Source organism: Cyphomyrmex costatus, unplaced genomic scaffold (genome assembly GCF_001594065.2).
Source record: "Cyphomyrmex costatus isolate MS0001 unplaced genomic scaffold, Ccosl1.0 scaffold506, whole genome shotgun sequence".
NCBI lineage: Eukaryota > Metazoa > Arthropoda > Insecta > Hymenoptera > Formicidae > Cyphomyrmex > Cyphomyrmex costatus.
This window is the reverse complement of record NW_017279319.1, coordinates 400,439-463,407: the sequence shown is the minus strand read 5'-3', so window position 1 is coordinate 463,407 and position 62,969 is coordinate 400,439. Positions and strand designations below refer to the sequence as shown.

Sequence of the window (62,969 nt, the reverse complement as noted above, 5' to 3'; positions counted from 1 at the left end):
GATACTTTTTGCAGAAAAAAATATATTTACAAATACTAAAAAATTCAATGTTTATGATAGGAAAGCTTGTGTATGATGACCTGCGATGAAACTTGCCAGTGCCAGGATATTTGTACCGCCGTAAAGTGTCCGGATCCAGAATACCAGACGTGCGCGTCACAACCCCCGAACTCAACTTGTAATATTTTGCCCTGTACAGTAACAGGTTTTTGTACTATAGGCTAATTCTTTCAGACCATCAATTCACCGCAGCTATTTTTTTTGCAAAATGTCAGGTAAATTAACTTAATCTAGCTTCGATTGTATAGCTGCCTGCACAGAGTATATCGATTTATTTGTGTAAAGCTTTAAATAAAATAAAGAAAATAAAAAGAACATTTACTGTTTTACAAAATCATTATTTATACTTTCTTACAAAAACATCTTCAATATGCCAGTTTCCGAAATCGTTAGGAACCGATCGTACATATACTTATTTTGAATGATTTTCATTTGCTAAAACTGTAATACCAGTTTTTTTGTTCTGAGTTCAGATAGACATCATGAATTTACGAATTGTTAACGGAGAATAACAATAATACATATATTCGTTATAAATACTTTGAAGTCTAATTTTAGTCAATCAGAAAAAATAATTTTATTACCTGATCAATCAAAGAATGCTTCAAAGTATTTGAAGCATATATTGTCTGTACCTCGAGAATATTAATCATGCGCAATATTATATCTATTATAGAGAATGGTCGTGTCTGTTCTACTACTTAATGTAAAAAATAAATGATATTTGTGCAGTTTCGGGAAAGCAGCCCCGATGATTTTGACCTTACATACAGTTATCAAGATCATGACCTGAGAGACATCCAACAGGTTTTTAGCCGTTGCTCGTTATTCATATAGGTAATTGGTCTATATTTCGGGGACTGCATATTTATTATGATTTGTTCTTTATTTTTATGACAAATATATAGGTCAATTCTAAATAGAATTGTAAAACTTATAATTTATTCTCCTAAAACTTGTAAAAACTTATGACTATTATTTTTATTTTATACGTATATATATATCATAAGATTTACGATTATTCGTAACAATTTCTCATAAATCTTATGACTACCAAGAAGCTGTCCGTAAAGACGTTGTATAAAGGTACTTAAAAGTACTTATGAGTCTTACAAGAATATGTTGCAATTCTTACGATTCTTTATAGAATTTAGGCAATAGTTAACAGTTTTAGAATTCCGTGAAGTTGGCACCCAACTTTTACGAAAACAAATTTTGTTAGACGTTTTTTATATGATTTTTTTGTAATTGTAATTATTTCGTTTATAATTGGAAAATATCAAATTTAGAAAAACTGGTAGAAATTTTTTTTAGATACATCTGAGGAACAGCACCACATTTATAATAAAATAATTTGTAGTTGTTTGTAGTACCAACATTTTTGTTTGTATAATTTCGAAAATTATAATCGATTTTTAAAAAACTGGTAACAATTATTTTAAAATAAAAAAGCAAATGACATCATATTTTCTTTACAAATGGATGGAAAAATTAACAAAGAAAAATCGACAAACTTTAAGGTCGTCATATCTTTACATCCTTTTCTCCTATAAATAGGCGATCTAAAGATCATATACGTATATGTTCGATTTTTTTGAAGATAGTGTAAAATAAGTATAGATTTTACTCTTTTTTTATGTACAATTTATTTCATTATTCATCACATTAGAACTTGTGAATATACGTGTTTTGTTCTTTTAACATTCTTGGCTTTTAATACAAGATCATTGTACTTGGTCTAGTTTTCAGACCGCCTACTGATCACAGTATAGTGTCTAATGCCAAAATTTGATCCTCATGTTGACGATTTCCAATTATCTGAAATTCTTTTTCTTTATTAAATAGATATTACATCTTTTTAGAATATCTTGTAATTACATTGTTTTTGGATTTTTATTATTCACATTTGTGCAAAAAGGAATCATTTAAGAAAAAATCCTCTAATTTCTTATCGTAGCTACTAGCTAACAAATATTGCAATATCTGCAAAATCTCGTTATAGCGATTAATTAATTAGGAAATTTTATGCTTAAAGTCTATAATAAAGTCAAAGATTTTATGAATCGCTTCTAGTTTGGTGAAGAGCGTTTCCAATGCATTACTTATGTCTTTATATATTTCAGTTTATGTATACCTTATTTACTTTTATTATTTTTCGATTACTACTAGTACTATTATATAAATTCAATAGTACATAAACAGATTAAACATGTAATTATTATATATAATTGTTTATTTAATAAACTTATTAATATAATAGTTATATTTTATCTTAAGTCTTAAGTTAAATTTTAACATTTTATATCTGTCCATTATTGAGAAAGATTGCAATTTAAATTAAAATATAAGATATTGAAGAAAATTTTGTTTTTATTATCAGGATCAAAAAATTTGTAATTTTTTTCTATAAAAATATCAAATACCATCAGAGCGTCATCTTTTGTACAATAAACAAAGCATAGCGGGGATTAAAAATTATTGCATTGTAAATAATCGCGTGTGCACGATATCGAGTCTACGCTCGCAGAAAAATAACAAGAGACTGTTTAGTGTCCCATCAGAACCGGCGCGGTATAAGAGGTTGTCTTTTGCGAGAATGCCTCAAATCATGGCGGAGGCGTTCGCGAGAGGATTGTTAGACAAGATAATGGTAGAAGTTCTGGACGTTATAGATCGCGATGCAGAGGATGGTAAGGTGCAAGCTCGTTTGTACGTCGCGTGAATGTAACGGCGGATTGAATAGAGACGTTGTTGTATGACGTTGTTCATTGATAAACGCCGTTTCTCATGTAACAGCATGGTTTTCAATTGCGATCTCGACATACATTTCGTGAAGATAACTGCGCGCAGATGCGTATAATTATCTCTGTTAGACGTAAATAATATGTATATATACGTTAAATACTGTTATTAGGAAAATCCTGGGAACAGCATGTCACTGAGGAAACAGACGATGCTCAACTGGAATATGTACACGGTAGACCGCAAGCAAACGAGTTTACACACATACATTATAGTAAAGCCGACGAAATAGAATTGATTGCAAAGATAGTCCGTGATTTGCGTGACATACGGATCGGAGATTCGTGTTATGTTCTTCCGCCTTCATTGTTAACATTGGAGAAACAGGTAATTGAATACAACTTTCCAAGGCGTAATTATTCTATTATAATCAATTGTAGAGATAATAATTATTGTATAAGGAAAGCACAGGAAATAATAAAAATATAAAAGACTTCAAATTATGATAAAATTTTTAATAATAATACAATACCAAATTGTTTTATATATGTATACTGTTTTTTTGAGTCTTCAAGTTCCAATTTATTTTTTTAAGAAAAACTTGATACTGTGTTAGCTTCAACAATTTTATCAATTTAATCATATAAAATTACAATTGCATCTTTTTCGATATAAATATATTAAAAATAAATGTACTTTTAATTAAATTTTATTATAAAAAATAAATTAAAAATAACGGTCATAAAAATCAGTTATAACATAAAAAGTAAATTAAAATTAACGTTTATAATTAATTATATTTAACGTTGGACTTTTGTATGTTTATTTCATCACAAGCGGCTCTAGTTGAACCGTATGGCCGCAATTGCAGGGTATTCACATACGAGCGGCCTTGTGTTTGCGGTTCTCTCTAGTACCTGTGTCACATTAATTTCATGTATGATTATTATTTCTTGCGCGTGTGTTAGAATGAGAAAATTTACTCACGAGACATGCGTTTGTTTTTGTTTGAACAGGTGAAATACGCCACGTGCAATGACGATGAGCCGCTTATAAATCCAGTAACCGACGTCACCGAAACTCAGCGCACGACCCGAGGTCAAGGCGACATGCACCAGATTCACGCAACAATTCTCGAATTGCCAACTAAATCGACGGAGCCGGTAAAGTTAATTCGAAAGAAGAAGGAAGGAGAAGCGACTAACGAGGCGACCAACGTGTCAGTTGATTTGTTACAACAGCTGATTGAAGATTTAGAGAACAAAGCAATCTCAACTTGCTCCGAAGACAATGCTTCTTTAGACTCGGTCAGTAAGGAACATATTGCCATTTGGGAGGAGAAAGAAGAGCAATTTATTAAGACTATCGACAGCAATGTTGACATCAGACACGACACTACAACGGGGACTCTTCAAGATAGCGAGTCAAACGGTCGCTTTCACGTTATCAAACTGAAACATGATGAAGAACTAAGGTCTCATTCAAGTCAACACGTGGCATCTACCTCGAAAGAAGTCGACCTTGAAGAAGTTCAGATCGAGAAACGCGGATCGAATTCGTTATCGTCGTTAAAACCATCATACGATGATGACAATAAGACTATAGATCAGATACTACCCTTCGACAATGCAGAGAAAAGAAAAACGTTCAATGAAGCGACAACGAAAAAGAAGAAGAAGAAGAAAGGCTTTGGCAGCCGATTGAGGAAACTCTTCCGTGCCGCCTTTGGCCGCCAGAAGAATTGATGCTGGGTTCCGGAAGGAAAATGCTACCTCACGATCTACATCAAACGGCGACGATTTCCTTTATTTGCTCGTACAGATTTTTAGTCATGTATTTTTTAGAGGGAAACACATCCGTGAATACACAGCGAGTAAAAATAACCAACCAGCAGCGTAGCCATCGGCCGGGAGTCTTCAGCATCTAACACGACTTTGGTGCAACGCGTGAATTAGACTCTTTATACATTTCTAGATAATCGCAAGCATTGTACACAAACTCGCAAAATTCTGTAAAATATATAATGTCTGATGATATCATAATGCGTGTCACATTCTTTAGTTTGAGCACATTCTTTAGTTTTAAATAGTTTAGTTTAAAGATCACTACATGTAGTGATTACTAGCGATACATCGAAGTCCACAGAGTACATTTTGGCCTGATACGTCCATCGGGCGTTACAAATCTGGCAATCTGACATAGGAATGTCATTACTGTCGATGTCGAAGTCTCATTTATCGCAGTAGGAAAAGACGTTCGCCAACTCTCGGCCTCTCGTCGCTTCTCGAACTGTTTTTGGACCGCGACGTTGCCATGCCTCGTCATCGTTGGTTCGGACCGAAACTCCTCGAGCAGATCTGGACCTCAACATCGTTCGAGGGTGTCCTCGTAGCGCCATCTTCAAAAATAAAATGAGTAAATTTGGTAACACCGGGTACCACTTCTGGTTCAAGCTTCGTTCGGTCAACATCCACTAGTACCAGACGATCGACAATGGTAAGTTTCAATTTCTCTTTCTTTCTTGCGAGAATTTTTCTGACAGCTTCCTCGTGAATGACAAATTTAATACATTACAGTTAAATTCTTTTTATATAAATGTATAATATGATATCGAGATGTTAATATAAATAACTTCAATATAATAAAAGAACTTTCTTATATTTTTCAGGCAGACCTTAGCAGCAAGGACGTCGAAAGTGAGTAAAGCTATTGTTAAATAGTTTTCTTACATTTTCGCGTTCCGTAAATCATATTGAAATAACGAAGATAGATTAATCAATTTACATCGTAATTAGTGAAACTGTAAGTGATTCTATACGTAATTTCGTAGTTTTGAGTCACGCGATTAGAAGGAAGTGAATGAAGTTTTAATAGAAGAAAGTAAATCTTCTATCATGTCATCATAACGAATAATAAAATTTGCGCCAAAAGTTACTTCATTAACTAATGACGTCATTAATATTAAAATGGTATAAAAGATTGCTAAAATTACAATTTTTAATATTTCTAAAATAGTTTAGGTAATAAAATAATCTCTTTATTAAATATTGTTTTATTCTGTAATCATCATTAAATTATTTAACAAAATATCTAGAGACTATAAAAAATTGTTTTTGAAATAGTTTTTAAAACATTTCATTTACTCTCATTAATACTCTCTCTAGAGAAACAAATAATTTCTTTTATAAATTATTTTCATTAACTTAAAAAAAGAGCTAAAGAAAATTTTATTTTTCTTCTAATTATACTGGATTTTATATTCATTCGTTTTAGACAACTATTTTTTTTAATTAAATCTAATGAATCATAACGCGCGAATTTTCTTCGCGATATTTCCAATTTGTATGTTACGTTCCATTTTTGACGTTACATAACGACTAGGGATCGGGTAGGTGGATGTGACCGTTCCGTAGCGCGTCAAAAATAGGTTGGTAGGCTGTTCTTATATGGTTCGGCGGGGGTAATCTGACCCACTACTTCCACCACCGACTTCTTCAATCAGCGGTGGGGCTTACTGCCTCTCCTAAAATAGAAGAATATTTTTGAAGATAGAAACGTACGCGGTGTACTTCATGCTTACGGTATTAACCCAGATTTTGCACATCGCCATATTTAAAGACAAAATCAAATACCTATATATATATATATAGTATACATAACATATATACATATATAAAATTATATAACAAGATTCTTCTTAATTATAAAGATCTTTTTATCGAGAACGTTAGCTCATCAGTAATATCTTTTACAATGTAGCTGAAAAAATGCATAAGAAATTATTATTTTGTTAAAAAAGGGGCAGAGTTCGCTTTCTCCATTTACGACTCGGACGGCACCAACGTCATCGATGCAGTTGATCTTGGTAACGTCCTTCGCGCTTTGAACTTGAACCCCACGAATGCGACCATCGAAAAAATGGGCGGCACAAAGAAGAAGGGTGAAAAGAAAATGAAACTGGACGAATTCCTACCTATCTTCAGCCAGTGCAAAAAGGATAAGGAGCAAGGATGCTATGAGGACTTCCTCGAGTGTTTGAAGTTGTACGACAAACAGGAAAACGGAACGATGCTCGGCGCAGAATTGTCTCACACACTTCTGTCACTTGGTATGATTTATCCTTTTTCATTAACAATTATTTACAACTTACAAAAAAATTAAAATTTGCTCTTCTACTTTTATTATGTGTAATTAATTGTATTACACAAATATGTAGTACAATCTTGTTTCTAAAATAGATATCTGTGTGCAGCTTTATTATGTTACAAATAATAAATATTATTTTGTGAATATTTATTTTCAAAATATTATATATTTAATTTAGTTTATTTGTAAAAAAATAAGATAACGTGATATGAATGACCATATTTATCATAGGTGAACGTCTTAATGATGAGGAATGCGATACAGTGCTGAAGGATTGCATGGACCCAGAAGACGAAGACGGTTTCATCCCCTATGCCCGTAAGTATCAATTCGTTTTGGGCCAGGTACCGTGAATGCGCCCCCCGAAATAAACGAGGAGTGTCGAATCACCTGCATCACATTCACATAAGATACGTTAGTTTGAAGAAAATCCCTATCTATTCTTTAAAGCCCCTAAAACCATTTTGTTAGAACTAGAAAGTTCCCCTTGTATATAATGTATTATACGTACAATTGACATATTCTTCGATTTATAATACGGACCTCCGGTAACTTCCGGCAACATCAAGAGATCCCCCCGGATTTGATTTGTTTCCACCCCATCGTTTGACACTTCCACATTTTTGTGTTTCACAGCCTTCTTGAAGAAGATGATGGTACTGTTGTAAGCGGTTGAGGCGTTATCGAGACAATAATCATCCATTGTGAGTACACCCTGTAGCGTAATTCCATGATTATCCGCCATTTCTTCATCTACGTCTTATTTATCTGTCTCTGTCTCTTTACTTATATTCATTAACATTGTCTCGTCCGCGTTTTCCCGCTAAGCATATATTCTAGAATTTATAGGACGCAACGTTGCAGCTCAACAGGGATGCTGAAAATCGATAACCCGCTTCTAGCGCAGAAACACGTACGAAGGTTTTGCTCGCGCGCGGGGTCAATGACCTGATGAGATCATCAAGGAAAATCACGATAATATGAAATAAGATTAAATAATCAAGACACTGATAAAAAAAAATTAAAACAAAATGGAAAAAACATATATTAAAAAAAACTTTATCCACAACTTGAATTACAGTACATTTTTTAATGAATTTTAATTTAATGTTCCCTTTATTTAAATATTGTATTTTAATTTCTTTGAAAAAAAATTATTAGACAGAACAGAGTTTTATTATACATTTTGTATTAATTATACATAATTATATAAATATTCTTCTGCATACATATATGCTACATTTGTTATAGGAACAATTTTTAATGTCGTCTTGTATTTCTCTGCTACGCGAATTATTAATGCTTCTTTGTATATTATTTATGTAGGTATCTATCGCTTTTATATATTTGTTGCTTTGCTATAAGAAAAATCTACATGGCAGCGCAAAATTGAGCACTGACTGCTATTTAAATTAGACTAAATCGTTCAGTACTTTTAGCTTCGCGCATAAACTAATTTTCTTTATCTCCGCCTTGAAATATACGTTTATCTCGTCTCTCTATAAAAATATGCTTATTCACTTGTCAATGTTTCGCGATTTGCCTGCGCGGAATAATATATTGATCACTCTATTTCGTTCACAGCGTTCCTTCGTAGACTGTGTGAGAGGGCGGCAGCAAGCGATGATTAGGATGAACATCTATCTGCCAAGCCATGTCGACGATGGATACATTCGCCATATTCGCTCGTCACTATTTTTTTCATTTTCCTCCTCCCTCACTGGATAATGCGAGGATCCACTTGACAATCTACATGTAATACGCAATACAATCCTGGAATCAGCAACATCAAAGCGTTAACATTTTATCGAAGAAAAGCAAGAAAAGAAGAAAGGTTTACGAATACGAGAAAAAGAAAAACAATACTTCATCTTGAATGCACGTAACATTGTTATTTATAATTCAGTTTCATACAATACAGCGTCTATATTAAATTTACAGAATGCAAAATATTTTAATATAACTACATTGTACAAAGTCGGATAAAATTATCGATATTAATTTACTTCTTATTGTTACTGTAATAAATTTTTCCTCTCGAATCAACGGAGAGGATTTAAAAATCCCCTAGTGTTGATATTTTAAAAATATTTTGTTTGATACATTTGCGTTTTATTTTAATATATTAATTAATTCCCTTGTGTTTAATACAATAGATATTTTTAAACAATCATAATTTATATATTGTTTGTCGTGAGTTCCAAGCTTTAATAACATAAAATACTTTAATATTATGATAAAATTTGATGTCGCGAAGACCATCAGATTAGCATAGATTTTTTATCGCTTATAGGTCTGGCTATTTTTGCCTAACTGACATTTTCTTGCTCTACTTAAGCAATCGCGTGAGAAACACGGACAATAGGCATGTCACTGCCAAAATCTATTTAAAAGTTGCGTTAGCATGCTAGATTTTTTTATTGTACAAAATATAATAATAGTGCAATCATTATCTTTCATAAATTTTAATTACGCGTGTGTTACACAATTAATACTGTCAAAATATTAATTATTCAAGTAGAACTTTTTCTGGTTATCCAAACGATTATATTTTTGTAAGAAACACGCTAGGTAACTAAAAGTAGGATATAACTATAAGTACTTGTAAACTATCGAATTGTTTTTAGTTGTTTTAAATCAAGCTTAAGAGATAGAACTGAAATCGATAAAGACAACTTTCGTGTAAAATCGCGAGTGGATTTTAACTGAATGAAATTCGTGTGAAATTGTAAATAATGAAAACAATTAATCTTAACAATCGATGTTGATTTCACACTATATGCAGTGTTTATATAAAATTCTCATCGTATTGATGTTAATATTAATTAACCTCTAATGTGGAATAAATTTATAATTCTTGATGTTTTTATACCAATGGCATGATTTAAAACCCATGATGTTAAATCTACATCATGTTGGTGTCAATATTGACATAATGGAAATTACATAAACATCACATGATACTTAAGTCCAATATTTCGAATTGTTTTTTTAGTTGTTTTAAATCAAATTTAAAAAATAGAAATTATAATAAAGACAACTTTCGCACAAAACCGCTAGTGAAATTTAGTTGAATGAAATTCACATAAAATTAGAAATAATGAAAACAATATAATAAACTTTTATCACTCTAAAAAATATCAGTATGGATTTTACACCATGCAGTGTCTATGTAATTCTCATCGTTTTAATATTAACAAGATACGGATTTATAATGTTTACAATGTTTATATTAACACTATCACGATGTGTGTGGATTTAAAATCCATGGGTGTTGGATCTACACCGACATTTTTTAGAGCGATGTGATATTCTCTTCAACACGATTCACGGATCAGTCTAGATTGAGGTCGGGCAAATCCGCGGCAGCTCAAGCTCTCAAATCGAGAAAGATCTCCGACTGATCTTCAGCGATTATCTGTCGTGGCACACATCTCTCAGCATTCGCGACAGGCATGAAAGAGAATGGCTCGATCGATAAATCGCGTTTAAGCGCGGATTTCAATCGCGCGAGAGATCTTTCTTTTCTTCTCGTCTCTCATCATCATCGTACCTGCCTGATGACGGAGCGTGTTTGTTGTGGGTGGACGGACACGACGTGTTCGTTCGTACGCGCTCGGCAGGCTTCGCTTACAGGGACAGAGGCAGGCGTGGGGCCACAGCTTGGTCCCGGCGAGCCGGCAGCGGCGGTCGAGAGCCAGTCAGTTCAAACGCGTCGGTTCAAGCGCTGCGCGTCGTCTCGAATCGTCCCCCGAGTGGTGCAATCATCAGCAGTTTCATTTCGCACCTCGTTTACTTTGCAGCCTCCTGTCTTTGCGTATTATCTCGCGTGTGCAAACCGGGGAGTCTAGTTACACCATTACACCGTCGACGTAACGCGCGCGCGCGCGCGCAAGACGTCGAAGCGGAGGATAGAAATCCTCCGGAGCAGTCCCCTAAACGACCACCGCCTAGATCGTCGTAAAGGATGACGGACGTCCAGGCGAACCCGGGTGGCAGACTGCAGCAGAGCGAGATGGCCACGGCGCAGCAAACAGGTTGGTCCCGTTCGTGGACACCTTTGCGCTTCCTCCTCCGCGTCGACGTTTATTTTTGCGACTGACAACCTTGAGGCCACGTCCATGGTCCACGGATACTGCCGATTGGAGTAAACAGCGCGCGCGCGTTTTCCGCCATTTTGACCTGGCTCTCATAGATAGAGGATCTGATCTCGTGGAAAAAAAATCGTTCTTTTCCGCGTCTCGCATTGTCCCCGCGTCGCAGATCTTCTCACGCGATCATTAAAATGAGCTGCATGTCTGCGGAAGAGGATTCCTGATCCGTCGTGCGATGCAGCGGGTGCGGTCCATGAGAAATACGCGCGATATCAGAGATGATCAGATGATTGATGAATAATTTATTATCTTATTCTTTTGGGAAGTTTAGGTGCTCGTCGAAATTGAGACACAAATATGTTACGCTCCATTAAATTTTTATCTGCAAATTATTTTAGAAATAAAGAAGAGGCTCGCATTAAAAGTGCATCTCTGCAGAGCATCTTCATCCATTAGCCTTCTAGAAACATCGACGAATAGCTTCATTTCACGAATTATGGCTTTATTTCAATAAAACATTTTTCAGGGTATAAATTGAACTGAACCTTTTAATGAATCTTTTTTTGTTTATCTGATTCTCTCACCAATTTATTACCTTTATGTTTATTAATTTTTTTTGTCTTGTTTATCGAATATTACAATTTTCATTTTGTTAGATCACAACGCGTCCCATACCATGCATATACATATATTGTATATATATATATATATAATTATATTATATATATATATTAATATAATTTATAATTACATCGTGTTTAAAAGTTATTTAAATTTTTATATATTTATGCATTAAAAATGTCGGATAAATTTACAATTATCGAACAAAAAATTATATATACGTGGAACAATGACTTATTTTATTATCCATTTTTAACTTTAAGACACTCTAAATAATATATACTGAAAATTAAGCCTGCCTTATCTCTTGACGGCAACAAGTATTTCCATTAAGAGCGATAAAAAAAAAAGCGTACCAGTATGAAAACGAGCTTTTGTAGAAAATAATATGTATAATATTACAAGCGTCCCAATATGTAACATTAGTTGCAAAAAATATATTAATATAATAATGATTAATATAATAATAATTAATAAACAAAAATTTGTCGAGGTTTTGCCAGTTGTGAAAAAAGATTAAATATATTTTTATTAATAAGAAATATAAAGGAAAAGACGTGACATAAAACAGACTTGTGACACAGAACAAATATGTTTTATTCCAGAATATTATATGTATTATACACAATATACATACTCATTCAAATGTACAAAGAATGACACATTGAATAATTTCTCGATTATGCTTGCATCTATGATAAGATGGATTCTTGTTTACGTGAGTCGCATGCAAAACATAATAAAATATGCTCCTATACGCGCTTGTCGGCATTAATTATTATCGAAGAGATCCGAATGCACGGCGTATGGGAACTGACAAGAAGTATCATTACAACGTTTTGCATAGATTTATGAGAAAGACTGTACGGTGGCCTCAACGTCTGGGGGCATTATACCCGGAGCGATGAGAAAATCCAGCGTGTAACATAGAACCGTACGACTGGGAAGCTTTTTTAACCGCCACTTTAATCTCAGCCATGCTCTCCGCCAATGCACATGTGCGCAATTGGCCTCTTCTGCTGTCGGAATCAATCACGATACGGAAATCATTATGCGCGACCGTGAGAAAAAATATTCGTCTTTCGTTTTATTACCATCGAGATGCTGCGGAGTTTCGACAGCAGTTTCGCTGTTGTCGTACTTGACACAGTTGTATGTACATACCTGTAATCTACAATCTTATCTTTGGAACGTCCTCTCTCTCTCTCTCTCTCTTTACATTGAGAAAAAAATTGTCAATATTTACTATAATTACATGTTACCATAATTATGATTATTAATGCTCTAATGTAATAATAACTGTATAGTAATTATTATAGCAGTAATAAATATAATTATAATAATCATAATAATGCTCATTGTTATAACAAATTCGATTGGACGCACTTAATGCGTATACTGATGCATACTAAATCGTTGTACACAAATTGACATGAAGATATATTTATTCTATACACAGAAACCGGTTAAACCGTGAAATACGCAATACATTTTATTGTGCTGTTAGATCAAATTATGTTTTATAATTCAAATATTTGCATTTCACTTTCACACTCAGATTAAATCAACGGTTTTAAAATATGCATCTAATGCGTTATCGAATTTGCTACTAGTAATAATTACTGTATGTGTAGTTATTATTACTAACATTACAGCAGTAATAATAATAGTAATTATAGTAACGTATATAATTATAGTTTCAAATACCAAAAACTTTTCTGTCAATGTACTATCTGAATTCTAAAATATGGCTTGTACGACATTTGCCATTTCAAATGATAGCAATGATCAGAGAGAAAATTAAAGAGAGCGAGAGGAAAAGTTTGTTTCAAAAACTTTCGCAAGCGCTATACGTTCTCAGTTACTTCAAATCGTCAAATAGTCTGGCGACGCTCGTGCCGCAATTTGCTGTAAATCAGGACCGACCTACTATCAAATAGATCCACAAGGTCTCGATGATGAGTAACAATCACACGCGAGCGGCCGCGAGCTCTTTTCGCGAATGGCGGCGGATTTTTACTCGAGAATACCGGTACTTTAGTATTTACCGACTTATCGCTACGTAAACTTTAATACGAGATCGCTATAAGAGGAGAAAGACTCTGATCATTAAACTTCAACGTGAGAGAAATATCTTCGTAGCAAGCGGAGCAGAAAAGTCGAAAAAAGGATCGGCCATCGCGATCGACCAATTAGGAAATTGATGAGCATCAATGAGCTAACGATGTTTCGTGGGCGTGTAATTGATGGAATTAGCAGGACTCGCCTCCGATGGCAGCTATGATCGAAGCTTTATTCGGAGTGTTCTCGTATGGGACGGTACTTTGGATGGACAGGCATCCGCTGTTTGTTTGCCACTTCCGGATATGATCAGGTCCAGAGGGGATTTCGCAGTTGTTTCGATTATCACGCAGATATGACGCCAAAATGTGTTTTACCGAACACTTCTAATTCTTTTTCGAGAGTCTTTTCGTCTAGTCCTCGAAAAATATTAATATTATGTCACTTTTAAGTCACTTTATTCCGACATATAATCATGTAAAGCTAATTTAAAGGATTGACATTGAGACATATTATTAGAGAGAGCATAATTACTATGCAATCTCAATCTGTATGTCCGATGCTAATCTGATGTTGAGATCGGTTCTTCACATTGCTTATTTGGTTCAAACAGATCCTCCACTAGTCATTACACTTGAGATTAATGGCTCGTAACCAGGCGACGCGACGCGAGAACTCAGTGGAGTTACGTGAATACTTAACGTTACGCCAGCACGAGGCCAAGGTTCTGCTTGTTACCCACGTCCCGCTTCGGGCCCTAACGCCCGGTAATTATTCAAACACGCGTCACATGCTATATTCGCGGACCCCAGCTCGACTATCAGCGTCTACCTTTTCTTATGTGAATAGAAAATCTGCGATTTTTATTCAGTTTCATCCAATATACAATTGAGAAAATAACGTAAATGCCTGAAAAATACACTACTTTTGTTTCATTAATAAGTTAATCTATTATTTGTCTTCAATATAGACTTTCTATTCTTGTTAGATAGAGTCATACAATGTTGAAATAAAAGAGTCACCAATGTAATACTATTATACTCTATTATGTTAAACTATAATGTTATACTATATTATACCATTTTTTAAACATAACATCTTCCAATTGTTTAGAAAATAGAAGAGAAATTTGCTTTTCACTCTGTCTTTAAAATTGTTTACAATGATTCGAAGATATTTAAATCAGACGATTGTGCTGACTGGAAAAAATATTAATGAAATTCGAAGAACAATCAGCAATTCTAAAAAATAGAATAAGAAGCAAATTTCCTTTTTTCAACACTTATATAACATCACTTACATAAGTAATTGAAAATGTATTAAAAGAATAGAATAACATTCCATTGGTGACTATTCAAGCATTACATGACTGTATTCTAACAAAGACAGAATCTGACAAAAGATGGGCCAATCTTCTCCTACTAAGGAAATATATGATTTATACTTCTCAGGTGTTTATTTCATTTTGTTCATTTTCTATATCTTTTCATTAATGGTTTCTCCCAACGTCTGAATTGTTCGCTTCTCCCAACAATAGTAGCAAGTTATCAAAGATAAAAAATGAAGTATCTGTTACAAGAAGCAATAAAATTTCATTACTCGATAAAAGTTCAATGTTGCGCTGAGTAATGCATCACTCGACAGGATAGCACGGAGCATGCGATGGATGTCGGGTGATTTTCAACGCACGCGTTTCGAGCACGCTACCGATAATTATCCGACCTCGGTGAAGGCGCAGATGAAAGAGTTGAGCAAACTCGGAGAGTAAATTATGCCTAGTACGGCGCGCGGTATCGACCAAACTCTTTGATGAAACGTCGCAACGACCTGCCGCAAATTGCGAAACACCGGTATGTGGTTGGTTCCATTAGCAAGATCGTTTTCGTTGACAGTTGTCCGCACTTGAGGTTCAGCGACCGATTGAGTCCTGTTGTTGCAAAAAGAGCGCTTTCAAGCGACAAGCACCTATTCAACATTGACGATTCTCCTACAGGAAGGGAGGAAGAGCCTACTTTCTAATGGAACCCCATCGGTTAAGCGTCACGTTCAGAAGAACTCGGCCAAGCGATATTCTAGTTAATAGTGTCAATATCTGACTTTGGCAACACACGAGTTAAAACGTTAGCTATTTACACGTATCTCATAACGGGAAGCTTTCAGAAAAAGCAGCTAATGTTGAATACCTTCTCAATTCTTTCATTCAAATCGCAGATTAAACTGCAACATGTGTATTTTCAAAGCGCAAATATTTCTTCACATAATTTGCTTGCTGCCTCGCTACATTCACAATACAATATAGAAAAGATTATTTACAAAAGATGATTTATTTGCGATAGTGAAGATAGTTTAATTGAATACTTGTCGACTTATTACGACTAATGGTTACGTTTATAGTAAATAATTGCCGACGATTGCGTGAAACAATTTACCGTTACGTTACATCAAGGACATACCCGCCAATCATATGTCTGTCTACCTGTATAAACGCACCGCGATAACAGTTTGAATGTACACAACGACGATTACGTCAGCTTTAAAATTATATCGCACGCGACATAATCGCCGGAATCGTTCGCACAAATAAACGAGCATGCAACAAAGTACCTCTCGTAACGCATACTGATCTTGTCAATGAATGCTACACTTGTTACAACTGCTACAATGTAGTTTGCTTATCTCGATAAAAATTACAGCCACTTTCGGCAATTTAATGTTTATTTGCAACACTGAGCAATCTACACATGACATAAATAACATCTCGTGTAAGATACACTTGCAGATTATCCAAGAGAGAAGTCAACAATGCAATTAATGATACAATTAATAGAAGTAATATATAGATAATTATCACATTTATTTAGATGATTATATATTTTAATTGAATGATTAAGAAAATGTACTACAGAGTTGTCAGAAAAAAAATGTATTTTGAAATTGGAAAATAAAATTCATAAGAATTTCACAAATCACACAGTAGGCAGAAAAAAGACTTCGATACTATATAGATTCATAGATTTATGAATATGCATCTTATAATAATATCAACTAATCATGACATCATTTAGATTAACTTTAATCATAATAATAGATGATGTCATATGTCATATCTAGTAAATTGTAAGTAAACACTTTGTTGTTTAAACACTAAGAGTCCTGTATATTCTCTTTATTTTTAAATTGTAAGTATTTGAGAACACTGATATTATGATTATTTGGATTTCACAATTTCAACGGACATATAATTTCGTATTTAATATTTATAATACTGTAGGAAAGTTACAAAATAAGGAAGTTACAAAACAGACAGTCGATGTACTGTCGCATGTTTTACTAGAGATTGCATGCTGTGCACAGAAAATATTTATTCATATAAAACATGCATAGGCATACATTATCAATTACATTATGTTGAATCGAAATTGATCTTAAACGTAAATAGTATGCTTGATTATTAACTATAAAATAAATTAAAAAGTTAAATTCATAGAATTTAATTCGCTTTTTAGTGTGTTTATTTATTTACATATATTTCAAAATTGCATTAATATATATTTATTCGTTTATTGTATATATTGCGATTCTTTATGCATATATTTTTCATATATAATAACACATTATGCAAACTTATATAAATGTGTCTCACTCACAACTATGATAAAATATAATTTAACAGTTTTTTCGAGCTGGCAATCATTTTAGAATGATATTAAAGAATAATCTTATCTTCGTCACGAACAAACTTTCGTACAAACTTAGCGTGTAAGCTTCAGGAAGGTAAACTTTTCTTGCATTGAAAGTGCAGTATGTTGGCGTCAATATGCCCTTCCATAGCGCGTGTCTCGGTGAGGGTAAGCCAGGAAAGGGAGAGCGTAGTCATACACAAAGGCTTGGGTAAAGGGCGAGGGTAGAAATTCTACGAGGGGTTTCGCGGTGGTAGTAGACGCGGCAATCGATAATAAAACGGTGCGACGACGCGCAGCATCCATGCTACAGTAGAGTCGGTTTGCGTCGGACGTTTAAAGGTTTGTTGGATTGCGCCCCTTTATAGAGAATGAAAAGGAAGCACACGACATGAATTTTAAATCAAGAAATTATTTCTACATATATCTTGAAACAAGATAAAAATTACAAAAATGAGCGAATTTATTAGAATATTTATAGTATCAGTGATTAACATCTGATAAATTTACGCCCACTTTCATAATTTTTATCTTGTTTCAAGATATACAGAATCGACCCTCAGTAGTTAAAATGTGAAGACGTGAACACATATCACTGATAATAAAATTAATGTCCTTAAAAATCATTTACATGCGTAATTACACAAGCATTTCAGCGTTATCACCAAGGACAAAAAATGGATAAGATATGAAAAGTAATTTGTGACATCAAAATCTGTTTTTACACTTTTCGCGGTGCATTTATCTGAGATAAACAGAAGGAGATATAGAATATTCCTTATAATTATCGTGAAGACCCTTTAAAACGAATGAAGAATTGCGTTGCATATCGTATGACAAGTAAATTTATTGATTGTCTTATACGATCGCTCAATAATTCGACATCGTTCGTGATGCGTTTAATAAAAGACAGTAAAGCGACAGTGATCGTCTTTAATTTGCTTGAAAGGATCGATGGGACACACCCCGTAACAATTGTCATTATTGTACGTCTCGAGATGTCGAGGCGTGACCGATTGCCTGTGCATAGGATTGCCACTGCGCGATATCGCCTTACCGATAATTTTACGACAAGCGGCTAATGGACCAGATCGTCGTCTCGATCACTTAATTGTTCATGCTTTACTGACGCAATCGGGAGTCCCAAAGCTACCCGCTATGTTAAAAAAAACTCTCGGCTTAATTAACGATCGTTGCTATCTTTGATCGAAGATCGTTTTTGTGCAGACGTAGAGGAACGTGTGCACGTTACTTTATTAGAGGCGTGACGAAATTACGTAGCTATTCTTGTTTACATTCTTCTTAAAAAAAATTTCCATTGCGTTTATGAATATGGGATTATAATTAAATAATTAAATAATATGAATAAAGAAGAATTATTTATTACTTCTAATTTTTTTTTTAATATAAAACTCAGTAAAAACATCAACTACAAAAAAGTAACACACATAACATCAGTGTTATAATTTCACACTTAATAATATAATTATTACAACATGTGTTATATTACATTTATATTAGCGTGAAGTTATAACACTAATATTATATGTATATGTTACTTCCAATTGATTTTTATTGGAAAATAGCAACAGTTAAATCATCCTGTTTGCAGAAATTATCTGAACCAGAACAATAATTTTGGAATATAATGACACGTTAAATGTTGTCGCATTGAATCTAGATTATTTAGGCAATGAAACTTTCGTGCAACAGCAATAGATTCGTGCTAATTGTGCTAAAGAATCTAAATACGGGTAGAGAGAAAAAGAGAAGAGCAAAAAGCGCGTGCGTGAGTGCGTGCGTCTGTACATGCGTGATTGCATGACTGCGTCTCCATCGAATCCAACGGCTTTAAACAGGTATCCACCGGTCTACCGGTTCACGCGCCAAGAATAGCAGCGTGTCACCTTTTCGTTATCCACTAACTAATTCCAAACGTGCTATGTTGACATAACAGTCCGTTTACTAACTACATTATCCGTCTATTTCACGTTTGATTATTGCTACTGTTTAAAACTATTGTTATTTTATTATAAGGTATCTGTGTAATGGTAAAAAGTAGATACAACAAAAAATAGTTAATTTTTATAATGAAATATTATACATATAATATTTCCTAGATACGTAAATTTCTAAAATATATTCTAATATGCAATATATACTCTTTTACAACAGCATCTTTTAAATTAAACAAAATATAAATTGAACCGCAAATTTAACTTATGTTATATTATAATGTGATAGAGCATCGATAAATTAGATGATACTTGAAATACGTACAAATATTTTAATATAAATGTATAATTAGATTTTGAAAAATTTCAAAGATATAAAAAACAACATATTTATAATGTTGGCACATTATTGATGAGTGTCACTTAAGAATGTTAATATTTAGGACTAAAAATATCACTGTTATATACAAATTGTTATGTATAGAAACTCCTACAACCGAATTTCACAAGACAAATTGTCACATGTGTTGAGAGAGAGTATAAAAAGATCGCGATCACAATGTGACCACTGCTATAAATATTTATGGAAATGATCCATTGTGGCGTTACGATATCGAGAATCAAACCTATTTATTTTTTAATTGCAAAAAGATATTTTGTTTCACAAAGGAGGAAACCTTTACATGCATAGATTATTAAAAAATATATAATATACAATAAGAGAACGCGTAATATTAGGGAACGTTGAGATTGCAAAATGTTTATGTTATTATATTTATTGATCTGCTTAAGAAAACCCGAGCATGCAAATATCAATTTTGCAGTCAGCCTTGGCTTACCATGTAATAAATATCAATGACGAGCTTTGTGACCACATAACATTCACGGGGATAAGAGACAGGCGAGACTATCGATTCCTATCGATATAATAGACTGTCCACTGGATACGTTTCAAGAGGGAATCTTGCAGGGCTTCCGTCGGGGTGGATTAATGCTCTTCGAGTGAACACAAGGCTGCTCAGAACTCTTATACACAAAAGAAAGAACTATTTTCTTCTTTTATTTTTATTTCTCTTGAAATAAGTTTAAGCTTATTTTTTGTAAATTTATTTATGAAGAAGATTGCAATGAATGGCGGAAGAAATGTTCTTTAAATAAAAGTAAAAAATTGTTTACTTATGAAATTTAATCAATAATTATATTTATAAACCATTTGTTGAATGATATAATAATTATTACATACAAAACTTATAGCTAAAGTTCTATTAAATAATATTAATAAACTTTTTTTTAATACAAACAATGTAGATATGTGATTAGATAATAATACATTAGTTTTTTTAACTGATATATATTTTTGTTTTGAGATAACATAGTTTGTAAGAAAGAATTACTTGATGCGCACATTGGTGCTTTAGGTAACTATAATAAACATACAAGTATAGGATGCAAAAGCTTATGATAAGTGAAAGCTTTACACTCTGTCGGTATCATATCACCTACTCTGCTCGACTGGTATGTGTTTTAAACATTTGAACTTGCTGCAAGCTGTGCTTTCCTACTGAAGAAATTCCTTTATTGATTTAGTCTTGCTGTACCGACTGTATACAAATTCAATCATACCATACGTGGGTTTGGTCACTCAGTATCAGTAAAAATTAATTCCAGCAAAATTAATTTCATAAATTATACGAACAAATAATTAAAGTATTCTATATGATTTACTTAGCACAAAAATACAATCTGTGGATACAGAAATTAAATTTTACATGTCGGAGCAATTCCACAAATATAATTTAACAAACGAAAAGGCTGCTTAACTTGTAATCCTAGTTATTAAATTTTAAATTTATTATATTTATATATAATGTTATAATTAAAAATGACACACCAATGAAAATTCAAATACAAATAGTAATAGAATTCGTAGTTATTAAAATTTTGATAAAAATTTCGATAGTACGCTGCCATTTCATATTTGCTTCACAATATCACATTTATTTGGATTCGTGCTTCTATTAATTGCAAGCGATCGATTCTGCGTGACAAGATAGTGTAGGCCAACAGTGGAAATTTCAAACGATCGTTCATCGACGACACTGACTGTCATGCAACCGAAGGGCTAAATCTATATGACAGAATCCTTGTTCCTTGATTGTGTTCACCAAGAGGCACTGATTTATTACAAATTGCTTTATAAAATATTTTAACATGCAAATCTAAAATACATTTCAATCAAATCGATATTTGTATAAAATTTAAATTTTGCTTTTATTTTAAAAATATTTTTCTCCCTAAAAAATTAATTATCAGTTTTAAACTCTAAGACAATTTTCATATATTACTCATTTATTTATTTTATATGTCAATAAAACGATATTTTTCAGACGATCATTTCTTAACACTTAATAATAGCTAATCACTTAGAAAGATCATTATATATATTGCTTATCGTGTACAATGCATACTATGACAGGAAAATTATTAATGTGTGAATTTCCTATGTGTCACTGGGTCACGGCAGTTATAACAACTGTATGTATTGTATATACATTGTAGATAAACGATTTCTCCGTACTAGCATTTTCACTCCTGCCGTGCGCAAAGCATCGATTTCTTAACCACGGCATTATACCAATTTCGCGTAGCGCTTAATAGCCGTCAAATTCTACGCTCGTACATCTCGGTAATTTTACGGTCACCTGAGCAATTCGTAACCGCGCAATCGATTTTGCATGCCGCGTTTCGTTCACATTATCACCATCTGCAGATCTTGATAATAATCGAAAAATTTTTCTTCCAGGTAAGGGCAACAGGGTTACCTTCGACTTCCTTCCTTCAGGGCATACGTCATCGCGTGAACGAAACACCGAAGCAAAGTCTCGAATCGTCTCTTCTCTTTGAGAAAACGAATAACACATCTTTCTCTCTCTCTCTCTCTGTCTTTCTCTACGGAGAGGAAGCATGTCGATCGATCTCGAGTGGCACGTTCCGCAGAGGAGATGCGGCGACTCCAAGACGCGACTGCATTCGACGGTCTGCTCATCGATAGCATCGTGGTCGAGGCATTCATGGCGAGGGTTGTAACACCGGATGAATAGCCGAACTGTTTTCAGATGGGAGAAAAGTTTGGCCTCCGCACCAACGAATAGCGATCTGTCTTGCGATTATTCTGAAACGAGGTAATACGACGAGGCGCAATGAAAGATCGACTCAGGATTCTCAGGAAAGCTAAGCCGACGTCTCGCGTATGTCGAAAGGCTCCAAGCGCCGTCGATCGCTGAGAGTTTTCCGCGTCGACAATTCGTTTTTACCACTAATTCGTGCTAAAATACTTGCAATCATAATAAGCTATTTGCTTGCTAATATCTATTTTAAAAAATTGCGACAGAAAAATTACTTAACAATAGATCCAGTGAATTTCTATCATTAATCTTTTCACGCTGAAGATTTTTAAATTCTTATACAGAAAGAATAGTTTGACCGAAATATTTAATTTAACTCGCGATTTAATTAGATAAAATTTAACTTTATTAAGTACTTTTTTTTAAAATTATTTTAATTATTTTCTAACAAGATTATTTTTAAATCTGTATCTAATTAAGTTTTAAAATATTATCTCTAATTAATATTTAAAATATTAAATAAAACACACTTTTGTAACAAAAAAGAAAAAAATTATACCTAATCTAATTGAATTTAAATTTTTTTGAATATTATACAAATATTTCACGAATAGCATTTTTAATATTAAAGAAAACATTTAATTATTGATCAAAGTTACATATAAACTATTTTTTAAATATTAATTTATAAAACAAATATATTTCTGCTTAAAATAATTTATTATCTAATGAATACAAAGGAGCAATATGTTTTACAATTTCCATACAGTTGTTATTCATTGCTAAATTAAGTGGTGAATTCATGGAAACGTTACTAACAATATCGCAAATGTTAAGATCGTTGGTAAAAATAGGAAAGCGTGCAGGTTCTCTCCCTAGCTTTTCAATGAACTCCTCCCATCCCGACGAATGTACTAATATGGCCGTGCCCGACGCATTAAGGTAATAACACTGGAATTAAAGTGACCGCGTGCAAGGGTGCGTCTCTGACTTTATTCACGCTCTATTCCAGCAAATATTATATGTGTGCGTGAGAGATAAACAAAACATCAAGATCTGCTTTGCCATAAAAAAAGCAGGTGGTAATTGAAACGGGAGTTTAAATTGCATTTATGAACTTTCTAGAGACAACCAGAAGATGACGAGCACTTCTCGCAATAATTAGAGATCCTCAAGTAAGATTAGACATCGTTTAAATAACTTTTGAATTAGTTCGCTACATTTTTCAGGATTTGTTTAAGATAAAATGATAAATATATAAGATATCGAGGTGCGTGGATATTTTATTCTATTTTATACATAATCTCATTTTGAATATATAATAAGCTAAACGTATATACAGTGTCCAATCTCTTACTTCATAATACCTAGTAACAACGTGAATAAAAATTCACGAGCAAGTTTCTTGTGAAGTGAAAGCGTAATGGAATAATTAGGTAGTTTGTATCAGAATATAAACTATCTAATTGTTCCTTTATAGCTATCGCCCTCTTATTAGTAATCATCGGAGCAACGTCTTGATTGTTGGAACGCGTCCTAATCGCAGGAAAATTTGGCACGGTTACTTTATCGAGCACAAGTCCGCAGTGGTTGGGGCGATGTGCAGACTACGGTGAATGTCCCCGAAAGAAACGACATGCTCAAAAGCACATATCTACAATCTTCCGCAAAATAGAAGAGGTGCCTAGGTTGTCCAAGGCTTGTAATGGATGTATAGTCGCATGTTTGACGTCTCGTGCTCAAGTGACGGCTTTAAATAAATAAAAGAAACTTAAATATAAAATTTGCGCATACATGATATTTTTACATATGTCATGGTCTTGCCAAATTTTGTTATACATTCTCCAGATGCAGATAAATATAATGTAGAATCATGTCGTTTTGAAAAACGGCGTAGAAAACCCAATTGCATAGAAGACTCATGCAAGAATGTACATAATTTATCGGTAGTTGTTCCTCGCGGATCCGCCTTGTACGTATAGTAGACCATCATCCTCTAGTGGTAGTGTGCAAGGTAAGGTTGAGTTCGGTTGGGCGTTGGAGCGCAGGAGCAGAGAAACGGCAGGACAAACGGACGGCAGCGGCTCAAACGTGCCGACCGAACGAGAGCTCTGTACGTTCTTTGCCGAAGAGGCTTCCGCAGGGTATCGCGCGAGCTTAGTGACTCACGAGCCGACGTAAGTCGAGGAGGCTCGACGAAAGTGAAACCGACGACCCCAGGTAAGCCGACTTTTTCGACGGGACCAGGTCGCGACGTCGTCGACAAGTCCAAAAATAATTCCTAGAGTCCTCGGAAACAAAGAGCCACGTCGTCACGGAGCTCTTCCCCGTGTCTGTCCATATTCGGCAATTGCTACTTACATGTCTGAAAAATTGTCTCCGCCCTCGATGAGATACGAGATTGATTTTTAGTGCGTATTAAGCGAACTTCGTCTTGTCGCTCCTTTTTTTTTTTTGAAGAATTTTTTAATGGTCTGATAAATTTTTGATCGGGTGTCTGATCCGCGCACGGAAATCGCCTCCAGATTCTCAAGACACGATGTCGTCGACCGGATAATTAAACACGGTAGTTAAAGAGTGTCATTCGAGAATTTGAAAGCCAGACGACACGTTGAATAATAGCCATGTGTTACTTTCCGGTTCGTAAATGAGGCTAAATGACATAGATGACCTCTTGCCTGCGCCCGAAAATTAATTGAGCTCGTGGGTGTTTTAGACCCTAAGTAGCCATGCATTAAAGTGACGTAAGCTTATCGTGTACGAGAAATAGTCACTGGAGTAACGCAAGCCGCTGTCATAGTCACTGTTCAATCATCGTGGTAATTATCAATGTCAATTTTGCCATTGAAGAAATATCGCTTATGCAATTCGTAGACCTTGCTGCTCAATAAATTGTTCCTAATTGGTTGCTCTATACAAAGATACAAATTAATAGTTCAATCACACATTATAGTAGTAGATATTGTAGACATGTTACGCACGTAGAATATTTACACATTATACACGCGTACTGTTGCGACGATTGTTAATTAAAGTAAAAAAAGGTTTTTTTCTTTATATAAAAAATACTCTTTTTTCTCTATACTTCATTTTTACTAAGCAGCTCGCAAAAATTATGACGTGAAATTAGAACACACAAATTTTTATGAAATTTTGATATAAGTAATTGATAAACTGTTTTCTTCTTGTACTTGTCATTTATAATTATGTATTCGGAAACGTATAGATTATCGTGAAAACTATATGATAAATCCCAGTGGTGCAATGAAAGTTTCTAGAAAGTAAGGATAGAATAGAAGATATACGGATGGTGGGGTTTTTTCAATTATATGTAAAAACAATTGGAACTTTATTTATTATACTTTCATACATTTGTTTATAACATACTTTTTGTCACAAAACAAAATTGTAAGGGATTTGATATTCTTAAATAATAATATAACTGCAATAAATATTAAAATCAGATTAGAAAAAATAGTGACAAATAAAAAATACAAATTGTAATGAACATATTGATTAAAAATATTAGTAGGAAATAATATATTCAAGTTAAAATGTCTTAATTAAAATGATTAGCCCAATAATATACATGTCTAAAAGACGTCATAAAGACGTTTTCACGACGTCATTTGGATATATATATATATATATATATATAAATTGATGCAATTTTTTAAAAATTAATATCTTACATTTTAACATTAATGTATTAGCTCTATTATATTTTTCTAACTGATGTGTTCATTATATATTATTGATTTATCATTATATTCTTTCTATTCTGATTTTAATAAATACATTATTATAAAGACAACTTTTGAAGCATGTTATCTGAGCGAGAGTTTGTATATGACCAATAAGATGGCACTTTATGTAAGGAGTGTAAAGCTTTCTCGTTTCTCCGCTAAAAACTTGCTCGATAAAAGCATCTTAAAGTGTTACGGAGGCACTGCTCGAGGGCTGTACCAGGTGTGTCTACGAGCGGAATTTATTTCGAAAGCCGATCACATCATTGATTATCGACCAGTACCAGTCTCTCCGTTGGCACTCGAACTCTTTTCAATCCTGCACTTCTTTCGTGACTTAAACGGCACGTACATATATCGTTACTATCGCCACTTCGAGATCGTAGTCATCCTCATTTCTTGTTTTTTCAAGAAATAAGTTCTATCACGTTTCCTTTCTTGATGATAGTCAAGTCAGAAACGGAAACGCGACGTCTCTGGCTTTCTCAGGAACGATTACTCACGAAAGATCATAATTAAGCTGACTTTTATATTACCGCATTGATTTTTTCCTTCTTTAGTGCCGTCATTTTTGCCAGTTTATTGCTTACAAATATCTAGAGAACGATATTTCAAGCGTGACATGTTGTACGGTAATACTCTCTTATTACCGGAATTCATCAGCTTTAAAGTTTAATGCACGCTTTTCTATCAACCTATATCTCATTGGCGAACGCTTGTATAAAGCAGGTAAATGGATCAACATCCAGGAAGTGTTATCGATAAAATGATGCACGTAACAATTGCACGTTGCGATCTGCCACAGGTGAACTTAAAATTATTGTGTGATAAACTCACACTATAAACTATTATACTCTGACAGAGAACCATCGTCATCACTGCGGGTTAGCCACCATTACCCTCAATACGTCTTTTTGTTTCGCTCGTAAATTCTAGCAATCCGTGCAATGAATCTCAATTTTCGAACCTTTTCTACAAGTAAGGTACGAATTTATGTGATTTTCTATTCAACGTTGCTGAAATATATGCTTGTCTTGATCAAATCTAACAACTTGTGCATTGTATTATATAATACAATTCACGAGTAAACGCACAAAAAGCTATAATTAAATTGAGCCATCCTCGAGGGTATGATTCAACATAAAGTAACTCGATATAAAACGTGAGCATGACGTGTAATTTATTATACAAAAAATATGCCGCATTATTATACTTTTATTTAAGCGTAATCCAAATTCTACATTTCTTTTTCTTTCTTTTACTTTCTTTCCTTTTTCATTGTTCTCGCAATACTACGAATACTATTTATAGAACATCGATAAATGTATTTTATGATGGCGATGCGATAACAAAGAATAATTTTTTTCATCGTTAGTAGCAATTAGTGCAATGAGTTCCGATCGTGTCCAGCGATGACATCGAAAGTGAATTTAAAGGGGAATAACGCGAGCGAAGTTTTACAATCTTCTTTTTCTTCCTCGTTTTTTGTCGCCGCACGAGGAAGCCTCGGTAGAAAATTGCATCGTATTACTTGCCATTCGATGACCTGAATGTAGGTCTTACAGAATTACAAGCATTGCGTGAGCTCGGTATCGATCGCGTGCAATCGACAAAAAATCAAAATTAGTGCATGCATGTCTCACGCGCGAAACGTTCTCTTTCATGAAGAAAAAAAAAAAAGAATGGCATACCGCTGACAATAACAGAGTTGCTTCGTGTCTACTGTTAATCGAACTAATCTCTTTCGCATCATACTTAGTGGTAAAATTAATTTATTAATAAATGATAAGATAATAGAGATTACAATTTTCTTAAAATCAATTAAAAATATAATCATTAAAAAGATATTATCGCATTTTTTCTCTTTAGCTATAAGTTTACTTTTAATAAATTTAATTAATTAATATTTGCAATATTTTTATAGCAATTTTTAATTATTTAGTAAAATTATTACAGCATCACAGATCATATACCGATGGGACCGATGTATCGTCGATTAATTTAACGACTAATTGCGCAATATAGTAACAGCGCATGAAATTCAACCTTCCACCTTTGATCGAATTCTATTTTCCTCAACTTCGGTACTAATAGGAAGGTTGTGCTATCCTGGATTACCCCATATCGCTGCATCTACGATCGCTCCTTTTAATTAAAAGCTGGTCGAAGTTGCGCTCCAGGTTGTAATTGAGGCCGATTTTGTCATTCGGGTTTCGATGGGTTCATCTTCTCTCTTCATGGGGAGTCCGCCCTTATTCAAACGTGTCAACTTAGTCATATTATATGACGCATCCGTGTGCACATGTGAACGATGGAGTCGAACACGCTTACCGGGTCGGATCAATAACTCCAGGAATGGGCACTTGCCGGCTGGCAAAGCTGCGGAGCAGCCTGTTTCTGGTTTTCCAGTCGGAAACGAAAGCGGAAGTGGCCGACGTGCTTAGGAATTCCACCCAGATGTACTCTCGTGATACTTTTCTCGCGAGAATCCACAAATTTGAAAACGGAACGGTCGCATCTTCTTCAAGAATAGCTCGATTTTATCCAGGGCGATTAAACGGCGACTATCTTTATAGCAATTTTTCAACTTCAAAGATTTATATGCATCTTGAAAAACTTATCAACTTTTGAATTATTTTTATTAACATACAAAATAAATTAAGAATGTAATAACATGCAAAAATAAATTAAGAATGTAAAACAAAATTTTTTTCATAAAACTTTGCTTTCAGAAAAATTGGCTTTAAATATTTACCAGGTACGTGAATCTCGACTTTAATGAATCTCGCTGTAGACAACAATCTCGGCTCGTGTTTGTGTTTATTGTATTAGATAATCGAGAGTGCACAACAAAACAGGATATTTATGCACGATGAATTTGATTACTTTATAAATTGTTGAAGATATTGTTCGAAAACAATATGTTTCATATGAAAAAAATTTATTTTACGTTTTCAACTTAATTTTTCTCATAGATTCACCCTTTTCTCAGGTGTATCATAATTTTTTAAACATCCTATATATACTTTTTAACAATTTTTATATAACTTATCGTATTTATATATATTTGATAAAACTAACGTATTTATATATATTAATTTGATAAAATATATGTATTGTGAATACGCTAAAGGTATTCTCTTTCATAATTCCCTTCGATTTAAATTTTTAGAATATGCAGTAATCACGATTGCCGGTCGTAAAGCAAGATACACAGTTTGACAGAATGAATTGCTTTCTCTGGTGCAGTTATTTCTAACGATCCGATATATTACTCCAGCCACGTGTTCGCTGTGATAGAGTTCGCGTAAAATTCCCACCGTGTGTTATATAGATTTCTCCATCTTGGCAATTAGACAGACGAAGAAATAAAAATATATCTGACGAAAATATTTTTTTGGAAATCTTTATGTTCTTTCTTGACAGAACACGTTTTTTTGGAAGAGGGATAAAAAAAGAGGAGACCTTGTAGATATATAGATTAATGAAGAGTAATGTCGAAATACCCAGAAAAATAATCGCAAATGTAACTAAAATCGCACGCAATGTACGTAACTTATGATAAACTATTTTTTACTTGAATGAGATTTCATCGGGCACTTAAACTATTATATTTATGCGTGCGAAATGTTATTTTAAGGTTTATTTCGTGTCTCCGACCGAGTTAATTACTCACAGCCACGATGACGTGATCAACTGAAAGTAATTTGATCCACTTCTAAGTCACATACTGTAAATTGAAAGTAAAATTCATAGTTTGGTGAAAGCTTTTATCTCTGTCAACAAATTATTCCAACCTACTCTAGAAAATTATTTTTAATGGAATTTATTTCTAGAATCTAACGACACCCTACGCCTTTTTAAATAGATATTCGTATTGATTTAAATGAATTTTCCTATTTGCGACAGAAATTATTCTAATTTTAAACTGATGCGCAATCTTGAAGATAAGTATCGTGAAACAATGTGTTATATATCCGTAAGGATGACTGAAAACATTTACTTCGAGAACAAAGTCAATGTTGAATCCGAACTTAAACTCGAGGCTGACGTTCCACAATGATGTCATAGCACAATGATTAATGATCAACGGAACCGCGAGAAATTATAACGATATATAGAATCTAAAGATCGATACACGTTTCCGATCTGACGATTGCAAGATATAATTGTTAGGCCCGCACAAGAAACGTTGCTCCTTTAGTTACCGCTCCTAAACACGGACTTCTTGTCTCGTGGAGTAATTTTACAATGTTACCAAGGTTAATCGATGTAGATCCACAGCAATACGATCTGTTTCGTAGCTCCGCGCCAGTTATGATCGTTCGCGTGTCTACCTCCGTTTATGTTCAGCTCAACCACTTTTACCTTCTACTCCTTAAGGTCTACGTCGGTCGAAATCACGCTTATGGTTGTACGCAGTTAGTCGTGATATATCGTATGTACATGAGGGGTTGTAGTTGTAAGGTTCATTGTTTGAAAATTGGTTGTTTGTTTTTAATGTATGAAGAATAAATTGATGAGATTTTTTTTAAACAGAATGCATTTTTATTCTCGGACGTCACGTTTGTAGCAAATAATAGTATTTTAATATTAATAATTCTAAATTTTTTAATAGAAAACTTGATTTCGCGTAAATGTTCCAAACTTTATCGAATATTTTTCATACGAAAATTAAGTTTGAACAGTTTTGTTCATAAAGATAAGAAGAAATCTTTTTAATGATTAATAAAAACAGGCGAAATATTTTTTATTTTTATTTAAAATTGTTCAAAAAAGTTTTATTATTTAATTAATTTTTTTATTTTTTAATATTGTCACATTATTAAACTGAAGTATCTAATTGATTACGCACATTACTGCACTGAGAAAAATTTCTGGTTGAAAATGAATAAATCAGAAGATTCTAGTCATATCAAGTAGAATTCTTTTTGTCTCAATTAGAATTATAATCGATTCAACCAGAAAATTATGATTTATTCTATTTTTAACCAATTAATGCAACCAGATTTTGTCCAGTGTTCTATTCACTGATAGAGTACTCGCACTTGTAAAACACCGTTGGTAATTGCTGTCGGTTTGATTGCTGTAATCTCGTCGTCATAGCACATAATATCTGTGGCACGTAGAGAACAGGTTGTAATTTACAATTGAAAGCTGTCGTCATTGCACGCATTGTAGGATTATACCGAAATAGACACATATATACAATTCTGTCGAATATCATATTTTGGCTATGAATTATTCATTTAAATGTCGGAGACTTTTAGATATTCTAATTTCTGATATGTTAATAAGTATTGTGAAAAGATAATATATACATATATATTAAAAGAATTCTTCTGAAGTAATGAATCCATAAAATCTAAATAATACTACGGAATAGAATGTGTAATACAATTTTTCTCCATTAGCTTCTCCATTGATTTTATATTAATTATTAATTTGTTTTACAACTAATATTTATTAATTATTCTTATAGTTAAAGATAAAAAATTGTTTTTCCACATTTTTCCTATGTTAAATGTAAAATTTAAATTAGAGCTTTCCGTTAACTCTCTCTCTCTTTTTGGTACAAAACGTATTCTCTTCTGGCACATCTCCGATATCTTCTCCGTCGCTTTTATCACGTCGTAATTCAGTGTCTCTAGTAGTACGAGACAAAAGTAGTCTTCGTCTGACACGCTGCGACATTCATTCACATTGTAGTCGACAATGATGTCGATCACTTGGTTCGTGAACTTTCACGAAGACTCGTTAGTCACATGTTTACGCAACAGGTTTACGGGGAACCATATTGACCAAGGAGAAGTTGAGGTATACCCCATAAGAGTACGTGAAAGAAATCGATATGGATTCGCAGCAAACCGCGAACAGTGTGGCCGAACCTGCTTCGAGCCACGGAGAAACTATGGTAAGCAACATAGGACGAGATACATAAAATGAGATACATGAAACACATAGGGCGATTATTAACAAGAAATCCAAAAGATGACAGAGATTATATCTTTATATATCTATCATATGATATTTAATACTAATAAACCAATAAATGAGCTCGATCTCGTTACGATTAAAAAATTGCGACTTCTTTGGAAGACAAAAATAAAGATCTTACTCGTAAACATAACGCTGATAGCATCCCTCGAAGCGAATTAATCGCGAAGTCAAGTCGTTCGTGGCTCGATCCTATAATGAGTCGAAAACGGTGGCAGGCACGGTGAAAACGGCATGACGAGACGTCACCGACCCGCATTATCAAAAGATCGATAAAACTCAGGGCCACTATTTCGCGAATTTCGACTCTCTTTAGCGACTGCAGCTCTCTTGCGGTTTCTACATTGTTATCGTCGTACATTTTAGCGTTGTGCGGATTAGCTTGCAACACGAAATGTCGCGTTAGAAACTAACAAAATTGAGCTGTGAAAATAGTAAAATACTGACGATGATAGCAAACAATCACTAGTATGTGGCCCTAAAACGCATTCGAAATTGACAACGAGAAGGTCAACGATGGTTTTGTGTCGGAAGTCACGGTTACAAGATGACGCATAAAATTGAGTTAACGTATGTAGACTCGCAATTTGAATCTCAACATAACGAAAAGATCGATGGTACTAAGGTCAAGGTTAATATTGCCGATCACAATTTGTGCCTCGTTGCGCCAATAACCTTCGGTTTCTTCATATGTCGTTGAGATTATCTCGCATTACGAACGTTTTCGGTGCCAAACTGTACGTTTTAGATCTAACTGCATATCGAGTTAAGGTATCATAATTCATTCAAATCTATCTAAAAAAGAAAGAATAAAATCGACATTTAAACGAAGGCAGGAAACTTGGAATTAATTGAATATATATTCATTCGCTTTCTGAATACTTTATAAACAGAGATCATTAAGTTTAGATTTCGACGTCAGAAACGCATGAATATGTATGATTTATATATTTCACGAGAATAAAAAACATGACTGTGCTAGTTTAAAGTATTTTACAGTTATTTTATATAATATCGTTAATGTCCCTTTTAAACAATTCAAAACATTTCAAAACGAACAGTTTTAAAAGCTCAATATAGTCTCCAGATGATTAATAATATTGTGCAATATCACATATTATGCAATAATATTGATTATCTAAAAATTGCTTAAGCAATGCCTTTTAAACTTACGATGATCATATCTCTATTGCGCCAAAATTGATTCCAATAAATTATAGTATCAATTTCTACGTTTTATTCAAACTATAAAGCACTGCGGTTATAACAATATATTCGGGCAAATAGTCCAACATATTAATAAATTGGGCCTTTTTATAGAATATTTAGTAATAACTAATTTTTTATAAATAAAAAGAAATAAATAGCTTATAACGTAATATAACCGGAAAGCTATCTCTAAGCTCGTTTGTTTTCTGTCAAACCGATTTATCACCGACTAGTACACATTTCCGCACAGATATACGCGACAAATACTATTCTTCCACAGGTGAAGCCAAACGCTCCTTTACCACAGCAAGGATTTCAGGCGCGACCGCAAGGTCCCCCTCCGTCTCCGAGAAATTCGATAAATAATGGTCCTATAGGCGTACTTCGACCTGGACCACCATTACGGCGATTAGATAGCCGTTCCTCTTTAGGTCCACCGCCAGCCTCGGGTCAATTCGTGCAGCTTAGGCCTTACGGTCCGCCAAGACCACCGGGGGGTTCTTTCCCTCCAAGGTCACCGCAACCCGGCCAGCTGCCTCCACAGAATCCGTTACTACCTCCGAATCAACGTTTTGTGTATTCCCCGGGGATTCGAGGTCCCCCGCCACAAGGAGCAGGAGGTCAAAGGCCACCCTTCGTCGTTAACCAACAGGCATATCAAGCGCAGCAACAGCAGCAGCAGCAGCAGCGAGGTGGCAACGATCCACGATTTCAACGACCGGACGTCGCACCTTCACAAAACGAACCGCGACGACCTAGCCAAGAATCCATTTTCCCACGACAGTTATTGAGAAATGACTCGTCGGTAAGCCTGCAGCGACAGCACCTTTTGTCAAACGAGGAAATCAAGCAACCGACACGACCACGTATTGTTATTGAAAAGATGGCGGACATCAATGAGACAGGCGCTGATAAACCGGAGGGCTACCTGCAGAGAAAGAAATCCGATGTTCGCGAAAATGGCGAGAACGACGACGACGATGACGTCGTGATGGATAATAACAAGTCGCCGCGACTCTATGGCAATGGTACTTCTGAGGAATTGATGAATGGTTCCAAATCGCCCTTAATCCCGAGAAAACTCGAAGATGTTAGTAGACCCGCGAGCCGACCTGGAACAGCTACTACTGAAAGTAAGGTGGAGCAAATGGATGATAAACAAAACATACCCTCAAAACCAAGTTCTGCTAACATCGATCATACGGCAACGTTTAGTTCTCAAAGTAGACCATCTTCCGCAGTAAATGACAAAGTAGAAAAAAAGGAGGGACAACTCGCTGGTGTACTGTCAAAAGAGATTAACGTTGCATCCGAGGAAATAAAAAAATCCAGCAGTCCGTATAATGACGATGCACAAAATGTCGAACAGAGCTTGAAGACTCCTTCGAAATCTTCGGACAATTCGCGATCTGCTACTCCATCTTATCTAGACACTCCTCATAACGCGGAACAGAACAGAAGTCCGGATAAATCGCGTTCCAGCACTCCAGCTCGACTGGAGCCACCTAGAAACGCGGAACAAGGACCAAAGACTCCAGTTAAGTCTCCGGATAAGTCGCGTTCGAGCACTCCAGCCGGCCTGGAATCATCCGGAAACGCAGAACTGGAATCGAGAACACCGGAGTCGAAGTCGCCAGATAAATCGCGTGCGAGTACCCCGGCTTCGCAGTTGGCGTCATCTCCGAATGCGGAGAGAGAGCCGGAAGCCGCGACGAAAACGCCCAACAAATCACGTTCGAGCACACCTCAGGCTCGAATAGACTCGAGTAACATCGAGACAGACAAATCCGCCGAGAATCCACACCGCGACAAATCCGCCGAGAGTATTTTGCGGGTGAAAGAGTCCAGTAGACCAGCGTCATCGTTGAGTTCGACGAGCGAGAAAGGCAGCAAATCGCCGAAGTCTCCGAGGCCACCCGCGACACCAGGGAATCGAGACAAACTGTCAGGATCAGTTTCACCCGAAGAAGTAAAGGGCTATGATAACGGACAGCCGAGAATGCTGTCTTCCAGTCGTAGCCCGCGATTACCGAAATCACCTGTCGATAGCGGGAAACAAGACGAGAAAAAGAAAACGTCCTTCGTCGAAGACTCAGTTATCGATGAAAAAGCGAACAAAACTTCAGCAGCGATGTCAAAGCCCACCACTCTCACAGTTAAAAGTCCAACATCGGCGAAACCAGACGACGAGAAGAAAGCTGCAGAGAAAAAAGGTCCTTCCGCCTTCATGCGCAAATTGAATAAAAGAAAATGTTTATAATTTCTTTCACAAATGTCAATTTGTTTACATTTGTTTGCTTCTTAAAGATTCAGAACGACTATTTTCTTCCATCCTCTCCAGAAATTTGATATATTATAAGATAATTATAAAACTAATTTCTCAAACACAGAAATTCTATTTCTATTTACAGAATATTTAAAATTAGCTTAGCTCTCTCGTTAAAACAGAATATTTTGAAATTTATTTATAACAAATTGATAATTTTACGAAAAACTACTCCAATTCTATATTCGAGACTGTTGAGACTTTGCTTCGCAGCGATACAATTCTGACGTATGCATATATTTAACTAATCATTACGATGTAATAATATATTGTTCTTTTTTCTCACAGCGGTCCAAAACGGCAGAGCGAGAGAATCGGTTAGCGGGGTAAGTATATATACATCTTAAATTACATTTATATCTGTCTGTTCCTTCTATTTTTATACATCGTAGTATCAATATAATATCTCTTTCCAATATATTAAAATTATTTCAAATAGGCACAGAATACGAATGGAGATGACAAAAGATCGAACGCAGGATCGCCTACGAAATCCACTAAATCATTACCGAAAACTCCTGACACACCTACTTCGACCGCTCAAGATAAAAAGAGTAAGTATTTCTTGTTCTATATTAATTTAAAAACAGGTTAATCTATACTTTGCATAAACAAAGTCTGACATATACTATCAACGCTAAGGCATTTGATGATTATCCTAATATCATAAAAGTTAGTGTTCGTTTCATATAAATATAATTGCATCTTTTTTACATTGCTGAGAAATCGGACTGAATGCCATAGAAAAAATTAGAGTAAGGACAATGTTTAAAAAGTTCATATTACATTAATGTAACTTGCGTCCAAACGATCTTGATTTTGAATCCTGCAGAATTGCCGATGAATAAAGTTCAAGTTGGCGCTGCACCCTCCCCGAATCTGAAGACTGTACGATCGAAGATCGGTTCTCTAGACAATGCAAGTTACAAACCGGGCGGTGGTAAAGTAAAAATTGAAAACAGGAAGCTCGACTTCAGCAAAGCGCAACCGAAGATCGCCGCGAAGAACGAGAAGTATGCGCCCAGTGGAGGCGACAAGAAGGTTGATCCCTTTCGATCTCGTATTAAATTAAGCATCTAATTGCCGATATATGTAAAAACAAATAATTTCCACATTTCTTACGCCCATTTCTGCCAATTAATTTAATTTTAATCTCGGTTTAACTTATTTTTCATTTTTTTCTAGTTTTAAGAATTAGATAAAGATAAAAGAAGAGAATAAGTTAAACCAATATTAATTTACATTAGAAGAAACGGGCATTAGAGAATATCTTTCTTTTCCTTTCCGATTTTCGTTAGATATAATAAAAAATAGTATAAAAAACAGAATTGATGATTTACTTCGATGGATTTGAATTTCAAAGCTTTAGCATTAAAATCTTCAAAAAATCAAAAAATTATACAATTATTAATTTAATATGTTATAGTTAATAGTAATGAACATATTTTCATAATAAAATATACAACTATATTTACGAATATATATATTTTACAAATATATTTTTATTTTCTTTCTTTCTATTTTTCTATTCGCACAAATTTTTCAAAACTTTAAAGTTTCGAAGGCACCTTCAACAATTCGAAGGTAACTTCGAAGATTCGAATTCTTTCGAAGCTTCGAGGTTATCAAAGTAACAGCCCTAATCAAAAGTAAAATTGAAGAGCGAACACGCATTATAGATATCACGAAATTACAGATTTCTCAAGTGAAACTTCAGTGGAATGCCAAGTCCAAAATAGGCTCTTTGGAGAACGCAACTTACAAACCAGGAGGTGGTGACAAGAAAATCGAAACGGTAAAACTCGACTTCAAGGACAAAGCAAAATCAAAAGTCGGATCCAAAGACAATGCGAAGCATATTCCTGGTGGTGGCACCGTCAAGGTGAGATTGGAGTAGACTGTTAGACATCTGTTGTAGTTTAAAACCAGTTTTATTATAAGCCAGTTATATCAATTTTTTAGCATATTAATCAATTTTTTACTTTTTAATGTTCTTGCAAATATTGAGATTCCCAATTAATCGAAATCCTTAGTTCAAATATTAAGTATCATTGTTTTTAATTCTAATGATGCTTTAATTAATATTAGCACGTTACATGTCATTCTCTGCATCAAGCAATTAATCCTAAAAAGAAATTTTAATTATCTATTGCATGCATTTATATGTATGCGTTTACATTCACATTTGTATTTGTTAGTACTTTACTTTTGGCATAATCCTAAAGAACGAAGAAGCAATAAAATTATATTATATATTTACTGTTACAAAAAGTCGTTACATAAATTCTCATCTTCACACAAATGATTCACGGATGGCTGATTCGGTGACAGAAGCTTAACTGACATAGAATGCATTACAAATGCAATGCTCGCTTCGTTCATTTTATGTCATAAAAATATCCGAGTAATTACTCAGTATACGCTAGTCCAAATTTCATTGCATGCGGAATGCTGGCATAGGTAGCAAAATATATACGTACATTATATACTCATACATACATATATATATGTATATATACATACGTATATCCCGAACAAAGTTATTTATAGTTTTGAAAGAAGAATGATGATCCAGCAAGAGGGAACAGCTATGTATTTTGACAATTTTAAAGCAAAATTAATAATTCCAAGTTGTATATTACTTTGTGACTTTCAAAGCGATAATTGGAATTATTAATTTTACTTTACAATAGTCCGAAATTTTTAGCGAAAAAAAAAAAACATTTGTTGGTCCGTCCAGAACATCGTTATTTCTGTTAAAACCTGAATCAAAAAACATTATCATTGGAAGCCGCAAAACCCAATTGTGCAGCTAATTCGTACACGCATGTTGTCTATTGTCATTATTAACAAGCCATTGTTATTTCTTGATGTTCAGTCCGCAACTTCGCCAAAGGCACCGCAGGAAACGAAGAATGACGTGAGTATATCATACAGCTAATGAAATAGCGTGCAAATTAGGTATATCATGTGTCGCTTTTTCTCTGTCTTCCTCACTCCGCTCTTTATGGCCTTCGTCGTCTGATCATGACATCATGATTCAAATTAATTTCTTGTACTTCGTTAAAATCGTGAAAGTAAAAATAAGTAGAACTAAACCTTACAAACGAACAACAGTATATATCTTCTACATCGATATTCCCATGCTGGAAATCGCTATTTATAATCAGAATGATAGATCAGCCAGTTTACCTTCACGATTTACGAGATACCAAAATGTGCTTATCATCACTTTGCAATAAAGTGGTAAAGTTCTATCTATATCACCGGATATAGACGTGAGTAAGTAAAATGTACATTGGATGGGAAATTTAAGCATGTATTTATGCATGTTTCTAAATTTATTTAGATTCTAGGTCAATCGTCACTTCTGCTATCGTGTTTATAAATCTAATTTCATTGACGAACGAATATTATAATAAGTATGCTCTATTATCGTCTATTTAATTATGTGAGAAAAACAGGAAGAATCTTTTACTCTTTTAGCTTTTTATTTTCACTTTTCTCTAACTGCTTATTAAATAGGATTTTATTGTCAAATGAATAATATGGTTCTCGTCGTTCATTTTCTTAGATCCCGACGCAAAAAATAGACATCAAGGCCGAAAGCAAGATCGGTTCGTTGGACAACGTGAAGCACAAGCCGGGTGGTGGCGACAAAAAAATTTTCAACGACAGAGATTATCTTCGGCAGACGAGTTCTAACGTTGAGAGCTTGAATGGCAGCGGGTCCCAGGTATATTTCTTTGCAAAGTATGAAAGTCTTGAGAATATAATTTCATCACGGAACTTTATATTACTTCATTACTTCCTTTTTGAGAACTTTTGCGCAGAATTTCTCTGGTCTTTTTTTTTTTACAAAGGAACATAATGAAAAGTTCCAAGCCGACAACATTTCTTCTCGAGATTTTTCGCATTTAATCTGCACCTATGTGCTTAAACACGCGTTGCATGCGTATTCACAATAGCATATATATATACACAGCACATTTAAATACCAGTCCTTATAGATAGATAAATATTTGCCAAAAATATTATATATTAATAATTTTAGAATAATATTCGAAATATTGTATTGGATATCATTTTAAATATTTACTTGAATTCTCTGATAAGACTAGTTTCTGAGATAAAGAAATTATTTATTTGTTAAATATTTTATAATATTTCTGACTGCAAAACTGAGAGAATTCTTTCTCTAAAAAAATTTAACGGAATGAAATAGTACCGTTTGCTAACTATATTGATTTTATGCATATTTTTATATAGTGGAGTACAAATGACGCTTCCTTCTATTTTCTATTTTTCACGTTCTCTATCAATTTGAACTATTTCTACTGGTTGTTACCTTCGCAAAAATGCATCGTGATTACGCAATTGCGGTCTCCATGTAATATCTGTGATATGGATATCACAGATATTAAGGGTCATCAATTCTGCGTTTTAAATTAACCTTTACAGGACGGGAAAGTTACAATTAGTGGCACTGAGTGTCATGCTATGAAGCAGAAATACAATAAAATAATAAATTATAACAAATCTTACTTGAGAAGAAAAACTGCAAGATTTTAAAAATAGACTCCCGCTCTTTAAAGGTTAAACTTAATCGTAATGCAATTGTTTTTATCTCTTTTTAAATTTAATTCGCAAGAAAGGAAAAATTGAAGAAATAATTAATAAATTATAATTAAAATCAATCGATATTGAAGAAGCAAATTCTAAATCAATAATATTACGGATTATGCACAATAATAATCAGGATAAGCCGCATGAAACGAGATAGGAAAATTTGTTTTGTGGGAAAATCTTTTAAAACGTTATCTAAATTATTAAAATAACGTTTAATGGCAACATTGGTGGAATGCTAGCCTGTCTCACAGTCTGAAAAAACGCGCATTAAAACAAGGACTTATTTATTTTACTCATGCAATGCCCATTTATATCAATGTGAGTTAACTTTAATCTGGATTCAACTTATTCTTTATTTTCTTCTAATTTTAAGAACTAGAAAAAGAATAAAGTTAGTTAATCCGAGATTAAAATTAAACTGCATTGATAGAAACGGGCATCAGTCGATTTATTCAGTTCGCAAGGATGCTGCAGGCTTAATCCTGATATCGTGTCTTGTGCCCGCAGAGCCCCGTGCCCTCCGGCGCGATCACCGGCAAGAACGGCCTGCCAGCCTCGGACGAGAACCTGAACCAGGAATGCTAGGTCACGAAAAGTCGGCCGATAGACCCGCTTTAATTATATCATTTGCATATGATTAATCACGTTTATCCATCTACCCCCTTTGGAGGACGAACGAGCGCTGTCCTTGCGCGATCGAGAAAAACATTGAGATGTACGGTGCACGGAACTCCTCGAAAAAAGGAGCACCGCGATCGATATCTCGTCTACGCAAACGATAAAATTTGCGCGACGAACGAATTAAATCAGCGAGGCAGTTATCGCGTTGATTTGTTATCGAAGGCAATGCGAGGTTCTCGAGTACTTTTATTTCGCATTCACAGCGATTTTAGTTATTTTTAAAGAGAGATAAAGCGAATACGTCATCGTGCGTTGCGTGAAAACACCCTTTATTCAAAGACTTACGTAACAGAATTACGTAAATGCGCAAATCATAAAGCATACAAAGGAACCAAAGAACTGAAAAAAAAAAAACATTTTACTTTGTTGCAATATATACCGATAAGGAACGGATTTGAAAAACAATTTCCATGCGCATGAGAGCTCTTTGTCTTTTTAAGAGATAGCTTTTTTATCAAGGGTTCCTATCAAGATACATTTTTGCGATTTTTTAAATCATTATATCGACGAATTTTCATACGCCTTCGCTACGTGAATATTAATATTAATATTTGCGAACTTTTTCAATTTTTGATACGCATTTGTGCCATAATCAACATATATCACGAATTGCAACTTAATTCTTTCATATACGATTTTAATGTTTCAATGCATCATAATAAGGCAAAATCGCTTAAAAAATTAACAATGCGCGCGAAGATGACAAAGCTATCGACAAAGAAGAGAATAAATATAATTATAGATATGTCTTCAAATTTTATTTTGCAAACGACAAGAATGTGTAATTTTTTAAATTTAATTTATAATATTACTAATCATATTCAATTTTGCGAGTGTAAAACTGAGAATTTTATTCTTACTATTTAATTTATCGCTATAGTGTCATATTCGCTTTCGTATCCGTAGAAGATTCCAATGAAAGTACAAAAAATCACACAAACCCGTGCGTCGTTGTAACGTGTGCAGGAAAGACCATCGCGTCCTCTTAGGGGGAATAGACGTTAAACAAACGCGCGTACATTAATTTCCGCATGGGGAAGTCTTAACAGCCGACAATCCCTCGATATCGTGCGTACGTTGCATTTCGCCGGAATTACGGGGTACATACGTCATCCCGAATAGTTAAATCGCGAACGACGATACGTAGTTACCGTTCACGTGAGCAATCTTTGACACGTGGTCGATCTAATGATTTCTGAGGAGACGGAAGACTATAGCAATCTTGATCGACATGTATATGAATCGTAAGGGAGCGTTGCATGAGCTTCAGTTCATTATGGATAACTTAGCTTTTTGCGCCAAGTATGCACGCGTTGCAGCCGTGGCTATGATACAAAAAAAATTCGCGTTGTTGTATCTCATTGTGTGCGTTCCGTTTCACGCATTATATACTCATGATGTATCAGTTTATCCTTGTTGTTCACCGAATATTAAAAAAAGATAAAATGTCTCTCTAAATTCTTTGAAGTGGAATCTCTCTAAATGAAAAATTAGTCAGTCAATGAGTGACTCAATTTTCGATGTTTCAGAATAATTTCGTTATTCAGAATGAGATTCACTCTAAAAGTTTTAGAGAAGATCGCATGCGTGAAACGCAACGCTTTGTCAAAGCTTTATGCGCGGAGTTATCCAGGATATGTTCGGTGCAATGGGGTCGCGAAGGTGGAGAAGAAAGTGCCAGAAGAGCCGTGTAACACGCAGGTGAATCGCGACGTGTTCGCGTGAGACACCCATCAAGTACATTTGGATTAATTAGACAGATTGCGCTTAGACGACAGGACATACGAGATATTCGTGTAAACCTTACTGTAGATACGTAATCAACACATTGCATCCCACGAGTATACATAATATATAAGTATATATATATATATATAAAATATCGGTGGTGCGAAAAAAGAGCCATCGGGAGATGATCAGTGATGGTGAGTGTTTGTCAACGGAAAGGAGAGATCGATGGAGAATGCGTGTGGCTACGCCAAAAATAAAATCTCTCACTTTTACGTCACTACACTATCTTAGGTACCTCGTGCAATTTACACATCGCTAAAAGAAAAAAGGAAGGGAGTGGGGGAGATATGTATAATGCATTATTTACACTGTATTGCTTCCACATAAATTATTAAGAGATAATATGATTCAATTAACGTGCTGCGATATTTCACAGAGACAGAGAATGATAATTAACGTTTAGATCCTCGTAATTGTCACAAGTTACCACTTCATACGAAACGCAATAGTGTAACAACGCGTCCACTGCGCATCTGGATTAGGATCGCTCTGGAGAGACATTGTAATAATATTTTTGTTTTTAAATTTATTCCGTTCTTTGTCTCTCAACACCCGAATGCATCCTCCCCCAATTTTCTTGCTGAGAAAGAAGCGGTTGCGTCTCCTTTATCTCTTCGTAAGAATCTATCTTTATTTATCTTTATAAAAATACATGTAGAACGTAACTATTTAGTCTTATTATATAAACACTAAAAACAAAACGTGCAGCAAAAGATATGTGTGTAACAGTCGTCACGCGATAGGTAACATCCAGGAGCAAGATTCTTTGATTATATTCATTTTAAGGATCCATTAAAATCCGTCTAATCTAATCTATTAAAAAATTTTTAATTTATTAACGTTACGATATAAGAACGATTCTTTAAAAAATAAAAAATTAAAAGTGATGAAAATTTGTACTATTTGTAAATATTAAAATATTTGCTTTCAAATAATTATTGAAATTTCTACTTTCAGAATTAGGCGTTATATTTATCTTCTGTTGGAGAAACAAAATAAAATAAATGTAAATAGATTTTTCGAAATTAGTGTTCTGTTAAAATTAATTTCTTTTTATATATCATGTAAAATAGAATGATGAGATTTAAATATAATATCATTTCAAGCACTAGAAACTCAACTTCGCAGGCCTGTCAGTTAAAAATGAACTACTACTTCGTGCAAGATTTACAATACGGAGATTTATTATCGACCTTAAAACTGATTCCTGTTGCAGTTTAACACGAACGGTACCGACAAACACGAGTAGCTCCTCAGTCCTTCCTTATCGATACCTTTATCTACTTAGAAGTATTTAGAAAATTGCCATTACTTAAAAGGATAATACGCACAGCGTGTACTTCACCCTCACGTACAATTCACTCAAGATCCGCAAAAAGCATCGCTACCATTCACCGCCTGTCAATCAAGGTCAGTTTGCACATATATTATGTAACAAAGGGGTGCATCGAGTTATTAGCTCGCTGTAAGTGATCGATGACGACATTACTAGATGCACCCAAATGTATGACTCATCTTATTCCATCGTTGAGCACATTTATATATAAACGATTGTTGCGATTCCCCCAGATTCGAACTTCCGTGCAGGATGAGCCGAATTCAAAGATCAGAAATGACAACGAGATACCTCAGCCTCAACCGCCACCCTCAACGCCGACCAAGACGCGTGCCGTTGTGTCACCCTCGTCCGTTGTGACACCCCAAGCCGTTAGAAGCGGACTGGCTAGATCTCCGGAAGCCACGACACCCAGAGGGCAACTCATGCAGGAAACGGGGGGTCCAACCCTCGCAAATGGACGCGTATCCAAAACTCCCTCGCCAGATGTGACAAACAGCAAAGGCACACCGAAGGGTTATTCACCGGGGAGATCGCCAACTTCCCCACGTCCACCCAGCAGCTTACGCGTTAGATCCGCCGGTGATAAGTCTTCCCCCGAGACATCTAGAAAAACATCCCCTAGTACACCTAATAGAGCATCCCCCCGTACACCGAGGAAAACTCCATCCCCCAAGGAACTGCGTCTTCCGAAGCTAACATCGTCGCCTGTATTACAAGAAGCAAATCCAGCGGTTGCCGAATCTCATGAAAAAATCACTTTACCGAAATTGATCGAGCATCCATCGTCACAATCCGCCCGAATGGCATACTAGATCGAGCTATCGAATCAAAAATGTGATGAGCTTTTTAGCACTTTAGTACAAAATTTCACAGATTTTCAGGTTTTCTTATTTACGATTGATTTCAAACTGAGCTATTCTCGAATAAATTTAATTAATCAAAACTTAATTCATAGAATCTCACATAAATAAAAACTATCAAATTAATTTTTAAGAATTCATGTATGAAAGAAACCACGATCTTAAGCATTCTGTTTATTTTATAAAAATAAAAATGTAAATTTAATTAGTAACTTAGAAAAAATAACAATAGCAGTCAACAAATTACACTTGCTAAAGCAGACATCTTCTTGTTATTAACTCTAATTCTAAGATAAACTTTTTTTATTTTAGAACTAATTTCAATTAAATTGGCTCAAAAATAAGATAATAATTTGAAAAGAAATGGAACCGGGACTTGTACTCGCAAGCCCTATTTTTCCAATTAATTAACGTTTCTAATTCTGCACCTTCCGTATGTGGAAGATTAGTAGATATGGGAAACGTATTTAAATATAAATGAATCAACATTTATTTTTTTATATTATAAATGATTATATCATTTTACTTTTTTTATTCTTATGACAAAAAAACTGACCGAAATTTTATTATCTTTTTATTACATTTTTTAATAAGTCACGTATTTTTTAAGACTTTTTCAATAGCTTGATTATGAATTAATAATTTATATTTTTTAATACCACGCACAATTTGAAAAAATATATCTAAATAAAAAGATACATGCAATATACTATTGAAAAATATAATTGAAACCCAAATGTCATTGTGCAATGAATGGGAAATGGATGAGGAGGAGGGTATGAAAGATAAATGATATCGACAAATAAAAAATTAATATATACGTAAGATTTATAGTAAAAATATATTTAGCCTATGTCATACTTTTAGATTAATAATATCGAACACACATCTCAGTATAAAGTTACCTCCAAAATGATTTCGCATTTAAATTTTATGTAAAAACCTATAAAAATACAGTAAATTCAATCGGTCGTATAAATCTACATTAGTATTTTTTTGGCAGTGGAGGTGGAACTAATTTGACCTCAGTGAAATAAGGATGAATCAATCCTCTTTTTGCCGTTATCCTCTGATTAGGATCATACGTCAGCATTTTCTAAAAACATAAAAAAAATATAAGTATATACAAAAATGCGCACTTTCGCGAGATAAATGTTAGTTTTTCCTTACTGAAATTAAGTCTTTGGCATCGTCGTCAAAAGTCGGTAAAATGTCGTCTATGTTAGACGCCTCCCATCTTGGGAATCTAGATGTGTAGTCTGGAAGCTGTGACACCCCTGGCCAAATCGTTTCATCTGGTGTACCGAGCATGCGAAATATTCTAAATAACTGATCTATTTCAGAGTCTCCGGGAAACAGAGCTCTCCTGGTTGCCTATAAAGATCGTATTATTTTGCATACACCGCGGTTTCACCAATATTCAATAGACTCAGGTAACTCTCGCGTAATCTTCACACATACCATTTCCGCAAATATACAACCTAGACTCCATATGTCTATCGCACAGATATACAATTTAGTTCCTAGGAGAACCTCTGGTGCGCGATACCAAAGCGTGACAACCTCATGAGTATAAGTGCGAACGGGCACACCGATCATTCTGGCCAATCCGAAATCGGCCAGTTTTATATGACCCTCTCGATCGATCAATAGGTTCTGCGGTTTTAAATCTCTGTGCAATATACAACGGAGATGGCAAAAGGAAATTGCCTTCAGCAATTGGTAGAGGTAGCTCTGTAACACAAACCGTCCCGTTTTTAAAAGAAACACGCACGAATATAGGCATCACGAACGCGATGAAATGCGGCTGAGATCCGCGTTACCTTGACGAGAGCTGGTTCTAGGCCTCCTTTAACAGAGTCTAACAGCTTTTTCAAATCCTGCTGCAGAAATTCAAATACGAGGTACAGATGATTGTCGCCGTCTACGACATCGAACAACTGTATGATGTTTGGATGAGCGAGGTCTTTTAATAACGATATCTCCCTAATAGCGGTAGATGGAACGCCTTCTCTTTCCCTGATATTTAAAGCAATACTATTTAAATAGTCTAAGCAAAATTAAGTGACTGTATCTGACGAATATGCTAAAGAAATATTCATAGAAAGGTTTTCTTCCTTTTTTTTTAACGAAGAAAGTTTATAAATATATCTTACAAACATATACAACATATTAAACATAATACATACTTAAAACATCAAAGTTGCATTCATGGAAAGAATGGTTTTGCTAAAGTATATATATAAAAATTTAGTTACAGACCTTCTCTTAATCTTCTTAATAATATGTAAGCTCAAATTAATTGCTCAAAATTTTTTGCAGTATTACTCACTGTGCTTGAGTTTCCTACATAATTATTGTAATGGTCCAAAAAAGTTATTTTAAAATTTGTGTATCTGTACCTAAATTTTAAGATGCTTTAGCAAAATTGTTCTTTTCGTGTTGGTGGAAGAAGACAAATATAATAATATAATATAAAAGCAGTTCCATTGATTTCTGTATACCCAAAGATAAATGTTACCTTTAATAAAAATGTTATAATTACAGAAGATATATGTATACAATATACATATACAAAGTTTTTATCTCAAAAATAATCCTAACTGAACATATCTTAAATTAATAATTACAGTGTATTAAAAAAAATACCAAATTAAAAACCAGGCGAGCATGGCATAATGGGACAAGCTGAATAATGTGGTGCTACGAAAATTAGTGTAACGTGGCCCCCGCAGATTCAGCTGACCCCAATATGCAGATTGTTAGCAGTGTGTTAGCAGTGTGCACAAGCAAAAGCCCAGCTGATATTGCAGTTCTGCAAATTGATCATTTTTAACATACATAGATAATAGCCGAATTAAAATTTCAAATTAATTTTGTAAAGTCGTGATTAAATCAACAGTGCGCATCTTAATTAAACATTCATATTGGATGCTATTGAATTTATAAGGGTACACCATTAAACAACTAATATCACGCTATTAAATTATTCATATAATTTTACCTCCAAGTAACAAATAGAATTAATAATATGATCCATTTGTCACATTATTAATTTGTCACAAAAACATATAGTAAACGCATACAAATTTTAAAGTGGCAAACATAATTTGTAAAAATAATTCAAATATTCTTGTGCTTACAAGTTTCAACTAGTATTTTTATACAAATATTATTTATATATGGAAAATGTAATTTTGATTAAAATAATATTATATCAAGCATAAAAAAAGAGTAGATATTAATAATATATAGCTATGGGAATTATGTTCCAATAAAAGCTTAATAAAATAATAAGTTATATAAATCTACATATATAAATGATTAAAAATTCTTTATACAATATTTTTTTTCCATTAAAAAGCACAATTGGTTAAATTAAAAGAGTTAGTATAATATTAATGTATTTATTGTGTAATTATATAAATGTATAAATAAAGAGAAAAAGGAAGGAAAAAATACTTTTGCATTGTTCTCTCATGTTATCATTATATGTATATATGTAACAATACAAAAGTAATATAGAGTAAATTTCATGAAAAACAATTGACAATTAACCGAAAAAATTTCCTATTTATATCACTTACATCCACATTCTGCCAAATTTCTAATAGCAAAGATAAACTGAATTGTGCAGGATTTTGTCTTTGAAGATTGTTTTGGAATCTTCAAAGACAAAATCCTGACACAAAATCTGACTATAGAATTTTCTCGAAAACGCTCTTACCAGGATTTAGAACTCTGGCCCGCGTTTATAGAAATTGATATTCTAAACGGTGAAAGAGAAAGAGAAAGGAGAGGAAAAGAGACAGAAGCGATTTGTTTATATTTCTCAGTAAGTTTATGGGACCGAACGTACGTTTCTAGCCGGATTTTCTTGAGCGCCACCAGCTTCCCGGTCAGTTTGTCCCGGGCTTTGTAGACTACCCCGTACGTTCCTTCCCCTATCTTCTCGATTTTCACGAAGTTGTCCATAACCTCAACGTTGCCGCGCTCGTCGTCGCCGCCACCGTGAACTCGGGGACGCCGTTCCTCGGCCAGGGCCGCCGTCGCCGCGCCTTCCCTGACCTTCTCCACGGTCGACGCCGTCGTTGATCCGTTTCTGCGGAGTGTTGTCGATACTTCGGAACGCCGGGAATACGATTAGCTCGTTGTGAGCCGTTTATTGCCGCCTGTTTATCAACACGTTGGAGCTAAGTGCACTCAGCCACAGTGCGCGCCCACAGTGGCCATTTTTATTTTTTAGAAAAGGCGGAAAGAGGAATCGATAGCGCGAATCGATGGACTTGTCCTCGAGATCGATGGTCGTCAACCCGCGTTAAATAATCGACAACACAATGGGGGTGAATGAACTCTGATCTCGCACGCGACATAAATGTAAATAATCCTCATTGAGCAGCCATTAATTATAAAAAAGAATTATTCGCAAGAAATTATATATATATATATATATAATCCTGGAATTATTAATTATATTTTCTTTACATTAACACTATTCAGAAAATTTATTCACATATTTAAGAATTTTTTAACTTTTTTTATATTTACTTCATAAATCACAAGAATAATTAAACTATTTTATTTTAAAGATAGATAAATAATAGATATCAGATTAAATAATAGATTCAATAGTCCGTCATTTGTCTATCGATTATTATACGATTTATTACTAATTATTACTATATATGCAAAGGAACAAAAAATATGTAAGGTTTCTTCCTTTATTTTCCAAACTTTGTTCAACGTATAGAAATTTTTTGTTAAATTTTCTCTCTCTCTCTCTCCACATATATTTAATTTAAAAAATACCTAGGATCAGAAAACAAACAGCACGCACGTAGTCTCGTTATGTAAAAATAAACTTGAACGTTAAACAATCTTATTAAATATTATTTCCAGTAAAATTTTAATAACAAAATGTATATTAAACTTGATTAGTACTTGGATAAAATTTCACAGCATTCCAAGATTAAAACTTTATATTAAAATTTATATTTGTTAATACTTCACTTCGCGATATTAAAGTAAAAAAAAATAATTCAAGTAATTCTATTTAAACATCCATTTTTCAGAAAAAAGTTTTAATAATCTTTCAATAGTCCCAATTAATAGAGTATAAATAATCATTACTATAAAATAATTATACTTAAAAAAGCCGATTCCTTCGAAAAAGGATATGGTATCTCTTTCGTAATTCAATATATTTTTTATAAACTATAGATGCTACCGCGTCTCTCTTGATTCCAATTGTATTAATAAATGCTTCTTTCAATAAATTCGTTAAATAAATACATATCCGAATCTTCATCTATTTATTCATCGCAATCGCGCTACACGAGAATTCTGACAATTGAGACATTATTGTTCAAAATCATTTTGCCCTTTATATTTCTTCAGCATCGTTCAATAGCATGCTTCTCTATCTCATAACTAAAATTCTTTAAATTTTCGTGCTTAACATATTCGAGATTACTTAATTGTCGTCCGTTGGAATGCACGAGTATCGGAATTATAACATAGCATTCTCAAGATTCAGTTCGTTTTAAATCTCCGAATTAAGCAATGTCGCGATTCTCTGAAGAAGATGTATACAGACTATTCCTTGTAGTCGAATTTTCTACACTTTCTACTTTTTACCATTCAATGCGCAATATTATATACGTTTTTTTTTTATTCTAACTTCAAGAAAATGTGATTTGTAACGCGGTTACAAAGAATGGGCCTGTAGAATCAGGACATTCAGTGTGAGGAGATAAATCGAATATAATTCGAATATGATCTTTAACATGTACAATACATAATTTCCATCACCTAAGATTGTCAAACACTCAAATCCTCCCGCATACATCAGGTTTTGATTTCGAAAACTCCCACACGCACGCATTACATTACGGATAACATAATTGGGTGCGGCTTACATCGTTTCATCTCGCAGAGATGCATGCATACGGAATAAAAACCATTTTGCTGAAGTATCTAAAAATTAAAAAATAATTTTGTTGAGCTATATATAATTATGTAAAAAACTCAAGCATGATGAGTAATGTTGCAAGATATATTGACAGTCTAGCAATTAGCTTGAGTCTCCTACATAATTATTTTAATAGTTAATAAAGTCTAATAAAGATACTTTCAGATCTGTATTCAGCTAAATTTTTAGATACTTCAGCAAAGTCGTTCTCTCCGTATGTAACTCACTCCCATACGCATTCCTCGATTGTTCTTAGCTCTCATACGTACAGCAGTTTAAATCTAATTACGAGTAGAATGATTACGATACGTATTCTTTTTAGGTAAAAATATGTATGTAGGAATTATGCTACTGTATATATTCTCGTACAAGCCTTCTACTTCGTGCACACGTCAAATACGTGCACGTTTTCTACCAAAGCCGGAGGAAAGAGGCGCATAAAAATTGGAATGTTTACGTGATTTTATTTCGCACGCCTACATCGGAAGATATATCTGCGAGTTACTCTCTACTATTCGTACTAGACGTGACTGGCATAAATTTATAAAGTTGCGCAAACTCGAATCGTTAGTTAAAACGTTGCGGATATTTCATCAAAGCGACGTGTTTTTCAAATATAAAAAAAAAAATTTTAACGTGCGACGTCAAACTACGATTTTATTGTTCAATAACGGATTCCATAAATTTCGTTTAATTCTAGATTAATTGTATATTCTTGGAATTTCAACGCCACAACGCATGGAACGACTTCGATTCGTTATTGAACAACGAAGACGCAATGTAATTGCCAATTGGTATATGAACAACTGTTTTTCTGGACAGGGAGTTTCACGAAAACGTAATTACGGTGAGATTCGTCCCATTTACGTTTCACGCGACAGGACTGGATAGAAAATATGCTATAGTCTCTAATATCTAGAGTAGGGCATGATGTACAATATTTCCATGCACATTAAATTCACAACACGTGTCTCTTGTAAAGTTTTACTTATATTATGCAGATTGTCCGAAAAAACCTGGAAGGATATTCTCTCACAAGATATCAGTGAATAAATAGCATTTCCACGAATAAAATATAATTTCTGTAAATCCGTGCGATCATAATACCAGTAATTTTCAACAAAATTATTTAATTACTTCCTCTTTTTCTTCTCACGATCGCAAAAGCTTAAAAAAGCCTGCGAGGAGCCATTAAGAACTCTGTATTATGCAAGACGGCGAGACTATTATAAAGTTCCTCAATAACTTCCCACCAGGCTGTTTAGGACATCTTATGTTCAGCTTATTATGCGTAAGTTTTCTTTGAGTGCACAATCAGTGTAGAATTTAATTTCAAGCAAAGCACTCGTGTTGGATATTTTTGATGGATGAAACTTGAACAATTTTTTCGATACATTTTATATTATCGCTGACAGCATTACCATAGGATAAATAAATACGATAATTATACATTTTTAATGTTTTATATAATAGGTATGCGATATTATAAGCAAACGTATGAAAACTGTCGAAAGTAAGTCAAGTTTCATCCAAATTAGATATGGTTTGTTAATGTAAAGGTACATTACAATTTCTTTCGGTTATTTTGATTACAATTTCTTAACAGAAGATATATTATATCATAACGCCGTAGAATATTTCAAAATATAAAAAAAACAATCTCTTCGCAGACATAAAAATATTATAAAGTTATCTAAAATTACTCAAAGATGATATGACAAAATTTTTACTCGGGAAGATATAAATTTCTGGATATCATTAAATGTAATTATGCATATATATATATATATATATATATATATATATATATATATATATATATATATATATATCTAATATGATTCGCGAGTATAGATATAGGAAAAAAATATGATTGACAAGATCGTGAATGCTATCTATGCTATCATGATAAACTACATTCTCTCATGAAAAAATATTTAAAAAATTAGTATGTATGTTTACATTTTATATCATTTTTGTCATTCCATATTTTTAGAATGTTACTCGAATTGTGGAACTAAACAATACATTATAACAATGTACTATATTTTCATCGCCAACTTTCATTATCATCGGATTGCTGAAGAAAATAATGCAATAAAATTTAATAGAAATTTATATACTTACGTGAAGTTTTCTGTCACTAGACTACAAGGCGCATTGAGGCTTGTTATGAGTGTTCTAAGTATATGACTAGAGCACACATTTCAGTTATTTATCTAACTCATTCTAAAACCTAAGATTGCCCAGTTAAAAATATATTAACTTTGTTCTCTATTGAGCATTACATTACGTATAATTGAAAGAATTACGTATAATTAAAAGAATTAATGCATTAAAAGAAAATCGTAGCCCTTGGAAAAATATGCTGCGTGACATCCGGGCAATCGAAAAAAAAAAAAATTAATTTCAGATGTTTGTCCTCTTCATATCGGTAAAAGTATCATACATATAATACAAATAAAAAGAAAAATTGTTAATATTTGTTGAGTATTCACCGAATTAATATAAATAATCATGTTGTGGAAAAATGGCTCTTGCAGCTTTTTCCTGTGGATCTAATTGATTACGATAACGCCTTGCCAAGAAAGCTGCAATCACCTAAAAATGTTTAAATTTATAAGGTCCAGAAAAATTTGAAGAACTATAAGGAAAAATACAAAAGATATTGCGTGTAAATTGCTACATGCTATATGCACATAATTTACATGTTTTTATGAATGAACATTAGCAAATGAATATCTGAACCAATAATGCTGAAAAAAGAGATCAAAAGACCACAACCAATATATGAAGCCACCCACCATCTGTTAGGAGGATCATATGAAGTGACAGAGGACATGGCGATGGTGTTAGACTAGAGAAAAGCACTAGGATTAGCTCGTGGATCTTTCTGGTTCCTGTATCTCACGGTCAACCATACACCAACAAACTGTAATCGGGCGCACATGTTACCATTAACAAAATGAAAGTACCTTTATTTTAACCGGTGACCGCAATGGATATAGTGCACTTATAATTAGATAAAATTTTTTAATATCAAATAAATCATACTCTGTGCAATATTCAATTTCGTACAATTGTGCAATATGTACATGATTAATGCCATGATTTTATTTGCGGAATCTTACCTCCGTAAAGCTAAAGAATAATCCTATACTGCCACATAATTTGAATGCATAATCAATGGTAGACTGCAGTTTATGCATACACGGTGGACATGACGTACAAGGCATTTGACTAACATCAATGGATGGACAACATATTTTCTGTAAATAATTCCAATTATTTGATAACATTATACAAGTATTATTATGCGGATGTTGCTTTTACCGCAACTTACATTGACTTCGCATGGTCCACCTGACTCATCAGTAGTGCTATTAAATCCACAACAGTTAAAGGTAGTTTGAACTTTCGCCCTTAAGTCAGGTCCAACGCGTCTCCAGCCCTAAACACAATTATTAAGTCTTATCCATTCTACAATTAATATATAATCTTTTAAACAAAAATTTACCTGTTCTGCAAGTTGTTCTTGCTGTTTAGTGTTTACAGCAAGGCAAGCGCAGGCAATGCTGAATTGAATCAGGAACAGAAGGAATAAGATAAGCATGTACTGTAAAATGCAATTAAGGAAGTATACATTTGTATATCGAGAATCATTTCATATAAAGCATTCCATAAAGGATACAACATATTATTGATGACGATAATAATACACAAACATAACAATAAAGAATTTCAATGTCCAAGAGAAAAAAATGATAACAATAAATAAATACTCTCTTTATAAACCATAATAGTCATAATAGTAAATAAAAGAGATCAGAATTCTCTGATCCTCGTTCACTTAACACCAAAACTGCTATTATAAAAGCTAGAAAAGGATACAAAGAACAATAAAACCTGATGGTGTTTAACAGCACCAATCAGGCCCAGTATAGAAATGAGAAACAGGATCACTCCGCATGCTAAAATACCACCTATAATAGGGAGATTCGTAACTAAGGCAGATGCCCTTCCATATACAGCGACTCCTATTAATATAAAGGCAACAACCTGTAAGAAGAAATAATAATTAAAATATGAAACACTCACTACAGGCATCTCCTAAAGTAAATTTGGCTTCCTGTTTATGACAGACGCCAGATGATCCAAAGCTGTCAGATTAAACTTGCGCATAATCCGAGTACCAATTGTCAGGTTTTCATTTGCAGCAATTAATTATTTTTACACATGTGAAGGTAGAAGAATAAAATATTCAAAAGAAGAATCCGCGGTTCCACAAGCGTAGCAAGATTGGTGATAATTTTTAACGCAATTATCTGATAAATGTTAGTTTCTACTAATGTAATTTAATTTTAATTTTGATTCAACTAATCTATCTTTTCCTCATGTTAAGAAATGAACATATATATCCATTCCTATCAGTGCTGATTAACTTTAATCTTTGTTTAATTTACTTTGTATCTTCTAGTTGTAAGAATTAGAAAAAAGGAAAGAATAAATTAAGGTTGAAATTAATTTACATTAGCGGAAAATGCTCGTTTCCACCAATTGTAGATTAATTAAAAGAAGAATAAGCTGAGAATCAAGATTAAAGTCAACCCACATTGTGGTAGAAACGGATAATCCACCTCCTCTCTCTCGCGTGTGCGTCACAGTCTCGGTGAAAAAACAAGAGAGAGGAGAGGAAGGTGAGGGGAAGCCTTCCCAAACAATTAGTATCACGCAAAATTGACTGATATAATTATGCAATACACGGATAATTTCGCGTGAGCCTCGCTCTCGTAAACATCACGGCGGCCGAGCGAGATGGCGAAGTGCGCGACGGTCGACGGGAGCGAGAGAGGGAAGCGCCGATTGATAAAAGCCTCGCTCCGATAAGCGATCTGCGTGAGCGAGACAGCGAGAGTGCGCCGCATAAAGAGATCGTGCCTGCGAAGTATCTACTCACGATGTAGAGGATGTTGAGTGCCGTCAGCGCATTTTTCGAGCACGTAAAACCGCCGCACATCTTCGATTGCGCCCGTCCGTCGCTCCGCTGCTGTCAGATCCTCGGCAGATCCGCACGTCGGCCCGCGGCGATTCGCGGGGCGAAATGATCGGAAATGTGAATTACGTGCCTCAGATTCGCTACGAGGGACGATCGCGGCCGCGTGAGACTTTTCTCCGTGTGTTCGCACAAACTTTCAGACCCTGTCGAGGTCCCGACCTCGACGACACGCCACGGCAGACGATTCGCGACTGCCCGAGTCAGCGCGATGGCGGCGGTCGACGCGCTCGATAGATTGCGAGTGTCACGCGCGAAACACGAACGCCCGGGATAGAGCCACCAGCCATACTTTTTTTCAGGAATGCATTTTATCTATTTCCAGGGATGGGAAGTAAGTAACGCCGTTACTTTTATCGTTACTTTTTATAATAACGATTTGATTTGACGTCGCAAATTATTTGATTCTTGATATATGTAAGAAAATATGTATCATTATGATGTAAGAAAATATAATTGTATCATGACTCAATCAATTAAGATTTGCGATTCAACGATGCATGAAAACGATCTTTTTATTCCTTTCTTGGCAAAAATAAAAGTCAGAGTATAAGAATCTACGCACAATGAAAGGAAAAAATATTAGGAACAGGAATAAATATTAAATATTAGAGGAATAAAAAAATTAGGAATAGAAGTTAAACGTGTTTAACTTCTATTCCTCTTTTCTTTATTTTTCCAAAATTTAATATCTATTTTATTAGAAATAAATAATAGATATTATTTATTCCCATTTCTAATGTTTCCTCTATTTTACGTAGTAAAATGTAAGAGAAGACTAATACATCATAAAAAGTATAAACGGCAATATTTTGCTTCAATCCCACCCAGATAGCAGAGAATATATTAAAGTATATTAAATATTTACAGATACATATTTATATTACTAATATTTATTACTAATATTTTGAAATATTATACGAATATTTTATATAAGCTTTATTTGAAAACATAAACTCAATATTTTATATAATATTTATAGAAATAAAACATTAGCTTATGTACTACAATCGGTTATTATTATATTATTTTTTTAACATTGAATATGAGACCCGATAGGGGTTGAAATGTATTTTTTTATTTAGGATCGTTTATTATGTCAGTTATCATTTTAATAATAAATATATCTTTGCAATCAGTATTTTTATATTTAATTAAAATTTTAAGCAACGAACAACTTGCATGGCTCATAATTGTTTTTTATTTCTATATGATTTGTAATTTAATTGAGCTTTTTCTAGTCTAGTCTTATTCATATAATACATACAATAAATATTTTATAACATTTACAGTAAATATTTATGATCCGTTTAATCTATATATATATAACCACAGAAATATTTATAAAATATTAAAAATAAATTTAATAAATATATTTTGTAAATATTTTTTTATAAACATTGTGTGTTCTCTGGGCATATATATATATATATATATACAGCACACTTTCTTCGATAAACGTCTTGAGAATATCCTTTGGACATAGAACGTTCTTTTTAAACATTTGTATGACATTCCTAGAAAATTTGTGATATATATAGGATGTTACTATAATTTTTCTGGAACGTTGTCATTTTGTTGCAATATATTGTATTATTGGAATGATGTGTATCGTATAAGAAGTAACAAAAGCGCAACTGAAATTTTTAGGAATCAAAACATTCAGATAACAAAATGTAAAGCCCGTATCAAATTATGGGTTGACAATTATGATTGACAGTTGCCCGATTCTACATTTTAGCCTTTAGCCAATCACGAATCACTCCGCTATCGTGACTGTTTAGAACCAGGCAATCACTATAATTGTAATCATCAACTCTGATACGGGTTTAAAAGAAGTATTTATGCTTTTACGTTCCATTGTCTCAATTTTCATCCCCTAAAAGCTTCTTGTTTATGATTCTGTTAATTCTCTTACATTTAACTTAGGGGAGACTGAGGTGAGTTGAAACAAAGGTAAGTTGAAATAACGTCGATATTTCGAAACCAATAATAGTCGATAATTGGGCAACAGTGCAATTTTAAAACACGTAAGACAAAAGTTAGTTTGTCAACTTATGTTGACGAGACGTGTAGTAAGCGTCTCTATGACGTTCGTGGCATCAAATTAACCTAAAGTAAGTTTTCGCAATATTCTTTGGAATATAGTAGGTACTTTCTGATTTTTATTTTCGCTAAGATTATGTTTGTTTATGACAATATAAGCTCGCGACGTTTAATCCATATAATAAAATTGAAATGTGGACTTGTATTCTGTAATTAAATATAATAGATTAACAATAAATGAATCGTAATTTATCTTGAATATGGTTTGTTATTGTTTTTTTCGAAAAAGATTGAATTAACGTACTCTTTTGGACTGAGTTACTAGTGTATTATCGATCTTTATCAGTCATTGACATTCACTGTTTCTTCACCACTTATTTCTTCACCGAGAAAAAATATAAGAGCAAAGAGAGAAGCGTATTCCCGGCATGGTTTGTATTTTGTCATGGAAATATAGGCCTGTGATAAAATATTCGCACATTTTTCGTTTATTACAGCTGACGAATGCTGACGTATTCGTAAATATGTCATATCACATCTCACGTGGATTAAACGTTAATGACGTGAACGCTTGGTCCAGATAAGACATAAACACACACATTGTCTGTATATTTAACTGCAGTTTTCTACTATATGCTGCCTGCAAATTGTATTTTTCTTTATACGGTTCCAAATATTCAACTTTCTATCTCATTCAAATAAAGAACTAACACATACATGCAAACAATGGCATTATTTATTTTAATATTTAGTAGTTATGTCAAATTTCCAATTCACACAAAATTGTAATAATAGTTGATTATTTAATAATCGATAAATAATTCATTATTTATATCAATTTGTTTCGAGACTTGTTCAAATTACGGCCAATTAGTATCTTGAAGATAAACACAATCTAATATTTTATCTAATAACAATGTTATAATAACATTAAAAATAAACTATTATCAACAATTAAAAAATTCTGTTTTTATAAAAGTAAATATACAATATAAATACAATATATAATATTATATAAAATTATAATTCATCTTTTATATTACTATATCATTTTTATATTACTTAACACTATTAATTTCTTTTTCTATCTCTTTCTCTGAAAATTTGTTTTTAAATGTAATTTAATTTTTCTGTTAAAAAGAAATTATTTTGCATCGTGGCAAATTCCAGAATGTTGTTAAACATTTCTAAGACTTTGTATCTATAACAATGCCTATATATATTGCGAAAACACGATGTGTTTTCCGTAATAATTATAGCTGATAATGGCTGATAAGATGTGTCTGTGTTTTCATAAAAGTAGTTGCAATATGTACCACGTTTGCATACGAATACGTAAAACGTATATTTGCATGAAAAATTATCAATGTTTCAAGGTGTGATAACGATTACTTTGTTTGCCTGATTTAATGGTGGCCAAAAAAGATTCTTTAGAGAAGAGTTTACAAACAATAATAATTTCTTGCGAGAATACAATTGCTATAATTTCTACAAACATTTTATTATTTCCTAGTATATGTACGACAATTGCAGATAATATGAATTATGAAGTAAATCACAAAGTAGATTATGATTATGCGACGTGATTGTAATTTATTTAGGAAGAAGAAGATAGAGAGACAGAAAATATAAAAAAGATGATAAAAAAAAATAATTAGGATTTTAAAAAATATTCTAATATATCGAAGTCATTGTTGTAAGATCTTTTTATGAAAAGACATATCATGTAAAAAGACTGTTCTCTTAAAAAAGTTCTCTGTGATGTCTTTTAAACACGCGTGTTATCTGAAATATTTGACGAAATAAAAATAATGATTGTGTGTGTTATTTTATCAATTCGATACATAATAGCGTACTCTCGTTATAATTTACGGTACCTATCTAAGGAGGATTTATCTATGAGTATAATATAAACGAAGATTTAAAAAATGTGGATTACAAAAAATAATGATTGTGCTTTTTTATGCTTTCATTGTTGTCCACTGTTATCGTTCATTATTCATGACGGTCCCAGAGAGACCGTCGTTTTCAAGAGAGACTATTATATCACAGCTGCGATGCTGTAAAATGATTAATTACTTACAGCAATAAGCTTGTAATGTTATTGCACGTTCGTTACTGCCGTTAATCAGCAGCAACAAAAAGGCATTATTTATAAATATAACTCTGTGTATATCTATAGAATTTTCCCTTTAATAATATAAGACATTAATCCTATTATTTATATGTATAGTTGGAAACACATAAATACGTGATAATAACATTTTTGCAGTCTCTTTTAATAAAATTCCATTCAATCGATGCTTAACGCAGTTAAATAATACAGAATGCTGCAGTATATTTGATATTCCTGATGTAAATAATGCAATGTTCAAATTAATTAAAATGACATTTAAATGTCAAATACAAATTCAACAAAAATGGCAAACGTAGCGTTAATGCTTTCTTCATTCTTTGAAAATTTTAAGACAACATTTAGAATATAAAATAATTTGTCCAATATTACCATTATATTATTCATTATGTTACTAATTCTATTAACTTATCGTATAAGGAAATAAATCGTCAAAAGATAATATCACTATGTCCCGAGTACACAGCGATATAATAATCCAAGATATTTAATGTTGCCTCTTCAAAACGTACATTGCGCAATTTGAAGAATTATATCGTGCTTTTATTACGTCTTCGTATTAATCAGGTTACCTTAAGACCTTTGTCGTCAACTCGAATAAGCACGTGCAATAGTTTGCAAATGACATGTGCACACGTACACACAGAAATAATATTTAAATTAACAAATAAATTGAACTTTATAAATGCAAATATAAAGAATTATAAAATGGTCAAACATACGAGTTTCAAAATAAGGTTAGAAAAAGTGATTTTACTTATTCTAAAATAAATGAATAAAAAAAGGACACAACAAATAACTAAAATGAGCACAATAATAACTAAAAAAAATTATTTAAATTATATATGTTTTGACTGTATTAAATATGTTTCAGCATTAATCTTATAATTTACAAAAAAGATAAAAAAATAAGTATAAAAATTTAAATAATATAAATATTAGAATAAAGCATAAGTAATATGGTGATAAATACAAAATATATTAAAATTAAAATAAAATAAAATTTTAAAAATGTAGTCTATAAAATGCTGCGAAATCAGAAATAATGTCAATTATGTAAAATCAAAATGTATACGTCCAATCTGGTCAATAATATAAAGTAAATAACAAATATCGGCAAAAAAGATAAAGATTGTAACTAAATTCTTTTTTCATTAGGAATCAAAAATATATTAGGTCCAAGTTGAAGTCCATCATCATCAGAACTAAATATGCGTAAAAAGCGATCAAACGAAAAATTATACCAATATGTGTAAGGTTTAAAGAGTAAAAATATAAATAATTTGAGAGAGAGGAGAGAGAGAGAGAGAGAGAGAGAGAGAGAGAAAAGAACTCAAATCAAGAATCAAAATATTTGCGTTTACTTTTACTTCATTTGATATCTACATCTCAATTACAAATATCGCATGAAATGTAATTTACCCACAAATAATCACGGAGACTCATATACCTATTTTACTTATATTAAAAATACTTTTCTATTTGATTTCACTTTTAACATATTCATTTTTGACAATAATGGACTGCAACTACTTGGGCCTATTCTCGCCTCCTAATAAAAAATAAGTTAAATTCTTTATTTTATCTGTTGACATATTTTTATTACTTTTGATTGATCATATTATCAATCAAATTAGGAGTTTATATACATTTATTTTATATAATTGAGATTGTTTCTGACTTTAATCATAGCCTCTTATAAACCTTCTATTTCTTTAGTTTATTTTCATTTCAAGTCTTTTATATCGAAATTGATTATTTTATGTATTGTCACCATATTATTATGCTTCGTTCATTCTTCTAACTTATATCTATTATTATTAATTTTTTTACATTTATTTTTATACTTGTGACTCGTTAATTTTATTATAATTATACACATTTAATTTTATAATTGTGACTCGTCAATTCTATTATACACACTTAATTTTAAAAACATTAAAAATGACCCGATCGGTGTCGAAACGTATGCGAATTTTACTTGCGAATTTTATTCTGTTTGATTTTAATGTATTGCGATTTTTTTGAATGAATTATATTTATTATTTTTTTTTAAAACTATTTGGCTCTTTTCTCTTATTTTTAATTAATTTGTTTTTTACATTTGTTTTTGACTTTTCTTTCTGAAATTAATATGGTGAAAAAGACTTAGTACAGTTGAAATACAATATAATTAATAATTAATTTTTTTATTCTGTCTTTTATTTATTTTTTATTTATTTATTTGAGATAAAGTTTATCTCGATCTTATTTTAGCTGGTATGACCATTTTTTCATCTTTATTTGCAATTCGATATTTATTCTATATCTGTTCTTTCGAACTAACTTACTAGTAATAAGCAAACATTCTCAAGTGGGGCGAGTGGTAACAGCGATACATTTGACGAATCGCTGATAAGAAAAGCGCTGATAAAGAACATATATAATGTACGGCGACATGAATGTGTTCTTATTCCATCTGAAATGTATTAAAATCAGGGTGTCATTAGGCTCGTGAAGATTCGTCCTTCCTGGTAGCATTAGCGTGTTTCATCGTTATCTCTGTAAGTATAATTATCGATTTATATAGACTCTTCTATACAAACAGCTTAAATTTAAGGGATAAAATTGAACTGAATTCTTAATTTATAAGATTGAAACATGATATTGCGAAGCATATTTTATAAAATTTATATATATATATATATGTATATATTATATTAC

General features: G+C 33.4%; 6 protein-coding genes across 9 annotated transcripts; 4 read left to right on the top strand and 2 right to left on the bottom strand.

Moving 5' to 3' along the window:
- The first annotated feature begins 2,623 nt into the window (after nucleotides 1-2,623).
- Nucleotides 2,624-4,800, top strand: LOC108778679 (uncharacterized). Its single transcript, XM_018545919.1, has 3 exons — nucleotides 2,624-2,750; nucleotides 2,975-3,189; nucleotides 3,819-4,800. The coding sequence occupies exons 1-3, from the start codon at nucleotides 2,657-2,659 to the stop codon at nucleotides 4,545-4,547; spliced, it is 1,038 nt and encodes a 345-aa protein (XP_018401421.1). The 5' UTR covers nucleotides 2,624-2,656; the 3' UTR covers nucleotides 4,548-4,800.
- Nucleotides 4,801-5,229: 429 nt separating this feature from the next.
- Mlc1 (Myosin light chain alkali) lies at nucleotides 5,230-8,765 on the top strand. 2 transcript variants are annotated; one of them, XM_018545923.1, is made up of 6 exons: nucleotides 5,230-5,298; nucleotides 5,471-5,498; nucleotides 6,602-6,910; nucleotides 7,180-7,266; nucleotides 7,585-7,652; nucleotides 8,533-8,765. In XM_018545923.1, the coding sequence occupies exons 1-5, from the start codon at nucleotides 5,296-5,298 to the stop codon at nucleotides 7,614-7,616; spliced, it is 459 nt and encodes a 152-aa protein (XP_018401425.1). In that variant the 5' UTR covers nucleotides 5,230-5,295; the 3' UTR covers nucleotides 7,617-7,652; nucleotides 8,533-8,765. The 2 variants fall into 2 exon arrangements, with proteins under 2 accessions (XP_018401425.1, XP_018401424.1); XM_018545922.1 differs by lacking the exon at nucleotides 7,585-7,652.
- A 23,324-nt stretch (nucleotides 8,766-32,089) lies between these two features.
- LOC108778682 (microtubule-associated protein tau) lies at nucleotides 32,090-43,713 on the top strand. Its single transcript, XM_018545921.1, has 9 exons — nucleotides 32,090-32,144; nucleotides 33,717-35,649; nucleotides 36,051-36,088; nucleotides 36,202-36,316; nucleotides 36,595-36,803; nucleotides 37,459-37,644; nucleotides 38,641-38,682; nucleotides 39,337-39,498; nucleotides 40,899-43,713. Exons 1-9 carry the CDS (start codon nucleotides 32,142-32,144, stop codon nucleotides 40,974-40,976), a joined length of 2,766 nt encoding a protein of 921 aa, XP_018401423.1. The 5' UTR covers nucleotides 32,090-32,141; the 3' UTR covers nucleotides 40,977-43,713.
- Nucleotides 43,714-44,339: 626 nt separating this feature from the next.
- On the top strand, nucleotides 44,340-45,014 carry LOC108778667 (extensin). The gene has a single exon (XM_018545901.1). It carries the CDS (start codon nucleotides 44,340-44,342, stop codon nucleotides 45,012-45,014), a length of 675 nt encoding a protein of 224 aa, XP_018401403.1.
- Nucleotides 45,015-45,883: 869 nt separating this feature from the next.
- Nucleotides 45,884-49,415, bottom strand: LOC108778672 (cyclin-dependent kinase 2). The gene is made up of 5 exons (XM_018545909.1): nucleotides 48,922-49,415; nucleotides 46,886-47,081; nucleotides 46,524-46,796; nucleotides 46,233-46,436; nucleotides 45,884-46,158 (listed from the first exon to the last, which is right to left on the bottom strand). The coding sequence occupies exons 1-5, from the start codon at nucleotides 49,035-49,037 to the stop codon at nucleotides 46,048-46,050; spliced, it is 900 nt and encodes a 299-aa protein (XP_018401411.1). The 5' UTR covers nucleotides 49,038-49,415; the 3' UTR covers nucleotides 45,884-46,047.
- Nucleotides 49,416-53,049: 3,634 nt separating this feature from the next.
- Tsp97E (Tetraspanin 97E) lies at nucleotides 53,050-56,221 on the bottom strand. 3 transcript variants are annotated; one of them, XM_018545907.1, is made up of 7 exons: nucleotides 55,991-56,221; nucleotides 54,925-55,092; nucleotides 54,551-54,649; nucleotides 54,377-54,484; nucleotides 54,165-54,302; nucleotides 53,532-53,634; nucleotides 53,050-53,401 (listed from the first exon to the last, which is right to left on the bottom strand). In XM_018545907.1, the coding sequence occupies exons 1-6, from the start codon at nucleotides 56,048-56,050 to the stop codon at nucleotides 53,536-53,538; spliced, it is 672 nt and encodes a 223-aa protein (XP_018401409.1). In that variant the 5' UTR covers nucleotides 56,051-56,221; the 3' UTR covers nucleotides 53,050-53,401; nucleotides 53,532-53,535. The 3 variants fall into 3 exon arrangements, 2 of the variants coding, with proteins under 2 accessions (XP_018401409.1, XP_018401408.1); XR_001940855.1 differs by lacking the exon at nucleotides 53,050-53,401 and adding an exon at nucleotides 53,838-53,965 and having other exon boundaries at nucleotides 53,557-53,634; XM_018545906.1 differs by having other exon boundaries at nucleotides 53,050-53,634.
- Nucleotides 56,222-62,969: the final 6,748 nt, after the last annotated feature.

Excerpts from the sequence above, each read along its gene's own strand:
- Mlc1 (XM_018545922.1), top strand. Across the intron at positions 5,499-6,601 it reads TAGCAGCAAGGACGTCGAAA|GGGCAGAGTTCGCTTTCTCC; the intron begins GTGAGTAAAGCT and ends TTGTTAAAAAAG. Across the intron at positions 6,911-7,179 it reads TCACACACTTCTGTCACTTG|GTGAACGTCTTAATGATGAG; the intron begins GTATGATTTATC and ends TATTTATCATAG.
- LOC108778679 (XM_018545919.1), top strand. The coding sequence starts at position 2,657 with ATGCCTCAAATCATGGCGGAGGCGTTCGCGAGAGGATTGTTAGACAAG. Across the intron at positions 2,751-2,974 it reads AGATCGCGATGCAGAGGATG|GAAAATCCTGGGAACAGCAT; the intron begins GTAAGGTGCAAG and ends TACTGTTATTAG. Across the intron at positions 3,190-3,818 it reads TGTTAACATTGGAGAAACAG|GTGAAATACGCCACGTGCAA; the intron begins GTAATTGAATAC and ends TTGTTTGAACAG.
- Tsp97E (XM_018545906.1), bottom strand. The coding sequence starts at position 56,050 with ATGTGCGGCGGTTTTACGTGCTCGAAAAATGCGCTGACGGCACTCAAC. Across the intron at positions 54,650-54,924 it reads ATCAGGTTTTATTGTTCTTT|TACATGCTTATCTTATTCCT; the intron begins GTATCCTTTTCT and ends TGCATTTTACAG. Across the intron at positions 53,635-54,164 it reads TATTCTTTAGCTTTACGGAG|GTGATTGCAGCTTTCTTGGC; the intron begins GTAAGATTCCGC and ends AAACATTTTTAG.
- LOC108778682 (XM_018545921.1), top strand. Across the intron at positions 36,317-36,594 it reads GACCGCTCAAGATAAAAAGA|AATTGCCGATGAATAAAGTT; the intron begins GTAAGTATTTCT and ends TGAATCCTGCAG. Across the intron at positions 39,499-40,898 it reads TGAATGGCAGCGGGTCCCAG|AGCCCCGTGCCCTCCGGCGC; the intron begins GTATATTTCTTT and ends TTGTGCCCGCAG.
- LOC108778672 (XM_018545909.1), bottom strand. The coding sequence starts at position 49,037 with ATGGACAACTTCGTGAAAATCGAGAAGATAGGGGAAGGAACGTACGGG. Across the intron at positions 46,797-46,885 it reads TAGAACCAGCTCTCGTCAAG|AGCTACCTCTACCAATTGCT; the intron begins GTAACGCGGATC and ends TTTGTGTTACAG. Across the intron at positions 46,159-46,232 it reads ATGCCAAAGACTTAATTTCA|AAAATGCTGACGTATGATCC; the intron begins GTAAGGAAAAAC and ends TTATGTTTTTAG.
- LOC108778667 (XM_018545901.1), top strand. The coding sequence starts at position 44,340 with ATGACGACATTACTAGATGCACCCAAATGTATGACTCATCTTATTCCA.